The sequence below is a fragment of the Porites lutea genome, chromosome 1 (genome assembly GCF_958299795.1).
Source record: "Porites lutea chromosome 1, jaPorLute2.1, whole genome shotgun sequence".
NCBI classification, from domain to species: domain Eukaryota; kingdom Metazoa; phylum Cnidaria; class Anthozoa; order Scleractinia; family Poritidae; genus Porites; species Porites lutea.
The window spans coordinates 10,105,897-10,176,047 of record NC_133201.1 but is presented as its reverse complement, the minus strand read 5'-3'; the positions used below and the strand labels follow the sequence as shown (position 1 = coordinate 10,176,047).

Genomic DNA, 70,151 nt, shown 5'->3' with positions numbered 1-70,151 from the left:
ACGTAATTTTCAAAAATCGCCTAGTCTTAACTTGCCTTCGTCACATCAGTGATGTTCTTTTCTTTTCTTTATGTCTCTTATTTCTCTTTAATTCTTTTATTTCCCTTGCAAGATATCTGTGAAGTCGTTATGACCTCTTTTGTCGTATAGCTCTAATCGGTTAACCATTTGATACCCGATGTTCCAAAGAAAATAGTTTCCGCTAGTAGTTATCCAATTACGTTGTTATCTTGATTATCATCAATATACCTTTGTCTTTTCCGGAAGTCAAGTGTGTTGTGTTTAATAAGGAGAACCAACTCATTTGCGCAGTGAAGTGAGGCCTTATTTGTATTTCCACCTCTTTCTACTAAACTAAATTTAGAGTGTAATCATCGCTGGTTTTCGTAGTGTTTCAGAACGAAGCACTCGTATTGATTTTTCATCACAAACAACCAGAACTTCTGACGTGCGCTGACGTCAATGTCATAAATGTCAATGGTTTGATATGAAATTCTTTGTAACTATTAATGAAGTGCTTGAGTTGTGTTTACATATTTCTTGGCCTAACCACTTCCTCAGCTAAGCCAAGCTCTTCAAGATGAGTACAGAGGATTACTTTAAATTCTGTCGTCTGATGTTAACGAGAGACATTAAACATGGGCCACATTTTCTGTCACTCCTTAGCTCACGAGTTTGAATCCGCTTGCCCTGTATTCTTGGAGGGGAGATGTTCAGGCAGTGTTAAGTCTCTGTGCGCTAATACTTTTTTGATCCATGTGACACAAACGTTGGAGCGTTTTTTTACCTGTTCAGCTTATTTATTTCTCTTGTCAGAGGGCCTAGGCACAGTTTCGAGTTAACCAACAGATGCATCGAATGAACTAGGCGCGGTTCAAGCGTCGCATTTCACATGTGCCGAAACTAGTACAAATGAGCGAGAACAATTGATTTTCTTCATTCGTCTGAACACAGAGAGCTTCCGGGTCAAGAAACAATAAAAAATACTATGGCCAGCAGCATGCGGCAGACACTTAAGGCATTACATTCGACTTTCATCTAACAGGCCCTGTTCAAACGTCGCATTTCATATGTAACAAATTTAATACGAATGTAGAAAATGTCTTGTTCTCGCTCATTTGTACTAGTTTCGGCACATATGAAATGCGACGCTTGAACCGCGCCTAGTTCATTCGATGCATGTGTTGGTTAACTCAAAATTGAAGCTCGGTGATGTAGTATAGTTCGCATTCTAAGTGAAAGCTGTAAGGCTCGCGTCAAGCAGTTTAGACCCAAGTAGAAATCTCCTTTCCACCTAGTTTAACCGCCAGCCAAGCAGGCAAACTGTATGTAAGTAACAAAACTACGCAACTTCCTAGTTTGTGCTAAATGTGGTATATGCGAAACAAATTCAATTTTTTATTTATATTAATATTAATTTTATTTATATTGGCCTTACTGGCCAATGGCTTGGTCAACAAATTGTTTGCATTGCACTCAAAAACAAAGCGATTATCGTGAGACAAACGATTAATCCTACTGTGTTTTCCCAAAAACAAGCCTGAGAAAACAGCCGCGACATTTCGCGGCAACACCACGTCTCTCCCAGCGAAATGAGGTCAACTAGTCAGAATCACTACACAGATATTGTTGGAAGTTGGATGTATGGAATTTCTGCGCTCCTACGGACGCCATTTGGAGACGAAAACAGTAGTGGCGTCTCGAAATGTCGGCTTTTTTCTCAACGTATTAACGCAATCTTTCCCGGAATAATCGTTTGTATTGTTTCCTGTGACACAGAACACAGAACCAAACGCAGATCATAACAGCTTGCCCAGGATGAGACGGCATGGCTAATACGTGGCTGGCTGGTTTTACTTTTTTAGTTTAAGATCTATTTACAGGTACGTATCTATTGGTGTGTTGCGTTGGGATGATCTTGATCAGGAACAGTGATCTGAAATCTCTCGGATCATACTACATCAAAGGAACCGACAAATCCACTTATTTAAAGTTTCATCGGGTCCTTTGATGTATTTTGATCCGAGTGATCTCGGATCACGTCTACTGATGCGGATCACGCTATAGTTGTAATGACCAAACGGACGAGGTTAATCAGTTATTTATTCTATGGCCTTTTCATTATGGACCTGAGCCTGTAATCAAAGAATGTTGCGTAGTTTTTCCTCTACTCTCACTTCACATCTACAAAATGTTATGAGCAGTTGGACACCACCTTGTTGGCTGAGGTCATTTTTTAAACATTAAAATGTCATGACCCGCACAGGGTTGGCTCCTGCTCTGACTCTTTGAAAAAAGAAATGTGTAAAATCTTTCAGGCTATAAATACGTACGATGAATGCGGCTGTATGAACACCAGCTACACACGGCTCATTATTTTAGTGTCGCGCATACAAGGGCAGTCGTACGTAACCTATTTTTACTGCTTCTTATTTGTCTGACAGCCAAACACAGGGTTAGCTCCTACTCCCGGCTTTTGAAGGAGAGGAGGGAAGATTCTTTACTCCCTTTTCTTTCTTTCGTTCCCCCAAAAAGGAGAGTAGTCGGACACTGCCCTGTTAGCTAAAGAGAATTGTTTTCTTTCTACTCTTCCTCGCAACTTAATCGTGCCAGCTACACAGTGCCAGCCTCTAAGTTAGGCTATAAATACATACAATGAATGCAGTTGACAGAAAACCAGCTACACACAGTTCAGCGTTTTAGTGTTGCTCATACAAGGACAGTAGGACGTCACCTATTTTTTCTGCTTTTTAGTTGTCTGACAGCCATACATAGGGTTAGCTCCTAATCCCGGCTTTTGAAGGAGATGAATGAAAATTCTTTACTCCATTTTCTTTCTTTCTCCCTCCAAAATAGGAGAGTAGTCGGACACTGCCCTGTCGGCTGAAGACAGTAATTTTCTTTCCATGATTCTTCTTTGCAATCTTAAAGTGTCACCTTCACAGTCCCAGCTTCTAAGTTAGCCTTTAAATATATACCATGAATGCAGCTGATTGAACAACAGCAACACACAGTTCAGTATTTCAGTGTAACGCACACAATGTCAGTATGAGCATTATTCTCTTCTTTCTATTTTGTCTGAAAGCCAAACACAGGGTTAGCTCCTACTCTCAGCTTTTGAAGATGGAGAAAGATTATATCTTTTTTCCCTCCAAAAAAGGAGAGTAGTCGGACACTGCCCTTTTGGCTAAAGACAATGGCTGTCTTTCTGTGATTCTTCCTCGCAACCTTAACATGTCAGCTACACAGTGCCAACTTCTAAGTGACGCTTCAAATACATCCAATAAATGTAGCTGACTAAACACCAACTACCCACAGTTCGACATTTTAGTGTTGCGCGTAAAAGGATAGTATGAACCCAATTTAATTTTCTTCTTTCTATTTTGTCTGAGAGCCTTATACAGGGTTAGCTCCTACTCTTAACTTTTGTAGGAGATGAATAGAAAACTTCTTTACTCTCTTTTCCTTCTTTTATCTCTTCAAAGGAAAGCATAGAGTAGTCGGACACTGCCCTGCTGGCTGGAGACATTAGTTTTGTTTCTATTCTTATTTCTATATATTTCATCGGTTCCACTTTGATTACAATATTAAGAAAAAATATACATTTGAACAAATTACAAGAACGAGCGGCGATGGTGCGGGACAGAATAGAGCGAGGCGTCACAAGCGCCAATTCTTCCTCGCAAAATTAACGTTTCTGACGTACACTGTATGAGCCCACCTTTATTCTGCCATTCGCAGGGTTAGCTCCTACGCTCACATTTGGGAGGAGATGAGGGAAAATTCTATTCTCCCTTTTCTTTATTTGATCTTTTCAAAGGAAGAAATCGGTTGAGTAATCGGAGACTGCTCTGTTGGCTAAATACAGCTGTTTTCTTTCTATTCTTCCTCGCAACTAAAACGTTCTAGATGCACAGTGCCGGCTTCTAAGTTAGGCTTTAAATATATACAATGAATGCAGCTGATTTATTGTCTGCTTCTTATTTTCTGACAGCCACACACAGGGTTAGCTCCTACTCCCAGCTTTTGAAAGAGATGAGGGAAAATTCTTTACTCCCTTTTCTTTCTTTCTTCCCTCCAAGAAAGGAGAGTAGTCGGACACTGCCCTGTTGGCTAAAGACAGTACTTTTCTTTCTATGATTCTTCCTTGCAAACTTAAAGTGTTATCTACAAAGTCCCAGCTTCTAAGTTAGGCTGTACGTCTATACAATGAATGCAGCTGATTGAACAACAGCTACAAACAGTTCACAATTTTAGTGTAACGCATACAAGGCAACTATGAGCCAACCATTATTCTCTTCTTTCTTTCTTGTCTGAAACCATACACAGGGTTAGCTCCTACTGTAAGCTTTTGAAGAAAGATATTTTTTTTTTCTCCCTTCCCTCCAAAAAAGGGAAGTAGTCGGATACTACACTGTTGGCTAAAGACTAGTTGTTTTTCTATGATTCTTCCCTGCAACCTTAACATGTCAGCTAAACAGTGCCAGCTTCTAAGTTAGGCTTCAAATACATCCAATGAATGCAGCTGACTGAACACCAGCTACCCACAGTTCAGCATTTAAGTGTTGCGCGTGAAAGGACAGTACGAGCCCACCTTAGTCTCTTCTTTCTATTTTGTCTGGGAGCCACATACAGGGTTAGCTCCTACTCTTAACTTTTGTAGGAGATGAGGGAAAAATTCTTCACTCCCTTTTCTTTCTTTCATCTCTTCAAAGGAAAACGTAGAGTAGTCGGACACTGCCCTGCTGGCTAAAGACAGTAGTTCTCTTCTCTCCTTATTTATACTTATTTAATAGGTTCCACTATAATAACAGTACTAAGATAAAAGAACGAGTGGCGATGGTGCGAGACACACAACAGAGCGAGGCGCCAATTCTTCCTTGCAACGTTAACGTTTCACCTACACTGTATGAGGCCCCCTTTGTCCTCTTTTTTCTCTTTTCTGACAGTCGCACAGGGTTAGCTCCTACTCTCAGATTGCGAAGGAGATTAGGGAAAATTGTATTCTCCCTTTTCTTTCATTCATCTTTTCAAAGGAGGAAATCGGTTGAGTAATCGGACACTGCCCTGTTGGCTAAATACAGTTGTTGTCTTTCTATTGTTCATCGCAATCTTTAGATGTCACCTACGTAGAGCTAGCTTCTGTGTAAGGCTTTAAATACTTACCATGAGGAGCGTACCCGGCCATTTTGCATCTCTTCCTAATTTTTTGTCACCCATAGAAATAAAATTTTTCTTCCCTTTTTTAACGCGAAACCAAGGATAGAAGTTGGCGTTATTGCCGTTTATTTAACTGAAAACCACAAAAAAAAACTGCTGCTGTGTATTGTTGAAGAATAGATGACAATCTTGCCAAGACAAAATCCGTGGCTCATACTAAATAATTCTATTGCCCTGTCGTATTGTAGGTTTATTGTAGGCACTTGTTAAACACGTTGTATCTTTTGACCTACAGAGAAGCCGCAACAGCGTTTCCTTTGACTTTTGCCGGAAAACCTTTTAGTGCCATTTAAATGGTATTGTAGTGTTAACTTTGATTTACGGATGCGTAACTGGTGTTTCTATAACTTATCGATTGTTTTTATGCCTAATACTGATAAGACGAAGCCGTGATGGTCTTTGTTAGCTAAAGAATGTCTTCTAAAAAACTATATTTGAAATTGTCTCTGTTCGCAAAGGGGGTCATTTTAGCTCAGTCAGTCAAAGAATTTGATTCCACATCCATTGACAATCACATCTCTACTATCCAGTGTCATTCGCTTGCATGTCCCAAATTGTCCGAAATAGATTTGTTTTCAGTGGGGGTTTGCTATTAATGATTGACAGTGTGGTCATCTACTTTTGTATGCATTGTTTGTAAGTTACAATACGTTCAAAACTCTGCCGCGAGAATCATTTGCAATGTGAAGAAGCATGACCCCATTTCTTCCGTCTTGAACCCTTGCCTTCCTTCAGTCTTAAAAGTTATTTATCTTGCCTTTGTATTTGTCGATTATTATCTTTCAGTACTGCTTTACTTTTATTCGCCGGTTTCAGTTGGAGGCAGAGTTTGTTTAGAGTCGCGTGTAAGGGCTGTGACTACAACTGGGCTGGCGAGGTCATCAGTTTACTAAATATGAGCTCACCTGTGACACACTCCCTGCATACTGCTAGCGTGAGTTTTTTCTATGCTTTCTTTGTGGCGCATGGTTCGTACAATCTTGAAAAGGTCTTGAATTTTACTAGTCGTCGTGAAAAGTCCTTGGAATCAGTTGAGGTCCTTGAAAAGTACTTGATTTCTTTATTAGGTCTTGGGACGTCCTTGAAATTCACTACCTTGACTACGCCAAGGAAAATTTGGCTCATTCTCTGTGTAAGAACCTCTAAAACTTACGAGTGACGTGTGCATGAACAATATTTCATTTCTGTTTCTTTGTTCCAAATGGTATTCTGTACCTCAGATGCAATTGTAAGTCATACCCAGTCATTTTGCAAAGTGTTGTTGTGGAAAAGAGTATAAAATAATGTGATCAACGATGGCCGAAGAAGTAAAAATCGTAAATGACTCAATGACGTGTTTTAGCCAACTGTGTGATCAAAAGGGGGTTAAAGAATGCCGATTTATTACATGAATCTTAGTCCTTGAAAACTGTAATTTGTCCTTGAAAAATCCGCGAAAAGTCCTTGAAATCTGTTTGTCTGAAGTTGCACGAACCTTGGTGGTGATCATCGTGTTTTTCAAAAGGTGGATAGCGGTCTGCACTTAATAAATCACTCTCTAACAGATCAGAGTTACATGAAAGGATCGCGCTATCCATTGGATGGCATTTACCTCATCCGAGGGATAGCGTTACCCACCTATTAAACAACCAGAGGCGTTCCTTCTCCAAGTTAGTGTTAGAAATTTGCTTTATTAGCCTCCGAAAACAGCCGACATTTCGCGATGCCATCACTGGTTGCCCGCGAAATGACGTCTGAGAAACGAGCGCAGAAATTCCATACTGACGACTCGTCACTACCCAGATCTGGGTAGTACTTATGATTGGCTGGATCAAAACCGCCGCCCGGTTAGGTCAATGGGATAAGCGGCGGTCGGCTGAGCGAGAGGTCGCGGGTTCAAACCCCGGCCGGACCAACACTCAGGGTCTTTATATAACTGAGGAGAAAGTGCTGCCTTTGTAATAACATCTGCAAACGGTTAGACTTTCTAAAATCATGGACAAAAGTCCTGGGACACTTTTGCGTTTCTGGGGCGTTTTCCAATTCACACAGGTCCAACGCCTCCCCTCACCCCACAAACAACGTTGGACGCGTGTATGCGGAATTTTTCCCCGAGTTTCAACTTTGTATAGGGTGGGGGGAGGGAGAAGTGCAAGAAAATTTCGAAAATGATGCACTGTTTTAAGAGGGAACGGTGAAATGACAGAGAAATATGCATATTGTTGTGAAGTATTTTGAAGGTTATGTTAAGTTTATTTCGTGTTTGTGCTTGACGTTTCACTCGTGACTAGAGTCTTGTTATGATCAGTTTATAGATCAAGGTTAATCAGTATATGTGTTAACAGGTTTTTGAGTGTTATTATCTTTTTAATGGGTTTGTCGACCGAAGTGTCATCAAGCTTGGGGTTTAATTAAGTTTGATTGTCAGTTTTTAAGTGGGTACGTTTTGGGAACATTACTGACCTTGATTGTTACCTTCGTCAGAGTTCCTGTATTGGTTTAAGGTAGAGTCTCGTGGGTTTAGCTGTCACGCTTTCATTAATTTTCTTATGGGTTTGTTTATTCCACTTTGGTTATCAACAGGAAATTCGTTTAAGTCACTCGGAAAAGCGTTTGTATTTCTCATGGTCAGCAAGCCTAAACGTACCTACGTTTTACTGATATAAGTTGCCAGTGTTTAGCACAAGTAGGAGAGAGTAGTTGAGATTAGTTACAGTTAGTTATCTAGCAGAATTCGTTAAGTGATGCTGTAAACAAGACATATGAGCTGCTGTAAAGATTAAAGAACAACAAGATGTAAACTCAGATACCTGGTACCTCTACGCTCAGCGAGCGAGTTGCTCGTAAACCCCTACAATATTGCAGTAGTGTCCCAAGGACTTTTGTCCAGGATTGTAGTCTTCTCGGATAAGGACGATAAACCGTAGGCCCTGTCTCACAAGCCCTTGCACATGTAATAAATCTGTGGGACGTTAAAGAACCCACACACTCTTCCTAAAGAGTAGGGCACGTAGTGCCCGGTGTAGTGGCCTATCTCACTTTCACACTCATGTATGGGGGCATCATTACTCATTCCTTCATTACTTGTAAAATGCACCTAAGCAGTCTGGCAAAGTCCCTCAACCAGTGTTGTAAATTATCCCTGAAAAGCCCTGAGGGGAGTGGATAATAAGATATTTACAATTACAATTTACAAATTTCCCACTCGGCACGACTAACCAGAAGCACTACACAGATCTGGGCAGTGGCTGTTCCTAATAGTGTTGTTTTCTGTAGCACTCCACTCCTAACCTTAAACCTCATCACAACAGCAGGTGCCACGTCCACGTTGTTTACATCACTAGGGAGCTTAAGCAAAGACAACCACGACGGCAGTGAAAACATCGCCTGTAGAATCAAAACATGCGAGCTCTTAAATTAGATTAGTCTCAGGCAGGTGTTTCCTATAGGATTTCATCCAGAAGTAGTTTTTGATTGACACGTCTCAATAATGGATTTTTAGAAAAATGCTTTTTAACTCAGTCCAAGACAGATCTCTCTCTCAGATCAGATCATATGTCATGTGCTTCGAAAGTTTTCTGTCAGCTTACCAGGGATTCTCACTTTTATTAAAGGATTTAATTCACGGATGTTGGTCTTGGAATTTTAACGACTTTATCCAGGTTCAAAAAGAAAAAGGAAAATTCGTCGTCGTATGTTCCTGTCCTCCAAAAAACATGACAAAATGTCGCATTGGGAGGTTTCACTTCGTAGTTGTGCGGTGGACGTTAAAGAAATGCACGTGCCCACCAGAGCTTAATAATCCCTTCTCGACTCATTTGTGCTATTCTCAGTAGAATAAATATGCGCTATAAAGTGGGGAATAATACTGTCGGGCTGACTGATTGCTTTTTACGAGAATTAAGAATAAGATAACAGCAACAATGATAAAATTTATTTTTATTGATATTATTATTATTGTTATTATTATTATTATTATTATTATTATTATTATTATTATTATTATTATTATTTTTATTCGATTCAATGTCAAAATAGGCCATTTTTAGTGAGACTGCATCTAGGTATTGTACTGTACCCATACGATTATGCGGAAAGCGAGATTCGAGAAGGGGGCAGTTTGATCCCTTCCCCTATTCCCCTCTTGATAGGGCGTGTCCATTACTCCTTCCCTAAATCGAACCCTTGGCACAACTTCATGTAATCACAAGTTGTTGGTGTCTTTTCTTTTTGCCTACGTTTTTCTTCAAAATTCTAACGCGCTGAGAGTAGATTCAATGTCGCTATTTCATTTATAAGTTATGATACCCTTTTCACTAGAAGTTAACAAAACAGAAAGTTTGATCAGTTTCTCCTGGGCATTAATGAATAAACTTCTCCTGAGCTCTCCCGAGCAGTACAGTGTGAAGTGGGTATCGGAAAACTGTCTTCTGTTGTCTTCACTCTGGTGTGTCTTTGTAGCGCGCCATCCTTCAACTCTTCTAACCTGTTACGCTAATCGGAAGAAAAGAAAAAAAACATTACGGTAGCACAGTTGAACCTCTTTACGACGGCCACCTTGGGGACAGAAGAAAGTGGCCATTGTAGAGAGATTAAGAGAACATTCAATGTATGGACTGTCCGCAAAACAATTGGCCTTTGTAGGGAGGTGGCCGTTTGTAGAGGCTTTTCTTTTTTTCCAAGATGAAACAATAACAACAGTTTCCATTGGTGAGGAAGATGCTAAACTTTGGCTTTTGCCGTTGTCGTTCAGATTACAAGAATTTGCAGATTGTTTGGTGAGAGCGCTTTCTAGATTCTTGGATTTGTTATATATATCGTTGATTTTATAGAGCCTTTCCACATGACGTCACGTCCCTTGTTGGTGTCCCACGTTGTCCCATATTGGTGTCTCAAAACACTGAAACGGCGGTCATGTCGGTTTCACAAAGAAATTCTGTGGAATTGAGCTCTATTGTTACTTGCTCTGCTATGCAGGAAGGAGAAACCTTTCGTTGAGTGTAGATTTCAATTTGCCGTTACTTTATATATTCAATTAGCATTTGGGACTGCAGGCCTATTACACCTTTATCTCCCGCGAAAATTGAAGACATCATTTTTCCATCAAAAAAATGGAATAAAAGGACTTAAGTCGGGTTTTATTTTTACTTAGTTTTCTGTTTATTCATGGTACTAGTAATCGTTAATATACATTAGTGTTGCAGAATTGCTGCACAAAGAGAAACCTTTTTAGTCAAAATCCTCATTGAAAATTTTAATTTGCCTTTACTTTACAATCATCTGGGGCTGCCTATTGCTACAGCTTTGCCTCTCGCGTAACTTTAAGACACCTCAGATTTAGAGATTTCTTTATTTTAGCTTATAGCTTTATTTTATTTGTGGTACTAGCAATTCTTAATAAACCCTAGTATTACAGTATTACTTATTTCGTGTAAAGTTATACATGGTGCAATCGATCGTAAAGGACAAGACATTTCCCAGGACCCCCTACTGTGTTTGAAATCGTCCACTGAATACATTTCTTTACCGCGTCATATGAAAGCCTAAGATTCAATAATTGTTTTCGCATAAAAGGGGACATACTGGCAAGGTTTGATTGAACTTGCCCTAAGAAGCTACAAGGTTATCCTCATTTTATTTATTACAACCGTTTCAGGTATTTCCTACTTTTGTTTAATATTAGCTAGAGCAACCCTGGGTTGGCGGTATTGTATTTCTGGCACTCATCCTTCCCTCTGCCCCCCAGACACCCTGCTATGCTTCATTGACAAACTGTATGACACAATTAAATTTAGTACGACTGGTATTGAAAAGATCTTTAGAAGTTTCCGGCGCGGAGCCTATTTTTAATTATGAATGTCCTCAAGATTCCAGAATCTTAATCTTAAGGTGCAAATTAACAGATGATATCAATTCGTGGACCTCTTACGTAATTTGTTTTACCTAAAAACTCACTTTTTTCGCCTTTAATGTTGTTAAGTCGAGGTGTAGATATGTATGTTTGTTCTACATTACATAGCAAACCGAGACGCCATTCAGCGAACTAGCAAAGGGAATGTTTGTTTTGTGCCTTCTCGCCCCAAGGCAACGCTCTATAGACCAAACATCGTATGGGAGATGGGCACATGTAGTAACACTCTTATTTTGTCTTTAACGAAAGTTGCAAGATCCTCAGATACAAGGATTATTCCATTAGTGTGCGTCAATTACTATCGCGGCAAACCTCAAATTATAATAAGAAAACAAACACATTTGCGATGTGCCATAAGGCCCTATTCTCTCTGCATTTCTTATGATGTCGTAATTATCGGAAAAGGACTTTTTTTCTCTTTCTCTATCTCTCTCGTTTATTCCTTTATTACATCTTAAAAGCGACAGGTAGCGTCTCAGTTTTCCATCTATAATTGAACCCCAACCGAAGCTGGTTTGTTCCCTCTAAGATACCGCAAGAATTGGCGCCGTTTCTTGTGGTCTGTCTCTCGGTGTGTCAGGTCAGATTTAAATAATTTTTAGACAAAGATGAATTCAAACACTGCAATTTTAAAGACGGTTGCCTGCGGAGAAAGTTTTAAAATAGCTCAGCTCGACGAATTGAAAACGTTGGCAAATTCAACCATGTAGCTGTTCCCAAGGTTATTCGCGTCGCCTTTCTTTCAAGCGGTACACTAATTATTTTTTTCATGGCACCCCACAAAGTATTTCTAAAGGTATACACTGCAACGAAAATTACAAAACTTTGCCGCCGGCGAAGCGAGTCATCATCACAGCACATACCTGTTTACAAATGCATAAGTGGTATCAATGTCCGTTACGGGAAAGCCCTTCCCTGCGGGTGTTAAAAAGTTGACGAGGAAATATAACTTCCCTTTAGGATGAAATATAAAAATATCTTAGCGCTAAATTTCATCAGACATTATTTCGGCACTCTGGTTTACTCGGGTGTTTCAGAATGATGATTATGCGAATTTGCCCATTGCAGCATGCGAAACTCTGGATTTCTTTACTGTCAGATACGTTTAGCTCTGTGGAATTTTTCATCCTTATCTGTCTTTTTCACTAGAGATTAAACATATCTTTAAGATATTAGCAACGGCAAATTGCTTCATGCTGAAAGAAATTTCAACGGGGTGTTTCTTCAATTCTGCTCTTCCCTCGTGTCCCCAAATTTATGTAATTGTTCATCCGAGTTTTAAAATATATTATTTCGCTAGACCTTGCAGAATTCTTAGTAACGTCGGACAGCGCAACTGCTACTATGTTTTGTCGTCAGTATTTTTACGCGAAGCTTTCCTAAGAAAGATGATGTATTAGTCAACGTTTTTAATAAATGAAAGTCTAAGATCCCTCATTACCACATAAGCTGTTGCATGTAAGTAGATTTTAAGGTTTAAAGCCTGTACTCCTTAAACCTCTTCACTGCTTCTTGGCTTCGTTTACCTACTCACTGAAGCGTTAGTACTAACCGAAACCCATGTTGACCCGGACAAACACCTATTACGTTAAATGCTGTAATAAAGAAATGACATTCAAGCGCCAATTCACTCATTTTCAAAACTACCCAAAATATTTTGCCCGGAGTAACTTTGTTTATATTTCTCTATGTAAACAATCTCGTTCCAGTTAAGGGGTTCTGCGTCCGGTGCGGATGAATTGTACTTTTTGCTAATTCAAAATTACTAGGTTTTTGGTTTAATGGCCGATTAATCTAAGCTATTTTGATTGTCTGTTTACCTCTTCAGTTGACATCGCTGGTGTAGATTATACTCCCTGTCATAATATTTACATTGAGAATATATCCGCGGAAGCCCGATGTTGACCTGTATGCAGTTGATCAATCACAATAATACACGCAAATTCCAAATAAACAGTGTTTTGACAAGTCTGTCTTCTTGACCGTGTTATTTTGCTAAGTGTTATCAAAACAAGATGTTCAAATTAGAATATTAATTCTGACTGCCTTTACAAATGTCGTAGTTACGCTACCGCAACGTAAATGCGATTTAATGACGAAGTCTACCATACGGTGGGAATATTAACCGTTTATTCTGCATGAGAATTGTCTGATGTGTTTCGTTCTAGTAGTTTTTGGAGAATAGTCTAGGTTTCGGAAGGCGGCATTTTCACATTACAAGCAGCCGTTTTGGCGATGAAATTTTTGACGCTTGCGGATCAACTCAACATGACACTAAAGCGTCGGTAATACAGACAACCAAAACGTGCACTTTGTTTTCAACTTACATAACTGCAAAACGAGTTAAAAGGCTAAGTTGCGCGTGTTACTTCCCTCTTTCAAAGCTGTTAAAATCTTTATTTGTTAGAGGACAGGTTTGATGTGGTTGGTAAAACTCGCAATATCGCTATTCAACTCTTGCAAGACAAGTTGCATGCTTTTTGTTGCCAATTCTATCGTACCTTTAGAAAACTTACTGCTGAAAAATACTCCGATTTTGAGGATCATTACCCACTTAATCTACATCTACCTAACACAAATAGCTCATTGCTGCCTGCATTGCGGCGCTACGTACACGCCGGTACGTACACCTTCACTTACACAGTCAAGCCCCGCTTTACGAACACCCGCTTAATACGGACACCCCGTTGATACAAACACTTTGTATGACCCCCTCAGTGTCCGTATAAACGGCTTTTGACTGTATCTCATTACTCTTTGGGCGTTTTTCTGTCTCCCACATTAACAAAGCAAAACATTCCTGATCAGGATGGTTGGTTTAATACCGAATACAGCTGGCCCCACGCTATTATAGAACGTACAATGTAGGTGGGGAAGTTAAAATGACCAACTTCTTCAGGATAAAACGGGATAGAAAGAATTATTTACCGATGAATATATATTGGGGAGGCATATTTAATATTACTAAAATTAAGGACAATGCAAGCTTAAGGAAAAGAGGTAGTTTCTGTAGGTGAACACTGATCACGTACCATATATGTATGTCTATGCTCTGAGTAACTATATCATCATGTTGTACTTAACCTTTGCTCGATCTGTTTTTGTTTAGTTTTATCACGAACAATCATTTTACAGCCCCTAATGTATCATGTAAATTGAAGATTATAAACTGAAGAGTTTAGATGGCACTGAGCTTTGAGATGAAAATAGTCCAGGCAAAGGCATGGCAGCTTTTTCCAAACAAGTCAATCCAAGCAAACGCTACTGCGATGATTTCTGTCCTGCAATTAGTCGAAAGTCAAATATTTGTAGTTGACAATTTATCGCAATTCAGGAGAACAGTGGAGGCTCAGCGCATCCTATTATATCTGCAGTTACACCAGGGTAAATTGCCTTGTCAAAGTACAGAAGAATTTTCTAAAAATCTTAGACCAAAGATAGAAATCAATATGCTCCCTTAGGTAGTTTTCCATTCAAACACATTGATTTTTTGAAGCATATGCTTCTGCAATTTCGCACCCAGTGCGGCATGAAAGGTGTTTGGGTTACTTAAAACAAATAGTAGCAACTTGAAAGACATGTTTACATCTTGCTATTTTGTGTACATTTGGGAAAAGATTCAAATTAATGTTCCAATAATTTGATAAAACAGTACAACTTGAAGCTTCTCACCTTCAGAACAAATGGGTTTAAGGTATCACATTGGTCTCTATGGCAGTTTTGCTCAGGGGCTTTTATCAAGTACGCCACTGACGTCGTTCAGGATGTATTTTTGCAGCATTTGGCGAAACCTCGCCCAAGTGCTTTCTTCACAACCTTTCATGGGCTATAATTCCCTATTTTCACATGCACTATATTGAAACTTTCATCTGAACTCTTCAAGAAGACACACTTTCAACCATGTACAAAAGACAAGTTTATCGTCGTTATTTGTATGTATTAATATATCACTTTAGATCGGCACTGGACAGATCAGGTGCCTTTGGAACGTGAAATACGGTCAAATACAAGCTATTAAGCAGTAATTTCTAATATCTAACGCAATTTGTAATGATTGTGATATAGTGCAATGAACTATTTTCGAAACAATCTGTTCCAAAACAAGCTAGATGTAGCATATAAAATAACTGTGCAGAAAGAAACACGGGTGTCACACGGGTGTCACAGTAGATAAAGCCTGTCAGTATTAACCAGGGGAAGGGGCTTTGTGAAGGTTGTGATTGCCACAAGAGCAGGGGTTTGTAATGCTATCTTTGTGATTTATCTTCATATTCCCGCGCTTATCTCAATGAAATTGTCCGTTATTCACCTTGACTTTGCTGTTAACGTCTTTACTCCCTGCAGTGCGCAAATTGAAGAAAAAAAATCTAAAAATTTATTTTAATTCATTTTAGTTTTTAACGGTAAAAAAGAAAGTATACAGGTAGTTCGTTTTCCAAAGGGTTTCTTACAGCTTTCGTTTAGGGAGTTTCATCCGTATCAGTCTTCAATCCGTGAGTTTGAAATAAAAAAAAGTACTACCCACAGGGTTTGGTTGTAGAATTGAAAGAGAGTTTTCTCTTGTTTTTAGAACGGAGCACAGCTGCAACTCCTAGCGAAATATACAAGTGTAAGAGTCGTCTTCTACGATCAGAATTACAAGAATACCGAATTGTTTAGGTGATAACTTTTTTGCTGTAATGTGGTTTGCGTAGTTATTAATTAAGCTTTTTTTTTTTGTTTTTTTTTTTGCATAAAAGAATTCATCTATCTCTCTGACGATGTTGAGTACCAACAAATTAATAGCAACACTTTAGAATAATTCTGCTACGGTAAAGAAGATTTTTTAAGCGTATACGAAACTGTTTTCAAAAAAAACTTTTTTTATCATAAAGCAACCGTTAACATGTCCTGCTTACACCGGAAGAGTAACAAACAACTCCTATAACCTCAACAATCAATATGTTACTTCAAGCCAAAAAGTTTGAAGTATTTCATGGTTTTCCCGCGTTAAATTGCCTGCTTTTCCATCCCTCCCTTCAAAGTTGCTATCGATTAAAAATAGCCACGTTCATAAAATGCCATAATTGAAGTTGGGCGAACGTACCACAAGGAGTTGAATTTCTCGCTCTTGTTTCAAGTGTAAGAACCGTACATGCCTGTATCTTGTTTGGATCTAACGCTCTACTAGAAACAAGGCGTACTTTAACACTAAGCTTTGTTTTTAAGGCAATTCTACAACTTGAGGTAATACTTTCCACCTGCAGAGCTGCTGGTGTATTTGATGCGGTTCTACTCTAAATATTCAGGTCTTTGAAGTGACCCAAGGGTATTACCGCAGAAACAACGTCTAAGAATGATTTTTGCTTTGGCCTTCTAAATTTCATCCGTTTAAAACCTTCTCTGGTGCCTTTTAAGTCCCGAAAGGCTTTCTTTAAATTTGTTCGCTTTGAATAGCAGTAAGAGGAAAATTACCGAGAAAATGAAATTATTGCCCAGCCTCTTGTAGGAAATGACGATATTTAAAAGTCGTCCCTATGTAACTTCACTTTTATGTTCACTCGACAGTCTTGCTCCCCCAATAATACAAAAATCTTGTTTTATTATAGTTGTCTTGTTTTCTTGTGGCACGTTCCAATGAAAGCACGCACCTTTTGCAAGCAAAAGTGAATCTATCGTTTGGTGAACAGCCAACAGTTTTAGACAAACCCTTCGCCATTAAGTGTTTGTCAAGTTGAGAAAGCGAGAAATACTCGTTGCGCGAAATGTCTTTTTATTTGTAGGAAAATTTCGTAAGGTAAAGTAAATTCACTTAGTCTTTATATAGCGATATTTACTCTTGGAAAATGTTTAAAAAGTGGCTATTATATTTTTCGTTCTACGACAATGTCTTATTCTCTTCATTTAGATGCACCTTACGGTTAATTTTGAATTGTTTTAATTTTAATGTTTGTCCGTTATACCGTTTCAAATTAAATAAAATTATTGAATAAGAGCATTGTTAAAACGACTCTTGTCGATACTCCCTCCAGTTTAACTCGGAAACTCCTGTAAGAGGCGAATTGAGTGTCGCGGCAGAATTGTAACAAAATTCTAAAAAAAAAACTGAAAATTACATTATAATAAGGTAGTGCTTTTTCTTGTTCAGAGTTACTTAACTATTGCCAAAAGCTGGTATGCTATGAAAACGATATGGTTATCTGACATAAACTCCAGTAAAATCACAGAGTGTTGACTGCTTAACCTCATAATTTCTTGTTGTCTCAATAGCTCACGCCACTCTTTGTTGTAGGTTCGACGAAATGTGTTTGGACCTTACTAAATTCAGTCTTCGGCAAAAGGGAAGGCCATGAGTCCGTTCATTTAAGCAGACGATCCGCACTTTTCCTTTTTCTTTAAAAGCGCCGGCGGACTGTTTTGACATTTTCTGTCCTCTTAAATAAAATAAACAGTTGCATGTATCATAATACTAGGTATTCGTAACTCCATTTGAGATGTATTCATTCTATTAGTTCACACTTTTTGGGGTCGTCCGGAGTGCCTATAATGTATTTTGGCAGTCAGTATTTTCGGCGATAAAATGAGCTAAATGTTTCAAGCTAACCTCATTTAATTTTTTTTTTCCTTTTTTTTAAGTAAAGTTATGCTTATAGGTAGGACATCTTTAAAAAATCATCGAAGTTTGTTTTGGAGCTAATTCACCACACCAAGTTGTGTCTCTTAATCACAACTGTTGACACATATTGTGTAAATCAAGCTGTGTAATGAAAACATTGTAATATTATTGATGGTTTGAAATCATTTTTTACACTTTTCTCGATAAATCCAGTGAAGAAAAAAACTCAAAATACAACTTGTAGTAATATTCTTTTATGTTTCATTGCTGGCAAAATTCGATCAAATGACATTTGAGAGTATACATCTCAAGATACCTCGCCATGGACCATCTTCTTGTTACAGTCAAGTAAAGTTTAACCCATTAAAGCTCTTAGGGTAAACACTGTTAGATCCTTTACTCACTTGAGCTGTTGAACGTGCTTGGTTAACAACGTGGACTAACATGTGCTGATTGTGAAAAAGGAGGAAATGTTACTGAGTCAGTTGTCTTGAGGCCGAGAGCAGAGTCGACCGTTTCTGTTGATTCTCTTTGGGATCTTAAGCAACGACGATGGCGACTTCAACGAGAACGGCAAAAGCAATAGGTTTAGATTGGCAAAACAACAACTCTGCACGTGTATCACGTTTTTTTGTACATTTCTTTGCCGTCATTGCACGACTACGACGTGAAAATGCCAATTTTCACGTTTTGTGGAGGACGGTGGAAACGAAACAACGAGTTTCTTTTTCTTTTACTGACCTTCAATAAAGTCTTTTAGAATTCAACTCCAGAAAAAATTGCCAACATTTGACGAATTGAACAAGATGAAATAAGCGCGATGAAGTTTGAAGTAGCGCGACCTCACTTTTTAATTAACGTTTTTGTAGCTGTCGCCGTAGTTGTTGCTTAAGCTCCTTTTTAACCAACCATGGAAACTTCTCCCCAAGGCGCTTTGTTCACGGCCGTTGTAGCGTTGAGAATTTGCACCGTGTCGGTAAAATCTAAATCTATGAAATTAAACAACGTAATACCATGCAAAAAATTTATTTTCATAATTTTAACAGCTTTTCGCGGTCATTGTATATGATGATAGACCCCTGCGTTTTCAAAGGAGGTTTTAAGGATTTGTAAAACTCGCTGAATTAAGTGTTTCACATTGGAGACTTGACGATGCTTCGAAACGACAAAACTGCTTGCAAATTATTTTTTAATTTACGTGGTAAATACTTTTAATTAAATCGAGGTAACCGTTCTCCTGAACAAACTTTGATTATATAGTATGTATTTTAAGCCTAAGATCTCTTTGTCTTTAAGTCGTTTTACGTTTCTTAGCATACAAAGCTGTCATCTAAAGGAGAAAGGTAATCGATCATTCAGGTATGGAACGTGCTGTGAAGAAAGCCACAAACAACGAAAAATCGATCCTGGTTTAATCACAATGCAGCCTCCCATGGAATCATAAGTCATCGGCATTTTGCCTGCAAAATTGTCGAGAGCCTTGAAAACTGTGATTCCTTAAGCGCCAAATTGTAGAAAACAAGTACTGTTCAAGGCCTGAATTTTTAGAAGTTATTTCCATGATCGTGATAATTATTCTGTAAGAAAAACTCGTGTGGTTTAATTCGTGAAGGGCATAGATATTTATCAGGACGAACGTAAAACTGCCCATATAACCTTCTTCTTATTATTTCATCTCCGCCCTTTGACTTCCTATGACCGCACAAATTCACTTACTCAGGTTTTCGTAGAGCAGTATGCACAGGATTTGAATAACCTTAGCAAATTGTCTCAGGAATTTTTCGTCCCGAGTGGTGCATTGTCTTCAAAGCAGCTAACTGTCTTGTGTAACTTTTACAACTAACATTTTTAAAATTTGACTTTTGTAATTTATAGTTATTGCATGTTTGTTTCAGCTAGATAAAACAGCTAAATGTGACGTAAAGTAATGCCTCCTCTTGCTAACTTAGAAACGATTTAAAATAACCTCGGTACCCCACGAACAAAATTTACAAACATGTGCCATAATCAGACCGATTACGTTGTTCGCGTTTCGCACATCCCAGTTCTTAGTGTGAATGGAGGTGAACATGAGTAAGTTTTGCAGCTCAGAGTTTCTCTATGTTTGTTCTTGTACCACAGCGTAAATTGCTTTACTCGTGCATTAGAAACTGGGCAAACTATCGTGATTTTGGGTGCCCATCAACTCTTTATATCTTTGTGTTATTATTTATTTCGAAAACATGGTTCAACGAAAAATGACCGATTAAAAAATCGAGTCTCTGCTCTTGGTTTCTAAGAACCATAAATTAACTGCTCACGTCTTAAATGTCTTGAAAACCAATTGCCACAATTTCAAAAGTGTCTTTGGACGTTCCAAATTAGTAGTGTCCTCGTTTACACTGATTTCATTCCACTGCGGACATTTCTCTGCGGGTAGGCCCAAACAGAGCGCTGGCCACGATTTACAATGACAATTTAACATCGATTTCGCTGATCTTGTAAACCTAGGAAAGGCTTGTCTCATCTTAAATTCGGTCAGAAGTTAAGTGGAAGACTACACCAATGATTAGAAGAGTCAGTTCAGTCTTACCGATGCCAGTTTATCCTTGATTTTAGATTGCTTACCTGTAAGAGCTACTTGAATTTTTTAAAGTACTTTTAAAAGTACGTATGAAGCTAAGAGCGAATCGCGAGATAGCCTAATGTCATCGCTAAGCAATCTTCCTTTAGTTCTGCTTAACCTTACAACTTAGCTGGATGGACGATTACTTTCTTAGCTTAAGGTACACTCAAGTGATCCTCCTACCTTATAAATGCACCGACTCGAGACGAACTGTAGAACCCTTTGACGAGAACCATTGACTTCGCAAAGTTTAAGTGCATATCCTGCAATGCATTGTAATGGGAAGACCTCGAGTCGGGCGTTACATTTTATGTGCAAAACATCCCAACTATTCTAACACCAACACACCTGGACCAGAACAAGCTATTATTCTGTTCAAGTTTACTTCAAAACAGAACACAGCATGACCCAAGCTTGCCATCGGATGACTTTATTGTTTAATGATCGATTGATTTATTACGGGTGCCGCATGTTTTACATGCTTTACGAGCTACTGCCTGTGTTTTGCTTTTAAGTGGTCTGTAAGCTTATTCTTAAAATCTCAAATGATACTCTCTTGTCTTCTCAACGAAACCGCGACTGGTTTCATGCCGTGGTCTAGTTGTCTTATGAGTATTCCGTGGAAATCACCCTGTATGAAAAGCTTTCTTGACAGACGCTATGAATGGTTGTTCTGTATTTAATGTGGGGCAGTGTTATAACATGTTTTACGTTATCAATCACGCTTTGCGCGGCCCTTCAGTCAGGAACAATAGCTTCTTTGAAGAAAAAATCGCATTGACGATTTTAGGAATCTAGAATACGAGGCGTACATTTTGCTGCACAGCGCACAGGCAACTTGACCTTTGTACGAATTTGTACCTTTGTAGGGAAGAGTAAAAACATCTATGCAGTGACAAGGCAACACTGCTTCACTTTGCGTGTACGGCTTTTGCTAAAAAGAAGCTAAATGATCGAGGCTTACATCTTATTTTACATTAGGGGGTTTAAGCAACGACGACGTTGACGGCAACAAGAACAGCGAAAAATCAATACCCTTAGATTGGCGAAACAACAACTTTCCACGTGCATCACGCCTTTTTATCCATTTCTTTTCCGTCCCCGCACGTCTACAACGTGAAGGTGCCTAATTTCACGTTTTGTCGAGGACGTGAACACAAGACAACTTTCTTTTTCTTTTCCTGAACTTTGATACAGTTTTTCAGAATTCAACTCTAGAAAAATTTGCCAGCATTTGACGAATTGGACGAGATGGAATAAGCAGAATAAAATTTGAAGTAGCGCTAATTCACTCATTCAGTAACGTTTTCGTAGCCGTCACCATCGTTGTTGCTTAAGCTCCCTGGTGTAGAAGTCAAACTTCACCTTTATTTAGAGATTTGTAGAAGTGGAATGCAAGCATAAGATTGTTCTGTACGTTTATTGCTGAATAGTAGCTAGTTTTCGACAGCCGCTCAAGGTTTTTAGACTGTAGGAATCTGGTGTCTTTAACATGTTTCGAATGTGATCGTGCCTTGGCGTAGACCTTTAAAATTGGAAAAGCTTTACTTAATAGATGTCGTCTATATTAAAGGAAACGGAATAGCAGACGAACTACTTGTTTTATGTTTTTATTGGAAATGTTCACTTAAATGTTAAAGTGCTTTTAATAACCACGCCTTTTTAACTGAAGCAACCGAGACGTTTCACACTGCATTTGAATTTTCAATTGAATATTCTTTCCATAATTCCCTATTTCTTCTTTCCTTTTTTAATTGCTTTTTAGAGAACACCCTCTTATTATCCCAGTAACGTGAAAACTAATGTTCATTTCGAAAAGTCTCCTACGCTTATAATCTTGCTGCTTCCTGTTCTTGACTATCTCTGTACATTGGGGGGCTTTCCTGCGGATGATTTACCATCAAAGGAAACATCAAATGTTTATTACAATTATTATGATTCTTTTTTATCTTGTCTTACCGCGAATATTGGGCTCAATAAATTTATTGATGGCCTTCTGGCTTAACAGACAAAAAATATGATATATGCACCAATAGAGGGAAACCCAAAATGCAATTGTCTTGGCCGTGGGCAGAAGCTTGGATTTTTGGAATTTTCTCGATTTATAGAATTCTATCTCCCTAATTAACTATCGTAAAATTTGCGGAAATTGCTGAAGCAAAAAGAGCGTGATCAGCTAAAGTATCCGGCTTAAATATTCATGATGTAAAAAAGGATTTAATTTTGACATTTTTCGCCTAAAAATTCCGCAGATGCGACGTTAAGATTGCCTTTCATCTTCTGATCAAATATTTGCTGTTAATTAAGCGTCTCGTCTTTAAATGTCGATTATATTTAAGTTTGAAGTTTGTTTGCTTACTCGTCCTACCAACTATGTTTTACACGGCTTTATTTTCCCATAAAACAATACAAACAGCTTGATTTTTTTCAAAACAAGAATAATATCCTTTGAAGCTGAAGCACTGATTAATATCTTGGCGATAATTCTTCTCGCCTTTATTTATTTCAATTTAAATAGAGAAAATATCACATATCTTTTGCATTTACGCAGTTCATCTTGAAACGTGGTATAAAAGAACTGTATCTCAGTGAACCGAAATGTAAGTTTCCAAAAAACCCCCGTGGTGAACTAGAAATATTAATTATTTTAACGCATTTGAGTTTTGTACATAGTGATGACCTGCGTGAATCAATTTTAGAAAGCTGATGCCTTTTTGTTCCTTTTTTACAGTTCACAGGTTTGCAACAAGGCTTATCTGCCATGGCTTTTGATGATTCTGAAATAGGCATAAATGAAACATGATTCGCGACAATTCTTGTGACTCTTTTACGCTTTTGAATAATTATAGGACTTAAAAATAACTCCTCCAACTTCATACATCGGTAGGTTGTAAATAGTTTATTCCAATCTGAGTTTCGTTTTAAGCGTTGTACTCATTGCAACCTTATTTTCATGAGTTGTAATAAAATCCAATTAGAGTTTCAAAGATTTCATAGTAATCTCAAATTAGAATAATTTACTGAAGGCGATCAGCTCGAAGCCAAAATAAAATTTTTCCGTCTGATAATAATTGCAAGCGATTGTAGGTTGTATCTTGCATTTGTATCAACGCGATAATAAAAATATCCCGAAAGTGAAGTCCTGTGTGTCGACAAACATTCGATGTAAAGGAGTTAAGAAAGGCGGTGATTCCCTTTCTATTCATGAAATTTATTTCGGAAATTACGGTTTTATCGCTTCTAAGGGAATAATTCTCGCTAAGCGCTGGTTGCAGAGTAAATACATGACTTTCTATAAAACATGACACCAGGAGAAGTCTGAATGAGTCTTACACTTCGTAAAAACGGTTTTGTTTTTAGTTGTATTGTCTTGAGATGATAAGTAACCTGCTGTAGGTTATCTGTGTAAGCGCCCTTCTAGTTTACATTAATGCTGACTGCGAACCATTCAGTTAACAATATTGATTTCGCTGTTTGGGGAACACATCTTCGCCGTCTATCTTATAAAGTTCTCTCAATTTCGGCGCCCACAAGCCCACGTAGTACGGCTACAGTAAATCTGATATTTTCATTTATTTTGATCGTATAAAACTGTCTCGGGTAAATATTTGCACCTTTCATCTTCACGCTAGTCATTGCAAACTTGTATGTTAAATATTGACTGTCAAATCTTATTTGCTATTTAGTTACCGGTTGATAATGTATCTCGAAAAGCCGGCTGCTTGAGCAATCATTTCCAATTTTCTTACGCCACTTTACGATATTATGAATCGCAAGGAGAATGTGGACTTTTTTTCCCTTTCTTTCTTGCTGGTTTAATTGTATTCCGTCGCCTTTATTTACACCCGCTTTCCTGTTTTTCTATTCTCTTTATTTATGGCCTCATTGTCTCTTATGCTTTGCCAGAGCGGTGACTGAATCTTTGCAAGTATGGAGCGAGGAAAAAGAAATATCATTTAAGATTTCACTGCTGCTAACTTTTCACTATGTTTGATTTCCTATTTAAGTTTGAGATGCTTTGAATGCACTAGTGTTCAGAAAAGCGGTATTCGAAATTCCACTCCTTGTGGCTTTTAACTTCCAAACAGTCGCATGTTAACGGGTAAAGTCTTCACAGAACTTTGCGGGCTGCGCGGTTACGTTCAGTCTTCGGCCTCAACAGAATCCCATTGATTTTACTGCGATACACTGAACGCAATAACAGTCGGTAACTTCTACTTCACAAGAATTTGCTTGGCAAAATTAATATCGTGTGATTACTTAGGTTACAAGTAAACATCAAAGCGGGCAAATCAAGGGATTTGTTTGACCGCGATCAAGCGATGTTTATTGTCTATTTTACGCTTGGATCAGTCGAAAGTTCAGTCTACCCTGACTAAACGGTATGTGAACTAAAAGAAAGCGCTCTTGTGTAAATTCAATAAAGAATAGCAAGCATGTCTGAGTGTGAGTACTTTTAATTTTCTGTGGTTAGTCTAAACTTAGAATCTTGGCGACAGAGGCGCACTGGAGTAGTTCTATCAGCATCGTCTTAGTATGTCTTCATCCGTCAGGACATGTTATATTTTCGGCACCGTATGTGTTTGCAAACAAGCTCACAACAGCGTTTAGTTTCATCTGCAGCCTGATTTGCGATGGGCTACGCATTGGCAATGGTAGAATTCAAATTTTCTTATCGGTTTTGTAATTCTAATTTGTTGACAACAACATCTTGCCGACGTGCTCTTTACCCCAGTTGTGGTTTCAAGCCCGGTTGGATTGATCAGTACATTGGTTCCACTTTAGTAATGAAGGGTGAAAATTACAAGCGCACGTGTAGTCAATCTAGAAGTGACCGAAAGCGAGGCCCGTATAACTGAGTGAAACGAAAACGTCTTGAATTAGTAGAAATGCCTCGAAGCTGACTGCTACAAATGGACTGAAGAAGGGGAGGAAGAAATGGCAAATATTTGGAATTGACAAAGCAAAGCTAAATGGGTAACTGTTGTTGAAAAATCCTTGCGATAACAATGCTGGATATTTTGCCTAATTCTTATCTATGTCAAAATATTTTCAGTATTATCAACTAGAAGCTTTGCAAGGGTGACTTTGTATTGTACACTGCTTGAAAACGGAACGAGCGTAAAAACACATATCGGTTGCGACGGTTTGTAATGCTCGTCAAACCCATTTTTTCTTTTCACTTGGCTGAAGCTTCTTTTCAACCTTGTTTGGTTAAAATAAGGATCGAAGACCTTTATTAATAGATTTTTTTTCTCTCATAGATGAGCAAGTTGGTAATAATTGAGATCTGACCGAGAGATCAATTTCGCACGGCGCTGTGATGCCCCAGTTGCTTAACTTCGCCTCGCGAAGTCGTGGCTGAAGTCCTTCGGTGCTGAAATAGCAGGCTAGGCAATTTTAGTTTTCTCTACGCTGTTAACAGGGATGCATGGTATTATTATTCCTTTGTCGAATCGTTAACATTAAGGAAATGAAATATTTGCTGTCTGATGCGCTTAAAGATGGAAACCGCCAGGCTTCAAAATTGTCAATCTTTGCACGAATTACATTAACAGCTAATAACTTTAAAACACCAACGGTGTCCAGTTCATATGATGGGCACAGATAATCCTCTTTTCGCAGTGTAATATTTCTCGCTAGCTAATGAGCCAAAGGCGCCAAAGGATATAGACATTTAAGATGCTTCTAAAGTTAATGAAATATTTATTGTACCATACATTTTTTGATATTATTTTTTTATTTCTAAAACTTAACCTCATTAAATAGCTTCACTGAAGAAGTCGCGTTTACATATTTGAAGGAAAATAGCCTTCATGCTTTAAATAATGATTGGTTGTGAAGTAGCTCTCGATTGGGATATTCAATTGATCTGGAGAAACATGATCGTGCTAATTACCTTTGGTGAGCTTTGGAAGATTGTACTTGAAGAGATATCAATTTAATCTTAGCATCATCATAATCATATCGTTTCAATAACTGAGGTTGTCTTCTTCTTCTCCTTTTTTTTCTTGTGTCACACATGTAGTTGGCCATCATGAAAGGAATTTTTTTCCTCCAGTTGGAACAGATGTGAAATTACGCCTCTGTTTCGTCATGTTCGTTGACATATTTTGTGTAAGATTCCAGTTATTCGCCAAATACTTAATTTACTACCAAGAAGCTTCATTTGATTTTCGTTCATCCTTCTTCTGTAATAATTCAAGTAGAAATGGAATAAAACATAATGTGTGAAAAGTTAAAGTAAAAAAATCCTTGTAATGATGATGTTATATTCAGGATATTTGTGGAGCAGTAGAAAAAAAAAATTTAAAAAGTAATCTAGTTAAAAGAGGATTTGTAAACGTGAGAGTATTTTCATAACATTCAAAACTGTATGGAATATAATCTCATGATATTTTAGGAAATTTGTTTTTGTTGGCAAAAAATAGAAATAGAGTATCCCAATGCCCATCTGTACTGTGTGTTTTTGATAGCTAGTTGTTGACGTTAATACAGAGGGAGAACTGAATTGCGATTTACGATTTCTCCTATAATTTAATCAAAGCTGTAATTATCTTATTTCCTGAGGTGTAGTCGATATATGTGGTTATGACTACCACAAAACCAGAAGAAAAAGAAACGGGAATGGGGTTGCTAAATTAGGCGTTAGGCCCATAGACTAGAGTGAAAATATCACCATGATAGTTATCTTTGCTTGGAGAATATTCGGCCACACAGGGCTATATCATAGGGTTCCCGAATGACTACGATTACAAGTGTGAAGGAAATGCCTCAGCATCCCCAAGGTTACTTCAATGGCTTTTTTGAGGTGGACAAGTTTTCTCCTTTGACAAAAAGAGAACTTCTCCGGCTGCAAGCCCACAGGTGCTAATGCAGTTAGGCTGGCGTCGCCTGCAAACACACTTCGCATGAAATAATAAATTGTGTCTGAAGTTTTCCGTTAACGTATTTACGTCCGTAACACCCTGGTGTGGTGCAGACCAAATTCCCCTAAAAAAGCAACAGTTTTTTTGTAAGCTGAAAGGCTTCTTTTAGCCGAGGACTACAATTTCTTTCAAAAACTGTTTTTTTTTTTTTTTTTTCCAGCTAGAGAGTCCTAGAGCAGTGTAAGGGATGAAAATAACACACTAAGACCCCGAAATAATGATATTCTCTGTGCGACGTCTTTGTTTATGTCCCCTGGTAGATAACCTGGAGAAGGTTCAGACTGAAGAGAAATAGAAAATGTATATAACTTCTTTTGTGGGCTCACCAGCTCAGCGGTGATGCTATGATTGAAGCTAGTTTTAAACTATTGGATAGGAACAAGATCTCATATTATCACGCTAGTTTTGGAATAAGAATTTTATTAAAATAGTGATGGATTTACTTTGAAAGCTTCGACACAACGTCGCTAAAACAGAAAGCAATCGACTCTAAATTCAAAATTTGCAAACAACAAAAACGTTTTCGCGTGGCACTTGAGTCCTAAATATGAATCTCCACTTTGCAAAAACATTCCACGTTTTCTTCTTTTTGCTGGGCTAGAAGCCTAGCTTGGCGATCACTACTTACGGTGATTTGAAACTGCCTACAGTGCTCAGACACCCTACAGGGTCAATTCAAAAGCGGCACATCCTCGAATCCATGGAAATGCAATATATCTTTTTAATCAGAAACATTTCCTCTTAATTTCCTTCAGAAATAAGCTTTAGTTTATCACAGCTGTTTCGGAAAGACTTAGATCGGTAAAATTTCCCACCCTAAATTTTTTCAACTGTTCGTCATGCATTTCATAAAAGATCGCATTGTACGGAAGCTGCAAGTCAAAATACAAGTTCACCTGTTACGAGAAAATTCGGCTGTGTATAAATCATATTTTGTTACCGACGCCGATAAGGAGAGCATATTCCCCTTTACAGTTGCATTCAGTTCATACGCAAAGAAGGAGAGAGTTTTTATTCGCACGTGTCTTTCCATGAGATCTTTTGTGCGATTTTGGAGGCGAGCGACCATAAATGATTCTCTTATCTTGCCGATTTGCCTCGGGATATGTGGTTAATTTGAATACAAGAAGTCTTGGCCGGCGATATTCATACATCGCTTAGGTCTACATTCGTATCAAAGTTTCAGCTCTTTAAAAGTTTTGATTTTGATTTTCGTGAAACTAACAACTATCGTGTGGTCATCGGCAGAGATCTGTGTACCGGAATGTAAATTTGATCAAAAATTTTACGCTATTTGACTTGAAAATCACGCGAGATTTTAAAAGCACGCGAAAGCATTATCTCGGTCATGACAACATTTAAAATTGAGTTAACATTGTCAAGTCTCGTGTCCGTTCTAGTCTCCAAATACCCTCTTCTCGCAGTCCAGCTAGTATTTAATTGCCGACTATTTAACAGAAAGTTTGGTTAACAATGAGCGATGGAAAAAGCTTAATTTAATGTCAAAACACCATAAAGTTCAGCGATGGTTTATATTCCGAACGAAAACAAGACCAGTTAATAACAAACTGTGTCTTAGTTTTCTACAGTTTTTTCCCAGCCTATTGGCAGTGCTAGGAGGATTATTACGTTTTGTATTCAAACAAGAGCCGACTTGGAGAATCAATTGCTACGATAAGGCAAATAGTGGGAGGATAATGGAAGAAATAATGAATACTCTGAGATTGGAGGTAACAGTTCTACGACCTACGTCTCAGGTTTCTCAAAAGCGGAGTGTGGTGAATATTTTGACCAGATTTTTGGGAGGCAATAGGAGAAACGCGTCGTTTGTTCTTAATTGTGGTGTCAACGTAAATATTCCTAGCTGACCACATGAAGAAGTCGATGATATTTCGATGAAGGGTACGGTACAAATTTAGTTTGACCTGATGACCCAAAATACAATCCACATCGATTCCCTTTACTTTAAAGCCTTTGAATTATACCAGCAATCACTTATGTGGCTTGAAGGTTTGTTGATTCTGTTATCCCCTTATTTACTCTAGAAAATCAAAACATCCCGATATCCCGGTTAAGAGTTTATTTGCATTGAGGGCATAGAAAAGACACTGATATCGCTGCCTTTGGCAAATAAATTATTTTCACAAAATTGCGATTATGCTGTACTTCCTCGAACGTTTGAATAACCTCCCGTAAAAAATGCTTTATGAAAAGGAAAAAAAAATCAGAATTAGAGTCAAGATCAAAAAACTGGAAAGATAACCTTCAATAATTGTTTCTTGCCTTAAATGTGTTCTGCAAATCGCAGCTCTGAAATTAAATTTCTCTTCGCGTTTGAACTACGCTTAACTACGGCGTTTGACGCCTTTACACTGAACATGTCGTCCTACGCTGATAAAAATTCACAAAAGCGTTTCTAATGTAGTTACAGTTCTGTTGAAATACTTTGAAAATGTGGAAACGGTGCAGTAACAGTAAGAAAAGCCATGTTTTTTTTCTATTTGCGCTCTCTCTCTTTTCTCTGTTTGTAGATAATATAAGATTTAATACAATTTGATTCAGCTCAGCTCTCGACAGGTATTAATCCCAAATACCGTATCATGGGAACCTTTGATTTAATGATTAAAGTAAATATAATACTGAAATATTACATGATCTCTATATTTTTGTAGTGTACACTGTTTATCCTGGTTTGTTGAGGTTTGTTTAGTCTTTCGTAGTGTTATTCACATAGCCAGTCTCGTCCAAGGGTAATTCTCATATGGGCTTCATATAAATAAAATCTCTAGATTGTAGAAATGTTTTGTAGTCATTAACTTCATTCATGATCGTGGCTGCACGTCGAAAGTATGCTTGTCAGGTGGATTCCAATATGGATTGAAATGATGGACTGCAGCAGTGTGATCAGTTTGTCTGCGGCAGCCAACACTGGGCATTCCCATGGCTCCGTAGCCACACTGGTTATTCACAGGGTTCTGGATTTGTGTTGAATACTGCGTACCTGCGTAAGAGCTGACAGGGACTCCGACAGTTGAACCCATTCCCATGTACGGTGCAACTGCATAGCCAGGAGGAACTCTTGAGGTTTGAGGATTGCACGGGTACGAGAGAGGGCCAGTGGGCTGTGCTGTTCGCCAAGTTCCTGCTCCAGCGGGTACGCTCTGAACTTGGTTATACGCCGACCACTTAGGCGCAATGTAGTTACCGTACGCCGTGGCGCGTGGATCTGTCAACATTCCGTTGTGTTGCAAAGTTGGTTGGCGGTAGGGTCTCTTCATGCGGCGACGTCGCCTGTAGTTTCCTTTCTCAAACATATCTTCGCAGGCTGGATCTAAGGTCCAGTAGTTACCTTTTCTTTCCCCGCCGCCTTCTCGAGGCACTTTAATGAAGCATTCGTTCAGTGACAAGTTATGTCTGATAGAGTTCTGCCATCCCTTCTTATTCTTCTCGTAAAATGGAAACTTGTTGATAATGTACTGGTAAATTCCATTCAGGGTTAACCGCTTCTCAGAGGACTCTCGAATCGCCATCGCGATCAGAGCTACGTACGAGTACGGTGGCTTGACATTCGGATCTTTCGTCGAGGTCTCCTTAATTTCGGTTTTCTCAATGTCGCTTGGGCTCGCACTGTCGTCCTCCTTTTTGATTTCCGGTTCGTAGCTGCCTAGCTGCTGCTCGTGGGTTGCTGAGGCCATTTTGCTTGCGTTTGACAGAGTTAATTCTGAAGTGTTGGAGGCTGTTCTGAGGCAATAATATATAAATTAGAAATTCTAAAGACTGTTTGCTGTTTGCTATTCGATTTGGCATTTGATTGGCTCGTCTATTCATTATCTATCACATTCTATAAATATCCTGACATCACGCTATCTTTTGTCCATCGGACCAATCATTACGCCCTTTACAAAGCGTCAATTGGTTCATTTATTTGTCTGGTAGCAATGCGACCACCTACCCCGACAGCTGCTGCTTGTCCGTTTAGGCCCTTAATTGTTTCTATCTATTCACTAGTATTATTATTTACTTCATCTATGCCAAAATTATTTTACTTTACTGTGTACTACTCGCGAGGAGACAAATTCCTTGACTGCCGGCATTTTGTTTTGTATTTACACTAAGGGTGAGAAAATATTTTCCGTTATCAGTCAAGGAGGAGCGAAAAGCGAAACGCTCTTCCCCACACCCATGGTTAACACCTGGTTTGAGACTTCACCAATCAAAGTGAAGCAATTGGCGGATGAAGGGTATTGAAAGGCACAAAGCAATTCACATGTTGTCTAGGCCAAGTGCAAGCTATTTAGCTTTAATTATGCGATGTCGATTTTATTTTTTATTATTACAAAATACCTGCTGAGTTTCTTTTCGCCCGATAATGCTACCCCACGCTGGGCCGCTATACCATGCAAATGCGCGCTCTTCTTTCGCACAAAACAACACCACAAAACGCGAAGACATAAGCGCTTACTTCTCTCCACCTGTGCACACTGAGAGGACAAAACAATCAAGAAGCGCGCGGGAAAAAATTTTATAAGCGAAACTCGACAATCGTACGTTTTTATCGCGCGGATAAACATACTTTATTAGAAATTCTCTGAATTGAATCAACGGGCGACGGTTAAGACGATAGTGGTACGAACTGATAAGCTCAAAGTACTCATTTTGCTGCAGTCAAGAATGACCATAATACAATTACTTCCTCGGTTTTAATTACAGTTTAGAGTAACTGCAGTGTGATAAAACCTCCCAGAAAAGTAAATATCTCGCTACACGCCATTGAATTCCCTCTCGTTGAGTTGATTACAGTATTTGCTGGTACTATTAAGTTTGTGTACATGCAGAATGTTTACTCAGAAGCGTTGTTAAAGATTTATACTAAGTGTAAACAAACAATTTCCAGTTTAGGGGAACATTTCCTTCGAGGGTCTTGCAAGAAAATTCTGTAGTGTCTACAGAGATACGTCTAAACTCTTTGCAGTTCTTTTGTCACCCATCTTTCTCTTCCCTACCCTCCGGAAATCAGCAGCCGTGGTTCTCACATTTTGTCGCATAATCGCCAAATATGAAATTCAAAGGTCAACTTGGTGTTGCAATGACAAAACCGTCTCCTCTGGGCCTTATCTGATCTAGGCAAATTGTTTGTTCTTGTAACTGTACTAGGAAAATATGATCTTTTCTTATACATTTATGTTTGACCCACACAACTGCAAAGGCTATCATTGTTTCCCTTCTCAAATGGAGGAAGACAGCTGCAGAATTTTTTTCGAATAAAACTTTGGATAGCACGCCAATTTTCTAAATCACGCGATAACTCGTTAAATCAAGAAGAGGTTCGCTGACATTGATTTAGATCCGATGGTACCGAAATAATTGTTAACCCAATGATTTTTAACATAAGTGCGTACATGTTTATACATTCGCAGATTCAATTACCTTCGTTCAGTGACTTCGGAACTTCTTTCTCATAAAATATCTCTCTAATCCCGTCAAGTTTCGCTAACGTAAGGCGACTCCGATATATTTAACCCGCGTAGTTAACCTTGACATAAGTCTGGAATCTGTTTAAAGAAAGAAATGGGGTTTCTCTGATATTTTCGCCACGGGTTGTTCTCCTACTGTCCTCGCTAGACATAATTGTTTCTAGATTTGAGCACCGTGATTGGTCATACTTCAATTTATTGCCCTATTATTTACATTCGAAACAACAGTTGCCCTGGCTCGCGTGCTAGTTAATTGAAATTTGCTTGTTGTTCAAGTTAGTGTATTTACACGCGCCAAGTCGAACCAGGCATCGAACGCCAGCACTTTATTAGCTAGGCAAACACCTCTTGTAGCTGTATTTCTCTGGTCTACGTTCGTGTAATCCGGTTGAGAAAAGCGATGACAGAAATCCGCGGAAGTTTATCAGTTAACCCGCTGTTTCTGTTTACCGAGGTAATCCAAATTTCACCACTGGATAGCGATTATGTATACGCAACGTTTATTGCATCTACGGTTTCGACAAGCCTCGCGAACTGACAGCTTTGCCCTTGGCGGGAACGCCATAATTAAGTGACAAGCGTGTGAATTGATGGGATTCCGCAAAATCTCCACGCACTTTTATGATGTCTGATTCCATTAGCTACTGCCAAAAATCACTTTGCATGTAGGTGTAGAGACTTTGAGAGCTATTTTCGGCTTTTAGTCGGGTGCGTTTGATCACAGGAAGTAAGTGAAATGTTTATACGCTTTCATTGTTTTTGCTGTTAAGGTTACTTAGGGGCTTTATTCAGAAACAATATTCCAAAGACGTTGCAAGACCTCATTATTTCGACAACACCAATGGTAAGAATCAGGTGTTGGCTATTAATGAGCCTTAACCTCGGGAACACCGCCTCCTTACAAAGAGCTTATGCTCACACGTCAATAACCGCTCGAATGCGGTTCATTCTCTTATCTCAGTTTCTTGAAAGTTCAAATTAAATGTCAGTTAATCTCGATGCGGATTCGCTCACACGCAGAGGTGTCGTAGACACAACTGGTGAAAGTAATCGCCGTTAAGCTTGTTTGTTTAGACAAGAGAGCAATCTTAATGTCATTCAACGCGTTATTTCCTCGTCACATTCTCTTGTCAACCGCCGGTGAAGTCCATTCGTTTTCACAGAGCTTTTAAATCGTTATAGTTCTCCCCTACGCTGCTGTGTGACAATTGCGAAAAAAAAAACGTGTTCGACCCCATCAATCATGGACGACCCCTGCTTAGAGTTTGATGAAACTCGACCAGCTTTCCACTGCATCAAATTTGAAATGCAGAGGAAGGCAACCGATTTAAAGGATAAGCTGAACATATTTACGGTTATGTGCGATTTTTCGCTACCGTTTCAGTCTATGAATTTTTTTAATCCACTTGCTTTTTTAGACATATTTGCATATGTTTCTCTCCCCATTTATCTCCAGTTTTGAAAACAAACATACAAAACACAACTATAAGCGAGATACTGTGCTTGGATCAATATCTTTGCGACAAAATATCTATGTGCTAGATGGACAAGCCGTTTAGTAATCATGATTTGTGTCAATTTTAATTCACATTTATTATAAACACGCGTCAAGTAAGCCTTACTTATCCATTGTTTCGACTGAAAATCAAGAACAATCCTCAAACAGGTACGTGAATCGTTGCTTACATAAAAAATGGTGGCCGCTTTCTTGAGTAAACCAATAGGCTCTTAAGTAAATAAAGAACGCTACATTGCTACTAAATTGTTTTGATTTAACCTCAGTCTATCGGCAATAACCCGTGTAAGTATACGACTAAACAAAGAGTTTGTTTACAAACACAATTTCCTGCTCTTAAAAACCTTCATCCAACGCTTCGTGAGGTTTCTGTGAGAAGAAAAGACTGCGGTTTGCGTTTAATATTATTTTCAATGTCCTTTCATTTTCTTAAAATAGTTATATCAGTAATTTCTTTTGTTGTTTTTATACTAGTATGCTAGATTGTAAGATACCGTTATAGCTATTGTTGACTCCTGAGTGTACCACTACTCAATGGCCTGTAAAATCTTTACACTTCGAGGCCCAAATATATATAAAAAAATACTGTGGGGAAATTTGTCCACCAAAGCAGCTCATTCTACTTGGGACATCATAGCTTTATCATGTGATTTCAGAATATCAGGGTTTGCATCTGGACAAAGTTATCTTCCTGATTATTTTTTTTTTCTTCACTCGAGTCTTCTGTAATTGAAAACGCGATGATGATGCGAAATGATATTCTCCGGAAATTGAATCTGTTCAGCTTGGGGGAAATCTCCAGAGGTTCAACTTCTAAGTCTGAGAGCGTTCGTTATCTACACACGCAACGGTACTCACTCACCTACATGTAGGTATTGTCAAATAGCAGACCCCAACATCTTGACTGACCTTAGACAACGATAACTCGAGAGACTTATAGTTTCCTTCAATAACTCCAGCCTTCTCGTATCGATAAATAATTCACAACCCCATAAACGTTGGTTTCTTGTGATGGAGGTCTCTAAGGCCCAACAGTTTCTTATTAACTACCGGTCAATAACGACAGCCTCGCCACCGAAGATGCCATTGTACATTGTTTTAGGCGTGAACTTCCGACCCGTCGAAGTGTTTATTTCAAAACTGTAGAGAACCCGCTTGTTTGTAGACAGTTCCCCATTGAGAGCATCCTCGGAGTGTTTTAAAGTCGATCATGTCCCACCTAGGTTTATTCTAAGAACAAGGAACCGCCTGAATTTCGAGAATTTCTCACTGTCTACTTTCACTGTGTCACGCTGTCACGCAAAATTACTTTGCCTTATTGTGTTTTTAAAACAAGTCAATTAGCCTGTTGATTGCAAATTGTATTTTTGTAAGAACTGTATTACACATAAAACTTGAAATCGAAGAGGCTGTGTTGTCTTAGTAAATAGAAAATTGGACCGATACACTTCAGAAACATACGCATACTTCTTTGACCTTGGCAAAAGAAACGTTTTGCTGTGGGTGTTCTAATTTTGGCGAGATCTCTAATGTAGAGAAAAACTTGAGGGAGGTGTACTGTCTAAAATGTGTCTGTCTTTCGTCTTATTATGTTTACTCTTACCTAGCGCTAATCTTAGATGTCATTACCCCTTATCTCCTTCCCATGAAAAGATTTATGTGTGAGCCGATTCCTACAAAAAGGGTGAAAATGAGCTGTTGACGCAGCTACTAATAGCTTGTTTCCTTGCCTTATCTATCACCTATTAGAGGATTATCAATCCTTATCACCGTCTCCTTGTTTGTTTATTTCAAGGGAATTCATTATGTTAACGCCAATTTTAAAGGAAGCCAGATGGCCAGTTAACAATATCGAACCACATACAACTTAAAGCAAAATAAATAGCGATGTCAAACTCTCCAAGATGTACCGTTGCTTCGTACTTTCAAGCATTTGAATACTGCATACTGAAATTGTTCGCTATTCGAAGCATCCACAGACATATGATGTGCCAAATATTTTGGCTGGGTTTGCGTCAAGATAAATATTTTCGTTTTGGGTTCCAATCTCAACAATGCAATCGGTCAGTGAGGGCAAGAACAAAAGAATTAACATCAACATAGCAAAACATCCCTGACAAGTGTCCGATAAGGTAAAATCTTTGGCTAATCCCCTTTCTCTAAAATTAAACCTTAAAACTTTAAGTGTTCCTCAATTGTCGAAACTCCTGAGTTGTTAGCATTTAATTGTACGTTCTTCTGCAGGAGAAATAGGCTTTTGGTGGTATCAATTAGAGCTGGAAATGTTTTCGGGTACTAAACTGGTTTAAAAATGCCAGAGCAAAAAAATCTTCTACTATCTTTTTGGCTTTTAGTAAAATATGCTTTTGCACAGATGTGAAAACTAAAACAACCAGAAATCAGAATAGTTCCTAACCAGTAATCATTTTGTTACACTGTAAATTTAACGCTTTTCTTCACTTTTAGTGTTTTAGTGCAAAGTCCAATTTGCAGTAGATTAGATTCTTGTACAAAAGAATCTAATCAAGATTCCCTCTGAAGGTCTCAAGTGATTTCCCGCTCCCACGCAAGTTTCCGGTCATGATATCGGAGTTATGTACCCTACAAGTCATGATAAGCGTCATGATAAGCTTCGCACTTGAGAATGTTCTTTTACGCTCAGTAGACAGCTATAGAAAACAATGCCTGAACCGGTCAAGAGATAAACTTGCTGCAAGTCAACAAGGCCAAGTACTCTAAAAACAATAGGAAGTAGCACTAGCTCTTGAATTGTATTCAATCTCAACACTGCCTCTTCAAAGGTGTCATTGTTCTTTTGGTTTCAAATAGGTGTGCCACGATTGTTCGGCTCAAATAGCAAAGCAGTGCTAATTTTTCCCACGGTAAAATTTCAATACCTGGTACGTGTAAAACAATTGAGGAACCAAAAGCTGAATTAAATTCCATAAGCAGTTCATTACTTAACGGGGCGGGCTAATTAAAACTGTGTAATAACAATTTTGTCTCGAACTTCGTAGTTCAGTAATTCACAGATTTAAAGAATGTTACTTCACACCTCGCCTGTGTTTGGCTGGGTACGTAATGATGAAGGAAGGAACTACTTCAGTCAAACAATGTCAAAACAAAAGGATTATTGAAGATGTTAAAAGCTCGCACGCTTTTTATCCATTATAATCCCTTTCAGTCCAATTTATAATCAAAACGCTTTCAGCCTGTTAACAACGCAAACAGCTGATTACTGCCAAACAGGTGCGAGAGCGCTACGGTGTACTTTGTAGTACATGCTTTAAGGCGAACTGTATTGTTCATGAGAGTTTCTGAACACGCAGCACGCTGTACAATTAGTTCAAATCCATAGCTCCATTGTTTTCTTTGTTTTATGTTTCAAGAGTTGCCGGCTGTGGCTGGCTTCCACTTGGTGCATTTATTACGCTTGGCAGAAAAGCTCAGTGTATAAGTAACATAACTGTGTCGCACGGTCCTCGTTTTGGGCGCTTCTCCTCAGGCACGCCGTAAAGTTAACACTTTTTTTTTGTTTCTGACTTATGTAATATTCCATACCTTTCTTGATCGTTAACTAAAGAACAGTTTTACCTTGTAGTCGATTTGGGTGCTTTAGCACTAATTTTACGCCCTTGTTTTGTCGCAAAGCCGTTGTGGTTTCTTACTGCAAATCGATCATTCATGAAGAAGTTTGTTATTCTTCATAGCCAAGGCTTAATATAGGTTTTAATCTTTTGGTAGCAATTTTACTTAACAGTGAAATACACCTGTAAGATGACTGTTTTATGGGGGAATTCGATTTCACTTATAACTTTCTGCTTCGCGTTTTCGCCCTTAATTGGGAGTGATATCCGCGTTCCACGTGAAGGAGTTGGTCAATAATTAATTAGTTGATGAGCAGTAATTCCACGAAACCAACAAACTGGTAGATAAACGTCCAAAGCCAATGGCTTTACGAATTCAACTATTTATTATGATTGGAAGACACGTCATTATTAGAGAAATAACCTTTTTGACGCAGGCCAGTAGTTAATTTGAAAGTTTTAAACTTATCACAGCAAAAGACTTTTTTTTCGCATTTACAGCTTACTCAATTTTCCCAGTATAGTCACAATCCCTAAAGTCAATTGGTTTTCTTGTTTTCGACTGGTTTTCACTTCAAATCTGTAAGCCACGAGATTTTTCGTAAAATGATTTACATGGAAAGAAACCGTTACCTTGTAGGTTTTTACTGATATATAAAAAAGGTATTCGCTTTGCCAAGCTACCAAGGATTACCATGTTTGATAACAAAGCGAGTTTTTCTCAAATATTTCTTGTTAGCGCCTAGGGTAGATTAAACTGTTTCCAATATAGTCGAGTAAATAGATCCGCAACGGGAAAATATATTGACTGTATTTACGTTTGAAAGATAAACAATCCAAGACAAATAATTACTCTTAATCCTAACCAGACATACGTTTTAGTTTTATACCTTCGTGATGCAAACGAGAACTTACCTGGAACGATTTTCGAGCTTGTACTTCTCCGGCTAGAAGGCTAGCAGAAGTGACAACTGAATAGGCACTTTGCCTCCTTAAATCAAAGTTGATTAAATATTTATACTTTTGAAATATTTGATATCGTTTTAAAGGTATTTTATTTGTACAAACATTCATGCAATAGTCATGCGTTTTCGGTGCGTTTCCCCGCGGCTTATGTAAACATAATACAAAATTAACCTCAAGAACAGGGATTCTTTTCAAATTCATTTCCTCCTTTTTCCCTGAAAACAATGGATCACGGTCAAAATTTGATGCGCGTTGTACACTTGTTTGTCATTGATGTAACAAGAATTCAATCGACGCGAGCAAGGTTTGCCGGTCTTTTGAATTTACCAAGTAAGCGTCTTACACACTGTCTCATTTCTTGAAGCTAGGAACTGTTTTCCTACCCTTCAGTTACTCTGAGTTCTTTTTCACACGTCCAGAGAAAAAAGGCACCAGAAGCCCTCCTTTAGTACCTGTTTGTTTCAAGCTGTGTTTTTAAATTAGATTTTGTTTAATTTCTATTGTTGAAAAACTTGTTGAGCTATACGCAGATACTTAACGAAGTTGGGCAGAGGTTTATGTTGAATATCTTCTCAAGAGTACGATGAATCTCTTAAAACCACAGACACACAAACAAAGAATGAATATTGTTGCTGAGAACGTAAAGTTCAAGTCCTCCTTTGGTAGGTTGTTTATGTCTCCTTCTTGCCCGATTCCATGGTTTTCCTTGATACATATACAATATTAATATGTTTTTCGATTGCTGGTGTCTGGTTCACAGAGGTCTTTGTTAAGATTAAGTCTCCTTACATGTCCAATTTTACGTTCTTTGGCTTTCTAAACCTTTTGTGTTTCATTTCTTGTCATTTGCCGCAAAAGTTCGAGGAAACCATCTTCACAGTGCGTCGATGTTTGACAAGAGGCACACCCTCCCATCTCTTTATTGTTTCTTAAACATATTAGTATTTATTCTTAAAATTAAGTAAACGCACTGATTCAACAAACCCATGGTTCCTTGAGCTTCCCTTAGGAGTCCTAATTATAGTTATGGATACCATTTTTCTTAGAGTTTTTCTAAACTAAACCCCTATTACACGTGAGGGCTAACTAAATGATAATTGCGTAAGTCACACAGACACGGAACGGGAGGCGAGGCGTTAAATTTGGTGTTTTTTTCTCTCAAGTCGTTTTTTTTTTTTCTAATAAAGACAAAGTCCCTTTTATGTTTCTTAGGTGCCATGTAATGTAAACCTTTGCGTAATTTTGTTCAAACAATGTTTTGGGTGTAGCTCCCTTCTAGTAGTATTTCGAGGGAACTGCGGCGCAATTGCCAGATTAGTCCATTCAAAAGTGCAACTGCTTGGGTTATATGCACTAAATCTGCCATTTTGACTTGACTAATAGGTTAATTACTCTGATTTTTAACACACTCATTTTCATGGAAGAAGCCATTATTCTCTCCCGCAAACACGCTTCAGTTGTTAGTGCTAACAATAGGAGGGTGGCTTCGTTTCTGACGCTTTGGTCTTAATTTAAGGCAAGCAATGATTCAATTTTGGCAAAATTAAATATCAAAATATTAATCTATTCTCGCAAACAAAAGCACTCTGTTTTCTCTGCATTATTTTGTCGAATCTTGTACATTTTGTTTTTACTACGTAAAGGCTTGGTACACTCTCAGTTTCCAAGATACAGATCTTGTTGTAGTCAAAGTTTGTCGTGTTTTGTGAAAAAATATCGTCCTCTTGACCTGTAGCGTGTTTATTTTCATCAGCACTGATTTCCAAAATGTTTGAAAAAAATAATAATTGCAAATTTAAGCCACAGAATTTCAACATCCGGCTCCATGTGTTTTACTAACGCTGAGGTGCAGTGAAGTGGGTCAATGTCACCTATTTTTGGTTAGTGTACAGGTGGGAATTATCAAAATCTACCTTGTTTCAAGCGAATTTCCCATCGCATCATCTTTTGTCGTATTGTTTCAGGTATATTTAGGAAAATGTTTATAAAATCATTTCCATGACCTGTTTATGATATGGTTGTCGTAAGGAAAATCCAAGTTGTTTTCGTTTCGCTCGAGCACAGTTGGATCGTGCAAAGGAATTATCGTTACTCACTTAAGAAAGAAAACCCTAACATTATGTCGATGTCATTTAAATTAGAGACTCTCGATCCTTGGTTGCTAACCCTTTAGGTGGCAAGATGATCAAACATTGTTTCCTTTATTTGTTATTTTGCATGCGTTTCCTTACTGAGACACAACATATTCATGTGCTTCTTGCACATTTATAGCTCAAAAAATCAATTTCTTATCTATCTTTATCTTGGTCTTGGTTTTTGAGAATTACCACGCTTTTCTGATTCATAGTCAAGTTTATCTCAGTTAATACTTGTAAAATTAACTTATTTAAAATCCTTTTTTTGCAGAATGGAACATGCGGTTATTTTATTTCTTGTGGGTAAAGATTCTTGGTGTTTTATTATAAAACCGTCGGGGAACCGCGGACAAGGTCCATACAAAGGGAAAATAAATTCCACAGTTACATTTTTAGATTATATGTGATGTCTATGTTGAAACTTAACAGCAAAACAGTTTGTTCTTTGATGCAATTAAAAAGACATTTACTGAAACAAACTCGCAATAATATGTTTTCGATATTTTGAAAATAGAGCAATAAAATTTTCAAAACGGCACAACAGATTTTTAGTATGGTTTTGCATCTTGGTAACAACTGTAGCACAATATCTTTATTGCTTGCAAAACCTAAATAGCGAAACGAGACGTTCATAAATAAAATGTTTATCGCGCGTTCTGGCTGTCTATAAGTGACGTTTTTCGTCCACAGTTAGAAATTGTGTTCTAAACTACATCAACTGAGAGACAATATATTATACATCCAAAAAAATAATGGTAAATGAATAAATGCGATTCTATGTGTTTTAGTTTCAATAAGTGTTGTAAGTAAACCTAACTGACCGGACACCGTTTCCTTAAAACTCACGCGTCGCACCCTATAAGAAACCATTTTGGCCTTCCTAATCGACTTTCTGTGTTAAACGAAAGCAATTTTGGTTTGTTTTCTGCTGCAACCACAAGTAAGCCCTCTATAGTTTGGATTATCCTATCAACGGGATGTTTCTTATCTACACCAGATTGGTTGTTTTCAAAACTCCTACTGCCCAGTTGATTTTAATGCAATGATTATATCCGGGAGAGATTAGCTGTTTAGACTAAACTGTCCCCTTTGACTGAGGTATATGAGGGGCCCTATTTTATCGAGTTCCTTTGCTGGTCCTTAAGTTTTAAGTAGCTCAGAAAATCCTGAGTTTCACCCTTAAAGCTCCTGGCTACAAATCAACTGCAAAGACGCTATTGTTATAGACTCCATGAGATCGTGGACTTAAGTTAAGCCGCCATTTTGCTTTCGATTTTGTAAAGTTAGAGGTGACCTGTTTTTCTTTCATAATTTGATTTGATTTGATATGATTTTCATATGCTCTCGTTTAAGCTTATAACATTGCTTGTTCTTTGACTGGATGTCCATTCACTCCTTTATCCCCTAGCTGTTGAGGCAGGATTTGCATTTAAATTATCCTGCTTGGCCTTAAAATGAATCAGAAATGTTCGTATTCAGATAACAATCTACGTGGTCACTGAAGCTATATGTCTCTCCTCTTATTTGGGATTAAATTAGTCCTTTATAAATAAATGTTTCCACGGGATAGTCAAATAAAACTTACTAGAACATCAATTAAACAGTTTTTTTGTCTTCGTAACTTTAGAAACAAGAATTTTCGTTACATTTTTTCCTTTAATTTCTCATGACCTACAGCCTCCACGGTCTTTTCTATGTAAAACATAGAAAGAAAGCTGTAGATAATGTTTCATACTGTGTAGATACATAGTTCATTGCAGTTGATTGCGTTTCAGGGATGTTTAGATTTACAGAGATAAATGTTTTGAATTCCTGGGGTGTTACCTGCCTATTGTTTAGTCATTACCCACGTTTTCTTGTATGTAGCTCTAACGAAACGTGATCATAAAACGTATGCTTCTTTTAAACTGCTTCCTTGAGAACAATCCTCACTGGAAGAAAATATTTCAATTTTTTTTTCTTTATTCAATTTTTCCCTTTGCAAAAGAGATAACGAGCTCCTCGACTTTCGTGATCAGTTCTGAAAGAATAGTATTACAATTACTACGTACACTTAATCAAAATTCTTGTTGTCTTTGAATTTGAAGTAGTAGTCTCAGTTTTTCAGTTGTGTAGACACCTGTCAAGGTATCTCTTAATTATCCGTTCTGCTCCATAATAGTGCCGTGAAACGAATTGGAGGCGTGCCAGAGTTTGTTTCTGGTGGCTGACTTTGGATATGTAACTAACACCTTAGCTCTCGGGAGTGCCAATATCAAACTGGCCAAACTTACAGTTTTCTTTATTTAATGTACTGAAAAACATAGGAAGCACATTGAAAGAACCACTAAAGACTGTTCAAATGAACAGTTATATAACACTATGGGAGTTCCTCTCTAGTCATGGCTACACTACTATGGTACCTATGTCTATTATTTACCCTGGCTTAAAACAAAATTGTCACCAAGATCTAGTTCTAATTGGAAATTCAGCTCAAGTGGTTTTGTCAGTGACTTATTCTTGCTAAGAAGTAACCGTAACGGTAATACTAAAAGCACTGTTGAAAAGTATCTTTCTTAAACGGGTATAAATGTTTGACGTAGACTAAAACTGCAACGAAAGATCTGGCCAGCGTTCATCATAATTGGCCAAATTACTTGGAGAAAAACAATCAGTGGAAAAATGCTGTTAACTGGAAAACTGCACCTGAAAATCATTTGGAAGCCAATGAATATTGTGTAGGACTGAAACTGGCGTAGCAGAATGTTTTGAAACAAAAGAAGACCAATAAACGTGAGTTTTCTAACTAATCGATTAGCAGGAAGAAGCGGTCTAATTCATCATTGTCAAACCGGGGTTAGCCAAACTGGAGATGCCTTTGAATGAAGTTCTATTAAACGTGTTCTGGACTCTGATCTAATTGGTCCTCGCAGTTAACTTTTACCTTTAAAGTAATGCTCCTAGTAAGCAGGGAAGTAATTTCTTTTGTTACAGCGCAATGAGCTTTCCTCGCATAGAAATGTTTCCATTTTTACACAGAGAATTACGTGAACTGAAATTTTGTTTTATATATTCGCAATAGACCATTTTTCGTATTCTCCAGGATCATTAGAAGCATCCTCGGAATACTCTTAGTCAACTGCGGGTATATTGCTATACGCGTTTGTAACAAGGTTTTATGTTGTTCTGTTATTTTAAACGCAATAACCTTTCATCCAGCTACGGCTGGAAAAAAAATTAAAAGCGCCCCTACTACAGTCCTTTAATTGCTGCTCCCAACCTTAATCTCAAACAAAAATAAACGCCCAAGGCTCTTCTACTATTCACATTTATATTTGCAAAACAACGTTCGCGTTTTGCGCCAGCATTAATTAATTGAATTTATACTCTTCACAAGCAGACGAAGCAAACCCAGACAAACACACTTTAAATCTCTCCTCGTTTTCTGAAGGATCATTCCGCAGTTTGTTATTGGAGGATAAACACTAGGCCTAGTTTGATTTAAATCAAACGTTTCATGGCTTTAAACTGATAAAACGCTAATAATATGGCCATCTGATCAGAGTCTTAATCAGATTGCAGTTATTCTCTAAACCTCAACATACCAAATCTAACTAGTTCAAAAGGAAAAAGTTCAAAAAAAAATTCAAAGGAAGACTGTGTGGTATCTGTCAAAATACATCTGACTATTCAAACAGAATTTCTTGTTCATATTTTATTATTTTTTCCAATATATATAGTCAGAACGTAGCGTCTCCTCCTAAATTGTATTGGCTACACCCTTTTGTCTCCTACAAATTTCGAGGTTGATCCAAATTACGCTGCGTTTGATTGGAATAAAAATAGTAAAAAATTTTTGGTTCTAAGGTTTCACCCAAGCAGGATTTCTCCAATTGATACCACAACTTGATTAATTGTTGATCGCTGCACTCTTTCTATTTTCAAAACAAACGTTCACTCGTGTAAACTATCTTTACAACTGAACCAATAGCTTGATACCAAGAAAGAGAATTTATCGATATCGAATGAAGTACAACAAAAATGTTGATAGATGATGACTGCTACGTAACTTTTAGTGAGGCACTTCCTATATGTGGTAATCTCCTGATTATAAGTAGACATCAGTGATGTGTTAGTTTGATTTGAAATTTGGTTTGGGGCGTTATATGTCTTGTTGAGTTCATATTTTGGATATGCCAATGATGTGCGATCAGTTTTGATAATTTCTTCACAACGTGTTCATCCTAGCTATCGATAGCTAAAGAGATGCACTAACAGCCTAGGCATTTCAGGTAGGGTCGTAGAGTAAATTTCACTAAATATAAACCATCAAGTTTGGGTATATGTTCTGTCGTCAATGAGTTTTTTGTGGGCTAAAAGTATTCTTAGGGGAACCTAGGTACTCTAAGGTTATATCAGTAGTTTATTAGGGTACCAAGAACTCCCGATTGTAAAAGTATCATCTGTGGCCTTTCAAGTTATTCCGGCCTGCAGACCGATTCGCCCCAGTATGTTTAAATTGCTATCCATCGTATTAGTAATTAAGCTTTAAGCGTGCCTCTCTTGTTGAGCTGGGATATCTGTGATACTTCAATTTCATTTAAAGTAAGTTTATAGCAGAAAGGCTACACAACAGGTTTTATTTGCAGTATATTTACAGACCGAAAAGTCATGGCTACAGGACACTATGAATAAGGATATGATTTAAAAATAAAAACTTTCTCCTGAAGTATTACGTTCGCTGCTTAGTAATTTTGAAATATCACCTGAGAACAGAGTCATTTGTTCTTTAAAAAAATGGAAGATGCTTTTATCTCAGCTTTTTTCTATTTTATTTACGTTAGTTTTATTTTTCTATTATTATTTCCATTATTTTAAGGAAAGTTAGTTTCACTTCAGGCTGTTTTAAGAAACTCAAAATCACTTCTTTTTAAATGTAAGCCTTGTGAATATTGCAACAAAGCCTCTGTCTTTACTTTTTCTTTTGAATGGTCGGATAATAATTTAACACTTTACTGAACGCCTTTATTGTAGTCCAATATATTTCCTGATAGTGTCAAGCTGCAATTTGTTTGTAGGAAAAAAAACTAAAACTTTTTAAAAGATTCAACTAACTAATGCATGTATTAAATACATTTCCATGCCCTCGGGTAACAGTGCAAGTGATTTCCTATTTGTTTGCTTAAAAAGTTTCCGGCCATAGTTCACCGAAGGAAATTCAAAACTTATTCCATTTTTTGCACTAAGTGGCGATATGGTATAATTTCAAAAGGAATTGCTTCATTATATAAATACGGTAAATGGTTGATTTGCAGCCTAAGGGAATGTTCGTGGCAGTTACGACGGGAAAGTACTTGTAGCCTTTATATCGTGTGAAGCATCGGCGAGGTGAGCTTTCAAAAGAAATACTACCTATATCAAGATAGTAAAGTTTTTTAAACAATTTAAAATGTTTTTATAAACATAAGGCTGGAAATTATTGTCGCAGCTTATCACCATGTGATATCCAAAAATCTGCTTGAAATAATATATTCCCATGTATGTAACGTTAAAGAGGTCCGAAAACTACGATAGAAGAGATTTGTAGTAAAACTTTTGGGTTTCTTAATTCCGGAATACGATCAATTGAACGCACTCCAAAAATGGTTTTCTCAAATGGTTAATAGGTTGTACTGAGAAAGTACTGCGCGAAATTTGAACATGTATGAATGAACATCGTTACCGGTGAACAATGATGAATTACGTCTTGAAAATCTGTTCGGAAATTAATCTGAGATGCTCTGCTACTGATATTGGACTGTATTTTCATTGCAGTACGATTTTCTATTTCCTCTTTTGGAATAAAACAGGAACAAATATTGAGGCATTAGGATATATCTGTTTATATTCTCACTACTGTAATTATCTCTTATCCAGTGAGAAAGGAGTTGTATACTGATGATGATGAATAGATATGAAGCCAAAAAGAAGTAAAAATGTGCTTGTTTTACTTTAACCCTAATCCTTCTTCGCGTGAAGGATGACGATGTTGCATTTAAGGGCCTTAAGTCCTCCAGGATGTCCGTTATGCTTATTCAAATCCTCTTTCAAGTCCTCCGGGATTAATTTTTGTGCCTTCAGAATAGAAATTTATTCAGGTACATAACCTCGATTTAAGGAGCCTCTGTATAACGACGTCCTCGGTTAACGAACGATATTCCAAGCACCATTGATAGTAAAATACAATAGAAATTCGATGTAACGAATGACCAAGGGACTGACAAAATATTTTGCTATAACTCCTAATAGCGAATATATAATTTTGCCAGCCGCTTAGCCCTTCGTTATATTCCTCTGTTAAAATGTTTTTAATAGTAGGTGGATGCTATAGAAATGGTTCAGACCCCAAATGCTCTTGGAAATGGCTTTAATATTTGTTATTCTACAAAGAAAAGCGTCCAATACTCCTAACTTACACAAATTTGACTCGACATTCTACATACAAGCTTTTGAAACCGATATTTCAGTGTGATAACTTGTTGATTTTCCTGTGTTACTGATTTGACTCGAAGAACCCGATCAAAACTTTAATGGTATAGAACCTTGTATAAACCTTATATGTTTGTTTAATTTCATGAACAGTAAGTAACACCTTAGCTTATGAACCATAAACCCCAAGTCTTATTTACTACATAACGGTGTGACCAAAAAAATGCGTCTCTAAATAATTTTATCCTTGAACATACTGTTATGGTACTAATAAGCAGCTTTAGCAACGACGACGGCGAGAACGTAAAATAAAATAGTTTTATTAGCAAAACAACAATTTTACTCGTGCAACACAATTTTTGGAAGCTTTTTGTAAATTCACTGCACGATTACGACGTGGAATTTCCTTATCTCGCCACAGAAACACACGATGATTTAATTTCTTTTCTTTTTCTTTTTTGATTTACACTCGGGTGCGATCCCAAAGAATTCATCCTCTTACCCAATTTACGTTTTGAGTTAAAATAAAGGCGACAAAGTAAGAGAAACACAAAATCATTCGATAGTGGCGTTATCCGCGCATTTCCATCGTCGTTGCTATAACTACCTGCTTATTCTACCATAATCCCCTTCTTCCTTTATAATTAAGAGCTCCCACCCGTATATTAAGGAAAAATCAGTCGAAACATGTACTAATGTAAAGGCAAATGTAATAATTGGAAGTATGTGCTCGGACAAAAAAAAAACTTATTGCAAAGTTTGGAAGTAGATAATTTTGAAATATTTATCTTTAACATATAAACACAATAATGAAGTACCGGGTGAGCTTTCGCGCGAAAACATGAAATCTTTACACGTAAAAATACCATGGTTTCTTCAAACAGTGGAACCTAGATTTAACAAACCTAAATATAACGAAGTCCTCGGAATAACGAACGATTTTCTTCAGCCCGGCCAAAATTACCTTAACATGTATGGAACAGAACCTCGTTATAAAGAAGACTAACCAGAAGCGCAGTCATAAAATATACTTCGATATAACGAATAAATTTGAACATGTGATAAAAAAAATGAAAGCCAAACAGACCAACAAGGATAAAATTTATGTGTACAGTAGTTTTAAGCAGTTTTGTTTGCCTGTCCTTGAGCGTCTAGTGCCGTAGTTAGATACAGCTCGGTACTGAGGCGTTAAAGAACAAATATTATTGCAGTAATTGTTCGGATCCGGGAATGCCGCGTTTTGTAAATTAATTATTAACTATACCTCGATATATCGAGCATTTTGGTTGTTTTTTCGAAAATTCGTTAAATCGAGCTGTTCGATATAACTAACCCTCGATATAACGAACAAATTTCTCCAGTCCCTTGGCACTTCGTTAAATCGAGGTTTCACTGAATTTGAAATGAACACCATTGCTCATTGCTATGATTGCATAATAAATCGCGCCTTTCGAAGCTCCCCCACTCACCCACCCTCAAGAAAAGAAACATGTTTAATTGAAATTGTTTGTTAATTCATTGGTGTTTATGAAATAAAAAGACTTACATCGCCACTTGGAGATACGAGATTGATTTCTCTTCTCGTCTTGAAAAACAAGTCACGAGTAAGCTAATGGAACGAGTGACATAGCTTTCGACACTCGAGGAGAAAATTTTGTATCGGCCACGCGGCCATGTAATATCCTATATTTACAAAATTTGGGAATCGTATGCGATACAACAACTAGTCCTGATATTTCACTGCCCAACTTGCCTTTAAAAACACTTAATGGTAAGAGCATTTCTTGCCTTCTTTGTTTCTACTCGAAAATTTCACCCCTGGGTAAGCACTTATTGGCCTAAAAGTAACTGGGTCTTGTTTTTGTACAAAAGAATTCAAATATCACTTCCTAAAATGAGGAGAAAGTATCTCATCCAATTGAGAATACAGAGCGGATCAAGAAATATCTTTGCGCAAAATGCCTATTGTTCTGACAAATGAAATGTTTATATAGTAAATCGCACGCATGTTTAGTAGTCAGTGTTGTATTCCATTTGAATTCAAAGTTATAGTAGCATTACTGATTCGGTTGCCTTAAGAAGAAAACAAAATCTTTAGCTATATCTTAAGGAAGTTTCTCCCTAAAAAATAATTAAAGAAATACGTTTACATGTATCAATGGCAAAAAAGTTGCAAATTGGCGCATAGCGAGTCACTGTTGAATATCAAAGACATCAGAACCACCCATTACATTAACACCTTAACTCCGAACAAAGGCCACTTTTTACCTATCAACTACAACAACAAAAAAGGTCAGTTCCGCTTACTGAAATAACTTTTATTTAATCATTTCAATGAGCTAAGATCTGGCATCTGCGATATATTCAATTTTAAATTGCTGGAAAATCATCTCATTTTAAGGAATGCAGGTTTTACTCAGCAGCAGAAAGTGTTTTGTCACCTGATCAAATTTTGCGAAAGAGATCTTTTATGTTCTGTACCTGTTGCGTTTCACTTGCAACGAGTCAAGTGCACGCTCCACCGAAATGTAGTCAAAATATCATATCTCGTGGGAAAACGGTTCCTCTTGTGCAATTATTCAAGTACTTGAACTATAGGTTAAATTCATTTTTAGTAGGTTCAAGGTTACTGATCGTGCTACTTTCTGTTCTCCATTACAATGCATTAAAGGGATTTGACCATTCAAAATTCAATCACACTACTGTAGTGAAGAGATAGGGGTTTCTTCACGCAACAGAAGACTTTTTTTAAAGTAGATCCGAAATAAGTTTCAACAGTTACGAGGAAGACACCCTCTCGTCATAGAACAAGGAAGTTATTATTAAAAAATTTCAAGCGTGTGTCAATCATAGATACTATACCACACAGGATGAGTAATTTGTCAAATTTGGCAGGTACTCAAAGTACAATTTAGCTAATTAGCCCTTCGACTTACCTGTAGGAGAATTATCAAGCCTTTGTACTGTAGATTAAGAGTCAGTGTTGTCCTTGGCCTTTGCACGAAATTTTTCGATCGCCTTGACACCTTAATTGCCGCTGTCGCAGATAAGTGGAGGTGATTTTTGCTGTGACAGCACGTATCGGGAAAGTGAACTTTTAGCTTGATGCTCGCTTGATACTTTAGGTTGATTTCATTTTCGGTATTCATACTTAAACTCGAACAACTTAATGGTAGTCTTTACACTAGAGCCTAAATAAGCTAAGAAATATTTCAAGACAAGTAAATTTTAATTACTTCAAGCAAAATAAAGCTTCACACACAACCGATACTTTTTTTACGTCAGGTTATTTTTTCCCACACAACAAAATTAAGATTGATTGGCATGTCTCCCCACCGCAAAACCGCAAAACCGTAAGCCAGCTAAGTCGGTCATAAGGATGGTTTTCAAGTCGCTTGAAACTTTCTTGAATCGTTTCAACTTTCCGACTTTAATGAGATGCAAAGCAAAGTTACTTGAGATTTTACTTAGGCCTTCACACACCAATTTTTGGTTAAGTAAACTTAGCGGTTCTTAAGTCTTACTTAACAGCCTAGTGTAAGGACAACCAATAAACCACCTTTTAAAATTGATCAAGGCTAGATTTAAGAGGCAAAAAACAGCTCGCTAAGTTGCATAGGCTTAGCTTTGCTGACTTCATTGTTTAAATTTTTGCTCATTAGCATACGATTTAACTCGTACAAGGCCTCGCCATATGTTCAAAATAGATTCAAAAGATGAAGGAGTTGGTTAATCTGAACAATCTTCAGCTCTTTGCAAGCAATAACAAAGGAAATAGCAGCCATCGAAAATTGCTAGGTGGCAAAAACGTCAATGAGCCCATACATTCTTTTTAAAATTTCGAGTTTTTCAAAGCTCCGGAACTATTCGATATATCGGGCACACATTTTCACAGATAACTGAAACTGCTATGCTCTTTCGATGTTCAGAGAGTTTTTTTAATAGCTTGATCAGAGAATAAAAGGCATATGCCAATAATTTAAAAATGTAAACAAAGATTCGCCTATTTACATTTAAGTCGGTAAATCATTCGACTATGTTGTTCAGATAATGCCAAAAAAAGGAGGAGTCCATGCACAGGATTTTAAAACATACTTCAATATGATCCAAAAAACACTGGGTACTAGATATGTATTTTCATTTGATTACCGCCTTTCGTCATTAGGTACTATCGGCCAACATGCGCAGTAAATATCAGCGGGTTACAATTTACTTTTAGACGTTTTCAGTGCTTGACATAAACAACAAATAATCCAACAAAACTGATTCCCCACTTTTTTAAAACTGTTATCTAGTATAGGTTTGTGTCAATGAGATGTAATTTATTTAAATAGGGAGCTTTAGCAAACGACCAAGTCAACGAGAATACTGAAAAATGCCAGGGGGTTTCCCACAGCACAGGGACCACATTTTCAAAGGTGACGTTTTATGAAGGATGTTGACACACGGGTGCGGTTATTTCTTTTTCCTTTAGATTCACTTCCTCCTATACCGACCATTAACAGACGATGAAAAAAATCACTTTCACCTGGTGATAACCTTGCCTTTGGATTTGCCAGATACACCGAATTAGAAATAGTATTTACGAGTCATATCGTAACAAAAAAAACTTTAGGTTGAGGTTTTCTTTTGTTTGTTTATTTTTTGTAGTTGTTGGTGGTTTTTTCCTCCTTCGCCACCGCTCCCTGCCCCGCTTGATTTAATTCCTCTTCTCTTCGTCTTCTTGCAATGCAAGGCGATCACGTAAAAGCATCTTTCTAAGAACCTCGAAGCAGATTGGTAAGTTAACTATCGATGATTTAATGGGCAAAACTTGGAAATAAGGCCAAGGTCGGAGTATGATCCAAAGCTACAATAAAAGGAAATAAGATTCTGCAGCCGCAATCCTAAACCAAAGATAATTTTTGTGCCTTTTTTTTACCACATGTAAGTTAATGTTAAATTGTAAGAGCCCTCGAACAAACATTTGGAATGTGTCATTAGAAAGGCAAAAAAGAATAGATCTTTTTGTTGGCAGTTGAACGAGGTTTTATTGACGGGAAAATCTATCACGTTCGACAAACATTTGGCGCATGGTTAAAAAAAAGAGTGCGGCAGCTTTGCGTGCTATTCAGGTGCTTTAACCCACTAAGCCTTAATATCCACATATAAGTTATCCAAAGTGATCTCCTTACATTTTCTTACAGAATTAGTTGAGGGAATTTGCCTAAAGATCAAAACATTTTCCTGTTAGTCTCATGAACTATTCTTTTAACTATTGACATTGTCAGAAGGGCCGTTTAAGCCCACTTCTTTGGCTTTACTGAGTTTATACTATATGAGCGATAGAATAATAATAAAGTTAATACAGTTAAGTTAAAAAGAAAGTTGATATATACGCTGGTCATTCTTGGGTAATAAAGGGTTAATCTTGTCTTACATTTAATTTTTCTTTCTTTGAACTTTTTGACAGCTTTCAAAGTTGGCTATGACGCTGGAAAGCTTACACCGCATCTTACAAAGTGAAATCCTTTGCTCCTTTGTAAAGATAATTTTAAGAATATCTTGAGGTGCGTCAAACCTTTTTAGGCCAGTTATTTAAACTGAATTTACCCAGTGTTTAACAAAACCACGTTCTAAGACATTTTCATTTTGGCGAACGCTTTTATGTCAACACCATTTATCGTGAGCAGTTTTATTGTAGCATATAAAGTAGACGAGAAAAGCATTTGTCTTCATAAAATAACCCACTAAGTAAGAGATCCGGAACTTCAAAGATTTCCTAAACCGCGGTCTAAGTTAGATTTCGTTTTAATAACCGACCCTTAGAGCTTCAGTGGAGCTTCAATGTAAATTTATACGACTTCAGGTGTCATTGTCCTGTCTTAAAAAACGTTTCCTTAAGATTCCCTCAACGGATTTTATAGTTTGATATTCCGTTTTGAAGCTTGAAGACCTGTAAAGGGCCCTTTGTGCTAAACAATCACAGAGAAAAACACTTTGTCGGAGGGCAAACAAAACAGTAGGACTTTCCCAAAGAAATTACTTAGTTTTTAAAATGATGCAATGATCTCTTTGTTTGTTTTATTCCACTGTGTCTTAATCTCTCCTGCGTGGTGTTTTTGCCCATGTGACTGTTTAGCTGAAATGGCCGTTTAAGAGTGTTGTGCGTAATTCATTTTAAAGATTTTTCAACAGAATTATTGTCAAATAGAAAATAAATATTTACATTCTGTGAGTGCGCTTAAATTTCGGTCATATCAGAGCTATTCCATGTTGGCGCGCTAAGGTACGTTAATAAATACACTTACCTACGGGGAAAGAACTCTTCCTTTCAACTCAACAAATATGTTTGTTATACGCCAAGTTAATGACGTTCAAGTGCTATGAATATCAATATTTCCCTCCTAAATTTCCACCCTTTGCTGATATTTTTTTGAATTTCCTCGGTCATGAAAATTTGATTCGACAACTGATACAAAGGTTAAATTTGCACTGCGTTGAAGCCTCGAAATAATTGACCGACCCGCCAACTCTCAAATTACTTGGCGTTATTGAAACCGGTTAATGAAGTACAGCTCTGAATAATCACGTGATTAAGGATATGTCTATAAGAAGATTTGGTTTCGTTAACTAGGCTGACGTCTCGAGGGCTAGTTCTTCGCAGGAGAAAATCCTCTTAAGAAAACGGATTCACTTCTACAAAGACTTAGTGCTCGTAACGTCATCTTTTTAATCTTTTTAACCCTTCACCAGCCCCCCGCTTGCCCCCCGCCCCCACCTCAACCGCCGCAGAACCCTTTTATCTACTTGACGTCCACGGGCGTTCTTTTTATGCCTTTGAAAATACATAGTGATCTGCATGGGTTTACGGCTGTTCACGCGAGTGAGAATTTTTTGCCTTTTATGGAATCCTCTACGGCTGGGGTTTTCTCTGCTAAAGGCCTTATCAGCCCTATTATGTCTTAAAGTAAGGTAAACTCATTCAGTCACTTAGTTAGTCCGTGAGTAATTCATTCTTAAAGGGCATCGACACCGTTCGTCGCCAAATTGTCCAACATCCCCCCACCCCCTTAAGACCACCGAAGGAATATGGTAACACCATGCAGGCTGTAATTTAGGACCTTGTCTCCGTTTAGATGATTACGTCATCCAGGGAATTAACCTTAAGCATTTGGCGTTTTCCTCTTCAAACTTCCTTTAGAATTCGAAGGACACCTGGAAGAACGCACACCGCAGTTCGAAAATAATAGTGCACGTAAACCCCATTGGTGTGATTTATCTTCTGTCTTCAGATAAAACATAAGTTAGAGCCCATGTTTCATTCTGTTGGTCTTAGCACGTAAGTCTTCCTCTCTCGCGCGGATCGCGGCATATCTCACGCGCGTTCCATATTTCGTACGCGTCCGCCACGCGGGTTAGTCAGATCGCTGCAACTGTCGAAAGCCAACCACAAACTAATTACATTTCGAGTACATTACAAGCAAATATAGTTTCCTTTTTAAAAAAGATTATTATACTGGCGAAAGAAATTTTTGATGAACCGAAGGTTTATTTTGCCTTGAACTAAGTTTTGTATTATTGCAACAAGCGCACTAGATCTGTTAAAATTTCTACCTTTTTTCATGACAAGATCGTTTTCTGATAGTCAATGTTGCTTTGTCATTAAAATTGACAAAAAGCAATAGTTCAATGTTAATTTATACATCTGAGTAAGGTTTTAGCCAGTGCAGTTACGAGATCGATCACCGATTTTTAAGGGATAATTTTTGATAATTTTCGTTTTACGTTTCTATTTTATGGGAGGACAAGAAAGTGGTGGTTTTTATAATATATATCCACTTATATGCGGCAACTACAATCGAGCAGCATTTATCGCCTTTTAATTCTGCATTATTTCACGTGACTTGACCACATTTTCTCACTTGGTTTCATCATTCAGGGCATCAACAAAATCTTCAGATACGACGGGGAATGAGTTGAACAGACTAGAACCTCCACCCTGTGAAGAAAACAAAAGAAAAAAAGACGATAGATCTTGTTACCGATACCCGCCATCTTTGCAGGAGCTAAAGGACTGGTGGGATCAAATATGTGTCACGTGGTTTCTCGGGGGTAGGGGGACAGCAACAGATAAAATTTGCCAATTCAAGAAATCGCAGTCGACGTTGTTTAGCAACAACAGAAAATGAAGAACTTTTTACCTTAAAGCTGACAATAGCAAAATATGAGTGCAAGTGATCATTGTTACTTTTCGACCGTAGATGTCTGCACGGCAAACAATAACGACGCAAAATTCAAACAGTACATTTTGCATAACCATTAAATAGTTGTCCCGTTTTGAGAGAATACAAACACCTGACAGTGATTACTCTTGTTGGCAAATTTTATCTCTTGTTTGCCCCCTGAACACTGCTGGGAAGACCAGAGAGATCATATAAAACCATCAAGTCCAAAAAGTAGTCATGTCAAAAAGTAGTCGCAGTCGCCTATTACGAGAGTTTCTAATAGAGAGGAGAAGTGGGACGTCACGTTACCATGGTAACAAAATGTCTGGATCTCAACAAAAGATTCCACAACATCAACGGCGACGAAAACGTCATTCAAAAGGCGACTTCGCGTTCCTTGAAACTTCAGATGAATTAACTGAACTCGCTCACTATGTGTAATGCCGTAGGGGATCTCTCCTGGAGTTGAATTCTAAGGGAAAAGTTTGAAAAGAGAAAGAGAAATTCGCCGTGGTATGTGCACGTCGATAAACCTTTACGTGGTAGTCGTGCAGTGACGGCCAAAAAATGTACAAAAAAAGTGTCCTGAACGTGCAAAGCTGTTGTTTTGCTTATCTTAACCTATTCGGCTTTATTGACGTTCTCGTTGTCGTTGCCGTCGCTGTAGTAACATCTTAAAAATGCCTTCAACATGTTTAGCATTTTAGTGGTTTTATCCACGATTAATCGATTTTGGCTCATCAGCGAAGGAAGATGCTTGCACACTGATTCGCATGGTCGCCATATTTGCAGCACCACGGTTTGTTGAGATCCAGAAATTCTGCTAACATGGCAACGTGACGTAACGACGTCTCTCTTTTTCAGGGCTTTGACTGGGAAAATTTTGGTGATTTGGATAGATGATCGCTTATGGGAGGTGGTCGCTTACGAGAGGTGATCGCACAGGGATGTTCGAATGTACATCATGAATTTAAGATCTGATCATGCTCACTCTTTTCTCCAAGGAACTCCTTCCTTTTCTTCTGCGCCGTCTTCGGCAACTCCATGTGAAGGCACATGGCTTACGGGATCCCCTCTTTGCATTCTCCTCTTTGAGTTCAGTTATTTCTCTTTCCAGAAGTTCTGACAGATCTGACGCCTCGCCTTTATGAACATTTTTAAGCAAAAGGAGTTGACTAAAAACGACCAGGAATAGTAGCGATAGTTTCATTTTGAAGGATTCCTTTCGCTTGTAACTTGTTTATTATTCTGCTGCAGATATAAAATTGTTAATACGTTTGCAGATTTTTGTGACTGATTATCAAAAAACTAGGAGGATAGTTCCTGAGAAGAAAGAAGCCTTCTATCCTCCTAAAATAATAAATACATGTTAATATGGCTGAGAGAAGAAAACCTAATACATTTATGTATGTATTATGTATAATTATGCTGTTACACTTTTAAGATTATCTCCCTGTGTTAGAGAGGCCCCTGATTTTACGAATTTCGTTGGCAAGCGCAAAGAACCTAACGTTGGCCAGGACGAATGTCGCTGTAATCTCCGCTCTAGTTTATTTGCCTTATAGTAGTAATTAATTAGCATAGGTAATTAATTTATTCATCTTTTTAGTTTTGTATCATTATTTCACATACTCTTTTAACGAGCCCTCTCTTTACCCTCGCTAATGTCTCGTGATTAAACAAAGACAGAGATTGAGATTGAGAAGTAATCGATTTTAAAACAGTTAAGCCCGATATTCGCTTTTACTGCTTACAGAGAATATTTGCATAGGTAAATCAGTCTGTATCTGAACTGGTTTGGTGACAGACGCCCTTGGATAGTGCGCAGGTGTCTAGAACCTCTTTTTCATTGGATCTTCTATAGCACACAGCTCTGAAGTCCCTTTGCGGTATGCCGGAAATAACCATCGAGATTATGGGATTGAGGGAAAATTTGAGTCGGGTTAATGGGATTGAAAGGCCCTTTTGGGGACCCTCACGGATGTATGTGAAGATTATACCACGCTTTCTTTTTTCGCTCTTCTAAAGCAAGATAAACAAAGAATATTGAATTCATGACAGCGGAACATGGCAAAACAAATTTATAGGCAAAGACTAAGGTTTTTAACGTAACGTGACTTAAACGGCCATCAATTTGTTGCTTAATATTCGATAGTTTTTATTTCGCGAATGTGCTGTCATGGAAATTAATTTTTTATTGAGTAAAAATTTCGTTGAAACTGATGTCAAAAAATAAATTGAAAAATAGAATGACGACTCATTTGAATCAAAATAAACATACGCATGTCAGTGACTAAGAGGAAAATCGAAGAATCCGCTCCAAGTTTCCAATTTTAATGTTCGCTTTGCAATACTTATATATTTTAGTTTAAAACAAAAAATGCAGTGAAATCCCACCTTACGGCCACCTCGTTATTACGGCCATTTTTTGGCCCCTAGCATAAACCACCATACATTTTCTTGTTTAAAAAAAAAAAACCCTCGTTAATACGCCCAGCCCATTAATACGGCCAAATTTTTTAGGCCTATTGGTTATCGTATTTAGGGTGTTCCACTGCACGTAGTAAATCAAATAGCATTCGCAATTTAGGACCAAAACATAGTTTTTCTCTTTTATTTTTCTGTTTCTCTTTTTTACTTTTTTGCTTTGGATGAGTTCGAAAGGCAGTGAAAAATATAACACTGCAAAATAGCCACAACTATCAACAAATTTTGACTCCCGCTTCATCAATCTTCGTAAAGGGTTTGTTTAAGTGAATCATGAAAGGTGATGGGCAATAAACCATCGTAGAAAAGAACAGTGAAATACACGATGGAGGAAATGTGTCACTTACCCAATTATCCCTGGGTTTGTCAGGAAAAGTTGGTTGTCGACCCTTACACAGTGCAACAAGGACCAAAAGCCGTATTTATGAAATGTTCGGTTATCTTCTGGTATCTTGACAAAAGGCGGTTGCATCAGAGATAACGTTCAAAACCCCCGCGCAGTGGTCTTGCCATAATGTAAGATTAATGAACACCTTGCATGGATTTGTCTCAATATCGTTTAATTAACTTCGTAAAAAACTCGATGCGAGTTTGAACAAATAATCGTTAACTTAACATTAGTTAATGGCCAGTTTTCTTTTTCTTTTTACTTTACCAAGTATCAAATATCAAAAGTACCATGTACCTAAACAAAAAACTTTAATCTTCTCATAGATGTTATCATCATAACTGTGAACTTCCCCTTCTTTTAAAAGTTGAATATTAAAAAATCTGGATCATATTCTGAATTGTCTCACCGTAGTTATTGAAGCTTATTTAAGTTTTTTGACGATAAAAAGTTTTCCAAAATCAACAATCCAATTCAACACATCGGAAGCAGAATTTCGTGTTTCAGCAATCATTGTTTGTACGATGATCACTAATTATGATACCAATATGCTTCCGGCCATTGAGATACAAAAACTGATTTTATTGTGTATTAAACGATAAAACTATCCTTGATGGAATGAGGCTTAATACTTTCTTATACTGAAAACTAACCAGTTAAATACATGTACGTGTTAATTGAAAAGCCGGGTGTTTCGATTTCTCGGTTCAGCTTTTCGATTTGTCTCGAAAGCTTAACACCCACAGATTTCACCATCTGCACATTGTGTGATCTTTTAAATGAAACATAATCCGCTTCTCAATATTGCTTTGGATTTTTGTAAAATTGCAGTACATGTGGGGACTTTTCTTAAATCTGATTTTCGCACTTTTTAGAGTAAACTGACATCCATGAAAGGTAGAGGAAAAGGTAACAGAAATGTTTATTGGACCCAAACTATTCTTTCATTTTCTTCGGCGGAGAGATAAGCTAAATTGGTAGAAGCTGACTTCTCCGAAATATTGGCCCCTCACCCCGGCGAATAATTCCTTTTCCCACAATTTTTAGCTCATGTCTTTGATTGACGATATTGTAAAATGTAAGATAATGGAATACATTATGGACAACTGTTGCGGAATAGTCTTTAAAGAACAAACTGAATTTCTGTTCCGTTGAGTGAAAACTGGCCTCCACGAGGGAATAGTAATGCATTATTCCATTTTTTTGAAACATTGGTCTCCACAGAGCAGAATATCTGGAATATATTCCACTTACTTGCGGAATAAGTTGGGTCACCCGAGAGGAATTCCAGATTATTCTGCTTATTCATATTGCAGAATAAGGTTAACTAAGTGTACCCTTTGGTTAAACCGCTGTCACCATATCACCGTCCTAGTTTTTGAAGATTACGTGAATGCCGCTCACACACAGCCACCATGATTATAAGAATTAAGAACAAAAAGTGGAAATTTATGAGACCGTTTGTATCTACAGTTTCTTCATTCGCCATTTTCACAAAGACCATTATGCACCTTGTTTAACCCCTACAATTTTGCACAACCTTGTCTTCGATTTCTCTTGGGCGACTGACTGTAATACCCGGAAGAAGTTGGAAATACTGATTATCACAAATTTGTCGGGGAGGGGGGAGTGGGGTAAAAAAGGTGCATTATGAGACTTTTTAAGAGGGTAGTAAGGCCTTTTTCTCTTGAGTTGCAACACTTGTGATACAGATATTAAGGGATGAATATTGGTGACGGAAATATATATATATATTATTCTATTATGTGTCATATTTATACAGCTACGGCATTTCAATAGGAAAATAACACGATGACCTAATCATATATATTACTGTAACTACTAGAATCCTTCAGTATACTGTGTTCTTGTTCACATTATGAATATTGTTCATTTAATCCTCAGCAACCTCCTGCTTCCAGAAAAGACCCTGGTTATGGCTGTTCTTGTGACTACCTGCAGTGACAATGAGCTCCTCATCAGGGTAGGGCGATAAATGTATTAGGGAACTTAAGAACCACGACAAAGTTCACGACGACGACGTCTGTTGACTGGGAAAGGCCTGGAACGAGAACGTCAGTTTCGGCGGGAAAAAGGAAACTTAAGATGCAGTCGATCGGTAGGTCGACGACGACGACACTGAATGTAAACAAACATGTAGACTGTGATGTTCGTTCGCAACAAAGTTTTTTTCGCAAAGGCGTCATTTAAGACGATGCAAGATCTTATTTTATAAGCCGTACGTCCACTTTCATTGACGATGAAGAATTTTTAGTGTTGTCAGACCTTTTCGAATGGAAAAATCTCTGCTTTCCGTACGAAGGTTATTCAACTTTCAACCTGAATGACATGACCGAGTCCGAGTGTCTGTCATAGTTTAGATTTGGAAAAAGAGACATTCCGATGCGATAGCTGTTTTCCATATGAAGTTCATTTCCTCTATATTAAAGATATATGATTTGCCTGACCTAAATACGTTCAAATAAATTTGTCACTTACGAGTTCGCTCGCTCGGCCTGCACAGCTCAGTGTTGTCTTCGAAGTAAACACAAATTCATCAGTCAAATTTTCAATCAACATCGCTTGTTAGGAGAAAAAAGAAAGGATACCTGGATTTACGAGGTGAAAAAATACAAAGCCCTTGAAAAATCGCTTAAAAACAGGGAGTTATACCTGCCGAAGCTTGTGGATTGCAGGACGACGTGATTCTACTGTGTTTGGCGTCGTCGACGACACCACGACGACGAAATTTGTTAACCGCGCTTGCGCAGTGCACTGTATCTCACTTCCGGTCGTCGTCGACAAAGTCGTCGTCGTGGTTCTTAAGTTCCCTATTATCTGAATGTGAACCAAAAATTTGAGGCAGTAATATGTATTCAGGCTCATGCTATGCGCATTTGAAAGGTAAATATTAAAGGAGCGAGGCTTGTTTGTTAAGTATAGAGAAAGGAACATTTAGAGAAGCCCATAACTTGGAGCGAGCAACTACCACGTACTCGAGACATGGCGTTTTCACGGACCAGTTGATTTTGAGAGCGGTTTTGGCGCGAATTAAGAATATTTTTAAAGTACCCGAAATTTATTTATTCGTTTATTCATTATTTAGTTAGTTTTGCATTTTGTTTTATGTAGGCAGTTTTTAATATGCATTAAGGGGTTGACCTGTTTTGAATTACTTACTTTTAGTTACATGATATTTTACGACTTGCTTTCTTGCAGCCTGGGTTCAGCTGTGCTAATTTGCGCTATATAAACAGCTCTCATTCCAAAGACGTGGGAAAAGGCAATTAAGAATTAAGATACATGTAACCGCACCTACTGCTTTGCACCGATTAATAAAATCAAAATGTTTTGATAAACCTGTTTATGTGATGTTCCATAATTTTTCACAAATCTCGAAAGGAACTTTTTGATTCTATTTTTTATCATCAGCAGCAGCAGCAGCATAAGGTAGAAGTAGTAGTTGTTGTTGTCGTTAATGTTGTAAATGTATAAACAAAATTAAACAAATAAAACAGACAACATTATTCTCACGTATTAAACCTAAGTACAGTTTCCCCGCAAATTAGCCAAAAAAAACGCTATCAGTCGAGGCAGGGAAAATTAGTCGTATTGAAAATAATGAAAATGAGTCACCATAACAATACAGAAGTTGATCTGTAGAGTTACAGATATTATTTTAAAGCTTAAGATGAGATGATGATATTGGTGGCAGACACGGGAAACAAATGAATTATGCAAATATTCAGAACCATTTTCATTTGCTTACTACTACAAAGCATTTGGGAAACATCAATAAAGTCATCTGTTTTCTGAAGAATCTCCGGGAGAATTTGTTTGATTTTCGATTTATATTATATTTCTTGCTTGTCTTCTACCCGGAGAAAAACCTCTCGGAGCAAGGGACCCCAAGAGCGGCCACTCACTGGCACCGTCACACTGAGTAAATTAAGTGGAGATACTTACCCAAGAGAATACTTACTTTGGGGGAGTAAGGGTGGCGCAGTGGTGAGAGCACTCGCCTCCAACCAATGTGGCCCGGGTTCAAATCCCAGCGTTGACGCCATATGTGGGTTGAGTTTGTTGTTGGTTCTCTCAACTACAAGATCTGACATTTTCCCGTCCTCCTCACGCACACAATCAAATGCTGTTGATTTATGATTCGTATGTTTATTAATTATTTATTTACTTATTTATTTCTATTGTTACGCACTTGGACTTTTTGCACTAATTTGCGCTTAATAAATTTTTCAACAGCTTTTAGCGGAGCTCCACGCGCGCGCGAAGCGCGCGCGTGGACGGAGCCCCATAGCTAAGGAAATGTGGTTATCTACCCATCCGAGAAAATTTGGTAATCACGTGACCGTACGACCGTCCGTCCGCACCACAGGGAAACCAATGTTTACTCTCACACTTTCTAGCTCGTTTGGGAGCCCAATAGAAAACTAATTGCACATCAATGTTGTGATCAATTGACAGCTGTCAAAACAGGATATCCGCTGACCAGTATCACCTGACCGTACAGCGGGCTCAAGTGTCGACCCATCGAGGTCGAGTACTTTTTTGAAGTTATCCGCTGACAAATTACCAGTTACAAATGGTCGCAGGCTCAAGTCTATTTTTTTCAATGATTCATATGAAATATGTTGTGTTTATGTCACTATGGCCCCGCACTGTCAAAATTCAGCCACTTTTTTAAAAATAAAGACGGGGAAGACTTTACTTACCATCGTCACGCGTTGGTCACGCTCTACGTCCAATTTTTGTACTCTGATTGGTCAAAATTTGACAGGTGAGTTCATGCGGAAAATTTATGCAGCATCTTGAAAGTTGTTTACTTTGACAGCAAAAGCTGACAGAGTTTTGTGTCAACTTGTGATGTTTTAACTGTCTTTTTGCACTGGATGTACAAAATAAAATACAGCTGCTATCAAGAGTCTTCTGTTATCCATGGCTGGTTTGTTTATTGGGTTTTTGGTTGAGAAATGCGTCTCTTGTCAAAATTGGGTAATCCGATTTCGGATGACATCGGTTTCGTCTTTCACTTTGCTCAATGCGTAAGAGGGTTAAAAGTCTCAAGCAACTATGGCCTTCCTTGATATCTTTCAGGAACTGAATCTCGAATGGTAAGCCTGAGTAATTATTGTATTTAATGCTTGTTTTTGTTACATCTAATTTCATGAAGTCGAGCACAGTTTATGCGGCAAGTTTTTGCACGTTTGTTGAGATTTGAGTCAATGATCTGATCTAGTATCAGGTTTGATATAAGCTTACAGAACTTTAAAAGGCCTTCAGATATATTTTCTCACGGCAAATAGAAAAAAAAAACGTTCCGAAGAATATTTAGTTATAAATTTGGCTGTAGAAAGAAAACTTTGAATGATTCTCTAGTTTCGAGGAGTTCATTTTTGAAAAAGAAAACAAACACCGGGAGGCCGGCTGAAAGTAAAACAAAATAAACTTAAGCTTAAACTTTAAGCTTAAAGACTCAGGATTTTTAGATATACTTTAATACTTGTCTTCGTGAATGAAAATTGTTGTCTCTGTAAATGCTTTACCGAATTATATTTCTTTTATTGATTGTTAGTAGTCTCTCTTGCAATTTTAATCGCTTGTCCGTGGTGTTTGTTTTCATCGTTCATGAACATCGCAGGAGTACTTAGAAATGTCGCGCGTATCAAACGCTTTATAAGATTACAAATCGTGATAACTGGAACCATTAAATAACAAAAAATAATGATAATAAATTCGTTATTATGTTGAAGCGTATCTCCATTAAAGTTCATTCAAATACTCGATCACACTGACAGCTCGCACTAAAAATGAGAACCGGCTGGCCGTATGGGTGATTTTTGAAATTTTTTTGAACGGTTTCGCTAAAAGCCCACGATTGATCGTCCTGAATATTGAAAAATTGTAAAGTGCCGTATTCTGTCCGAGGTCTGTATGATAAAAAGTACTGTTTCACCTCAGATGTGATGTATAAAAAGTATAAAAAGCTGTTTTACACACCCTCAGATTTGTTGGCAAGAATTTGTAAGTAAACTTGTCGCACGCAAAAAAATGCAGCCTGATTTGTTTTCCAAGAATTTGTTTTCGAGGCCTAATCTACTGTGATCAAGAGCGATTATGGCTCTTGAATGTGATAGAAGATGTTTGCTATTTTTTGGGTGTACATATATTTAGGCTGTCAACTCGATGTAAGATGTTTCACTCAAAAATAACTTATCCTTTCCCTCAAAAGTCACATGAATGTGCCCTTAAGTTAACTGATTTGTGGATTACAAGTTTATTGTTTGATTTAAAATATATATTTATTAATGGGAGCTTCCCTTTTAGCCCTGGCCAAATCTATATATTATTCCAATGTATTTCAATGCCTTCCAATGACTAAGGTGGTGGTGGTGGTCATGGCGGCGGTGGTGGCGGCGGCACGTAGTAGTAGTAGCAGTAACGATAAGAAGCGTAGCTGTTGTTTTTTTTAATAGTGTCTGTTAAAATGTTTATTCTTCCGCTTGTTCATTTATTTATATATTTATTGATTTATTCTATTTAAGCGCTTTTGCACTTTTATTTTCTGGAAGAAAATACTGAGAATACAGAGTTTTAAGGTAAATGCAAATAAGTATTTCAGAAATAAGTGTTTCTGCTCCAAGTGTTTTTGCTATAAATGCGACTCGACTTACGTTTGATATAAAGAGATTTTTTTTCAAACTAGACGAAAGATCAGATAATTCTTCAAACTCCTCAAAAGGAACAAAAATATATAAACAATACCTACCTACTTCCTAATGAAAAAGGGTGACATGTTGGTACACTATTGAATTTGAGTGCAATTAAAAAATACAAATGAGGAACAAAATGTTTAGTGAAGGCATATCACTTTAAAACTTCAGCTAAATTAATGAAAGTATCTTCCTCATTTATATTTGAACTTTTTTTACTGAAAAAAGGTTGCTTATTTGTTTATTTTATGCTATTACACTTATTTATTTATTTTTATTTTTCTTGCACGAATGAATATTGAATTCAACAATAAAACATGAAAAACAATACATAAAACAATGGCACAAGCGTATTTTACATTATGGATGCTATCCTTGTTAAAAATGTAGGGGCCTCGGGATTGGATTTTCCGTTATCTTTTTCTTTTTTTGACTTTGCCCATCAGGATATAAAATCAAAATGAACTTTCGCCCACAGGCAATATTCAGTGAGTTCCGTTTTGCCTTCTTCTCATAAATATTACTTATAACGTAAATCAGCTGGCTAACAAAAGAAATTTAGACCCCAGAGAAACCACACAAAGATGGGTAAACTTTTTATAAAGTGCTGTTTAATTAACAAGCGATGGTAGCCCGAAGTTAATTTCCCATGCGAAATTTTACTCAGTGATCAGACTAATTTTGTGTAAAGTCAAAGTACGACGGTGGCACCTTTGAAAGAAGCCGTTAACAGGTACGTTGTTGAATTACACAAGTTATTTGTAGAATAAACATTTATAAACGTGGCGTCACACTTAGCTGAAGTTAGTCCAGCACAGGGTTACGTTCGGTTGTGGATTCTCGGAAAGGGTTTTTCGCTCCTGCTGTTTTTTATTTCTTTTTCTTTTTGTCTCTTCTCAATTTCTTAACTCCTACTACATGACATCTTGTTTTTTGTTTTTTTTGTTGTTTTATTTAACTTTGTTAGATGGAACTAAAATATAAGCAACGGTGCTTATGTAATAAATATAACTACCAAAAATCTACTAGTGGGAACCAACCGACACCTGGCATATGTAATTGAAAACTGGCCTTTCCTTGCGAAACCTTCACTCCCCCCAAAATTACAAGTGACTTCAATTAAAGCTTTCTTTTGATGTTGAACTTAACTTAATAACTTTTTATCGCAATCGCCAAAAGGGCAAAAGAAAATTGCTCAGTTTGCAACCAAATAGCACCTCATAAATGTATTTCGCAGAAGGTTTCATTTTACTTGCTATTTCATTCTTCAGTGGTGTAATTTTTTTAATGTATTCCTTCACAGAGTAAAAATAACCTGGATAGGATATGCGTCGATGTACTCTGATTTGTTCAAATTGAAAACTATTCGTTATGATCCTTTGTAACTCATGAAAAGATCAAATACCTACTGCGCTTTTTGTCAAAAAGTGACACGATTTCAGTTATGTTGACAAGTTTTATTGCTTTTCTAGAGTTGTAAGCTAAAATGTCTCACGTTTGGTTAATGCATTCAGAAGGTTTGAATGTTTTCATTGGATGAGTTTTCATTGCGACATATAAATTTCGCTTAGTGCTGTGTGATCAGTAGGAAAGTCAGCTGAATGCAAACTCTTTCTGTCAAATTAAGTTTAAATTTCCTATTCGCGTTGGGGCACTTTTCCCCTACGCTTAAAGCAATTAATGATCGCTTCAAAAGGAGGAGGAAACAAGCTGAAAAGAAATTAAAATTGACGTTTATTAAAACAATATGTGCTTTCAGAACAAATAATGCTTGTTTACCCAATTTCAAAAGCTAACGACAGAATGGAAAAAAAAATGGACCAAAATAGTTTTGTTTGACTCGTGGCGAGACACGCTATTACGTTTAGTTTTATAGCTACGATTTTCTTAACGTAAATTGACCTTTTTCACACGTCAGGTCTTACTTTTCTGCGTAAACAGTAATGATATCATTAGAAAATTTCCATTTCCCACGGATTTTGTTATCAAAGATAAAGACGAAACCGCAAACTTTGAAAATTTCGATTTTTATCTGCTCTGGTATCTACTTTGTATGACTGTATAAGATTGCAGGCAAATGAAGTAACTGAACCTTGAGACCATTGAAGGCAAAAAAGAAAACCAGTGTTAATGAACTCCATATGATTAAAAACTGGAGAGAGAGGGCTGTTTGGAGCGATGACCTTTGACTCTTCTAAGTATTTATCAGACCATCACGTATTTTCACGTATTGATTCCTGTTCTGTTATCAAAAAAGGTGGAATTGAAAGTGGAAAATAAGATCATATATCAACAATCCATGTAACTCAAAATAAGAATCTGAGTCTGATAGGGAATTTGGAGATGATCTTGTTTCCACGTTTTACTTAAGTGTGCTCTTTTTGTTGGACAAAGCCCTTGGCTTTCAGTGTTTTCAAAAATTAAACGCTGTTCAGAAACATTCATACTTTTAAAAACATTCCTGTCCTGTCTTAATGTATTATTTCTAAAATCCGTTATATGCTTGCAGAAACTTGTGTCATAAATAGATTTGTTGCGTCGTCACACAATTGAACTTTCTTACGCAAGGAGCCTTAATAGGTGTAAGCGTAAAATAACATTTTCTTTTGGATGGTAATCTTTTTTAACGCCCCAAAAATGTGACAACATTCCGCAGCTTGCAAAAGTGTCGATGACAAAAGGAAGTCTACTTTGGAGGTGTTTGAACTTAAAATTGAGAAAACGTTGTTTCGCATGTCGCTTAACTGCCACTTCATTTTGGCAAGCCTAACAGCCTACAAACCTTTCGGCATATTTAATTGCCAGCTTGAACGAAAGGAAAACGTTATAGACTAACAGATGTGTCACATAATTTAAACATGGAGTCACCCAAAGGAAATATTAGAACAAAAGCTCTTTCCAGCGAAGTGAATTAGCGTTAACGGCGGAAATTGAAGGGGAGGAATCTAATATCGATTGCTTTTATATATTGAAAAGTGAGGTGACAGCTATGTACATACCAAAATTCGCTAACAGTAGTGAACTAAGGCACTGGCAAGGCGTACGTTGTTACGAAACAGGGAAAAGCAGAAGGCGATTTTTGAAGGTATGTATAGTGGGATCGTATCGGTTTGACGGAATAAAGGGCCTGAGAGAACAAAACTTACAAAATTGTTTTCTTCCTTAATCTTTATGAGAGCAAACGAAGAAATTAAATTCTTTTGATTTCGTTTTTTTTTTTTTTAATAAAGCGAAATCCTATTTACTTTATATTAATTTGAATTTGAGTTTTTCATTTTGCCATTTGTTATCAGTTCGTACTTACGAGCATAAACAGGTAACATCGATAATAACGTTTTGGAGTATTCCATACAGTTAGTTATCAAAGACCAGCTATTCTTATTTTTTACTGCGTATATTTCTACTAGAAAGGAAAAATTGCATTAAAACTTTAAACAGATGTCTAAACACTGGCAAGGTTGCATATAACTCATCACAGTAACTTCCACCCGAGATCAGTCTTCTTCAAATATTAAGTTTTATAGAATGCGATTGTGTTGAAAAAGAAAAATATGTAATCGAATATCCGATTAAAAGCTAATAGATGGACAGTTTTTACTGGGTCACCTAGAAATTGTTTCACAACTTCACAAGTAAGCAAGTAATAAATATTTTCTTTCTTTCAAGACCTTTCAATTTGACGGCAATATTTCATTATGCTTCCCATATCAAATAGAAATCAAAAAAACCCTCATGGAATAATAGGCTGATTATACGGTTCAACTTTGTCGCATGCGATGTACTTACGATTTAGCCTACGCCACGGGTTGTATCGTGTAAACCTATCCTGCAACTGACTGGACTCGCGTAGATCGGCGTTACATTTATTTTTTCAAGTTTTGAAAACAAAGGAGGTCTGTTGTTTGCATTTGGTTGGGAAGAAAGAAGCCATATAGAAGAAACTTAGCGTTTGGAAGACCTTTTTCAGACGTGAAACCATTACCTGAATTATCGGTTTTTAACTTTAAGAATGTTTCAATAAATTGCCTTTGATTCTGCTTCAGAATTAATACCCAGTTTTCGGGAACTTTCTGTCCTGAGGGGAATGTTTAGAAATAGAACGCGAAATTCGAAGCATTTGACGAGGGTAGTAGTTTCGTGATCTGGCCCAGCAGTTGTTCAAAAGATGGAAAGCGCTATCTCCCGCTTAAAACTTCCATCAAGTGAATAATGCAATTGGTTTCTCTAATACTCAATTTATTCGGTGGATAGCGCTATCCAGCTTTTGAACAGCTTCGGCCTTTGCTTTTGGGCTGGTCTGGTAAGGTCTTGTCTGGTATAAGACTTAAAAGAAATTTATCTATTTATCTATTTACTATATAGTTTATACAGTTCTATTATTAACCTTGTCGCAGTGAAGAATTCAGATTTCATTTTCTATTTGTAGCACGAGCCAGTTTACAGATGAATAGACTATGGTTGGTACATCTGTCCAAAAGAGTTTACTAGAAATTTTAGATGTTTTCTAAATGAGAGAAAATGATCCTTGCAAAACAACCCGGGGAAACTTCATGACATCCAGGATTTTATTGTGGAAATTGAAAAAAAGAACGAAAAGCAAAAGTAAAAGACAAGAAAACCTACAAGCGGAGCTTGCTAATTTAACTGTCCTCTATATGCACATGTCAATGTACATACATACATACACCGTTTACAGATAGCCATTAAGATACCTGAATGAGGATCATGAGATTAACCGTGAATTAAGATCTCTCCTTACAGATAACCCACCCAGCCCAGAAAAGGTTGGTCACAAGTTGTACTAATAATACTGAACAGACTCGACTGAGTGCGTGGGTGGCCACGTCGGATCAACTCAAACTATAACCCTTACATACATTTTTTTTTATTCTACAGAGACACAAAAAGGGGAGAAAAGAATCCAACAATGAATCTTTTAACCACGATATTACTTGCACTCGTCGGAATTATTTTAATGTC

General features: G+C 37.5%; 1 protein-coding gene and 2 long non-coding RNA genes across 7 annotated transcripts in view; 1 reads left to right on the top strand and 2 right to left on the bottom strand.

Annotated features, from left to right (window-relative positions):
* Positions 1 to 29,304: 29,304 nt before the first annotated feature.
* On the bottom strand, positions 29,305 to 38,781 carry LOC140944623 (forkhead box protein L2-like). 5 transcript variants are annotated; one of them, XM_073393745.1, is made up of 2 exons: positions 38,732 to 38,781; positions 29,305 to 30,980 (listed from the first exon to the last, which is right to left on the bottom strand). In XM_073393745.1, the coding sequence occupies exon 2, from the start codon at positions 30,932 to 30,934 to the stop codon at positions 30,062 to 30,064; it is 873 nt and encodes a 290-aa protein (XP_073249846.1). In that variant the 5' UTR covers positions 30,935 to 30,980; positions 38,732 to 38,781; the 3' UTR covers positions 29,305 to 30,061. The 5 variants fall into 5 exon arrangements, with proteins under 5 accessions (XP_073249846.1, XP_073249860.1, XP_073249864.1 ...); XM_073393759.1 differs by having other exon boundaries at positions 29,305 to 30,975; positions 38,732 to 38,764; XM_073393763.1 differs by lacking the exon at positions 38,732 to 38,781 and adding an exon at positions 35,092 to 35,271 and having other exon boundaries at positions 29,305 to 30,975.
* A 16,381-nt stretch (positions 38,782 to 55,162) lies between these two features.
* Positions 55,163 to 58,468, bottom strand: LOC140935019 (uncharacterized). The gene is made up of 3 exons (XR_012165159.1): positions 58,406 to 58,468; positions 56,563 to 56,822; positions 55,163 to 55,345 (listed from the first exon to the last, which is right to left on the bottom strand). It is a non-coding gene; the product is annotated as an uncharacterized lncRNA (long non-coding RNA).
* A 9,714-nt stretch (positions 58,469 to 68,182) lies between these two features.
* LOC140935011 (uncharacterized) overlaps positions 68,183 to 70,151 on the top strand; it is a 4,557-nt gene continuing 2,588 nt past the window's right edge. Inside the window, exons 1-2 of the long non-coding RNA XR_012165158.1 lie at positions 68,183 to 68,256; positions 70,068 to 70,151. The exon at positions 70,068 to 70,151 is cut by the window's right edge and continues 148 nt beyond it. This is a non-coding gene — a long non-coding RNA (uncharacterized lncRNA). The remainder of the gene's footprint in view (positions 68,257 to 70,067) is intronic.

Excerpts from the sequence above, each read along its gene's own strand:
- LOC140944623 (XM_073393745.1), bottom strand. The coding sequence starts at position 30,934 with ATGGCCTCAGCAACCCACGAGCAGCAGCTAGGCAGCTACGAACCGGAA.